Source organism: Panulirus ornatus, chromosome 71, assembly GCF_036320965.1.
Source record: "Panulirus ornatus isolate Po-2019 chromosome 71, ASM3632096v1, whole genome shotgun sequence".
NCBI classification, from domain to species: Eukaryota; Metazoa; Arthropoda; class Malacostraca; order Decapoda; family Palinuridae; genus Panulirus; species Panulirus ornatus.
Genome location: NC_092294.1, coordinates 12,869,842 through 12,940,048, shown reverse-complemented (window position 1 = coordinate 12,940,048; position 70,207 = coordinate 12,869,842). Strand labels below are relative to the sequence as shown.

Here is a 70,207-nt window from a genome sequence, read left to right as displayed (position 1 = left end):
AAACAAATAAACGCCCAGTTTCTTTGTGTAGACTTGCTGCACTGAAGTAAGGTCATCAGAAATGTCTTCAATGACTTCGGAATATAAGAATTAAAAGATTCCTTTAAGATTCATGTATGTGCGTTTACACACAGACAAAAGCTATTTAAGACATTAAACGCTTCAGTGCGTCACCTTTTAGACCATTAGATCCCCATAAGATGCTGTTTAAACACCTTAAGACACTTAATTCTGGCAAGAATGGACAAGTGCTCTTAGAGTTGGCTACACTTCTCCCTGGAATCGATCCAAGAACAAGAACACTTTTAGTTCCACATCCAAAGCTTTTCCCATCGGTACGTTCCACAAGAGATCTCGACACGACCTGATGGCCTCATCTGATCGGCGAGTGCACTCAGACATCGCCATACAGAGAGAGAAACATTCCAGGCTGCAAAATATTTTTGGAACACTTTACTATCAAAGTCGTGTCGTCTCCCCGTAACTATCCTGTGGTACCAAGATGCTTATGGTGTTAAGCTTCGCTGAGTAACATGAACCACAGCTTAGCAGGAGATATCGTTAACCACAGCTTAACAGGAGATATCGTTAACCACAGCTTATCTGGAAATATTACTGGACTTATTCAACGTAAGATCTTTAGCAACCAATACCCATAATGCTATTCTTCCTCTAAACACAATTTGTGACGATAGATTGGTCTACAGTGTGGTACAGCGCGCGGGGTATATTAGAACCTATGTCTTCGCCGGAAAACAGTGACAAAACACAGTCTTTACTGCAGGCAGGGGGAATTTTGCTGCTTTATACCACACAAGGGAAGATATAATCTTAGCTTATGAATTTTCTATATTATCACACTGACAGGTGAGCCTTGGACAGTCATCAACAGATGATATATATATATATATATATATATATATATATATATATATATATATATATATATATATATATATATATATATATATATATATAACCACTCCATCCCTTTCGACTGTGATAGACAACCTTCTTTTACTGGCCCTATGGGATCACATCTCTTTACTCTCTCCACAACCATCCCTCCCATTACTTTACTACCACCTATTCCTCTATCACAGCCCCTCCCATCACTCCATAACTATCCCTCCCTTCGGTATGACACCGTCCCTCTCAACTCCGTCAAGTCTTCCTATCTATCCATGAGAACCCTAACCTCTCCACACTCACTATCCCTCCCAAAGCGTCCCCTCTCTCTCTCTCTCTCTCTCTCTCTCTCTCTCTCTCTCTCTCTCTCTCTCTCTCTCTCTCTAGTGCTGACAAGGGTCCTTCGATCCCTCCATTTACCCAGCCATTCAGCCGACCAAGAGTCGCACCTGTGGGGTGAGGTATGTGTCAGCGTGTGGCGTAATTACCGTCTCGCTCAGAGTGTGGCAGCTGTGGTGGTGGTGGTGGTGGCAGCTGTGGTGGTAGTGGTATCTGTGACGGTGGTTGTGGTAGTACGACAGTCAAGCTGTAGTTGTCGACTAATGACTTGTGTCTGATCCTCGTCATCACCGTCAACAGACCTTTCCTTTCAAGACAGAAGCGGACGTTCAATCTTCTGTAAAACGCAAAATAAAATGTTAATCTCCCAGAGAGAGACAGAGACACAAGGACAATTTGTCTGTCCTGTTGTGTTTCAGAGATGAACAACAGTTGTAACTATCCCTACACACAACAGAGGTTGTATGTTGTTGATTGTTTATAAGCATATTTAACCATTTGGTTATATCTCTATACTAACGTATGTTTTTCTACGTTAATCCCTATCTCTATAGACATCTAAACCCCTTTGGAGATATCTTAATTAAAGTTGATACATCTTTTACCGTACGATAAGCCTGGAAGCTGTTTTGACGTAGATATGTTATCTCTAGAGGACTTGTGGAACTCCTGTGTTCATAACTTTATTATTATTTTCCACATTTCGAGTAACTTTTGAGAAAGGTCAAATCTGAGACTTTGATGTTAAAGATACAATCTTACAAGTTCACATCATCTGACCTTTACCTTTCCTAAGCTTATCTAGATGAAACATTTTGAAATACTTTTAGAATGTCAAAAATGAACGATTTTTAAGGTATTATGATAAAGGCTGGAAAAATATTTTACTGTACTGTATGAATATGTTAATGAGGACACTGCATGGCTAATGATTGACCGTGGTACTGTGGTGTAAGTGTGGTGCAAGTGCTGGCAGTCTGGTGGCAACGATTTCAGGGTGGAGGGAGTAGTGGTAATGTGGTGGGAATAATGTCAGGGTGGAGGGAGTGGTGGCAGTGTGGTAGTGTGGTAGAAGAAGAGCAGTGTAGTGGGAGTGGTGTCATTGTGGTTGCTGTGGTGGCAGTATGGACACCGTGGTGATGTTGGCAGAGTAGTAAAAGTGGTGGCAGTGTGGTGGGCGTCGTGGTAGCAGTGTAATGGGCGTGGTGGCAGTGTGGAGGGCGTGGTGGCAGTGTGGTGGTCATGATTGTGGCAGTGTGGAGGGCATGGTGGCAGTGTGGTGAACGGGAAACATTTGAATTATTCACTCAACTCACTTCCTGTTGCTTTAGGGGAGACGAGAAAGTCCATTAGCATGTGTGTGTCTGTGTGTGTGTGTGTGTGTGTGTGTGTGTGTGTGTGTGTGTGTGTGAGTCTGTATTTCTCATTCATTCACTCAGTCATATGGTGCTGATTCCTGTCTATCTGTCTGTCTATTTTTCTGTATCCCTGTCTATGTGTCTGTCTCTCTGTCTGTCTATCTATCTGTCTATCAGTCAGTCTATACCTGCAAGGTTCCATGTCTAAATGATTTAGTTACATCTTCAGTAACCACCGCTAGGGGCTCAGGTAGGCGTCCCCTTCGAGAAGTGTATATATATATATATATATATATATATATATATATATATATATATATATGCACACTGGGGTCAGAGGTTCATCTCCACAACTCACAGAAAACTTGATACACGCAGGTATTGTCCTACCTGCATGTCAGGAAGTGGAACTAATTACTTTTCCTTCCTACAGACGTAGGTCTCAGAGCTAATTACCTTGCCTCCCTGCAGGCGCTGAAGTTAAAACTGATTACATTATGCAGATGATATGGATAAGAAGAACAATCACTTGTAATCAAGATCTTAACATTTATTTTTGTCTGATATTAGATTATCTTCTTGATGGATCACAGTATTATCTAGATATTTTTGTTTATTACTTTTTATTCATGTACTGTGGATAACATAAATGTATACTACGTTTTCCCCATCCTATGGGTCATGTACACCAAGTTTGCCTCGTTCCATGGTTCATGTATACTAAGTTTGCAGCTTAAAACATGCACTGTTCATGCCATTGTCATAAGTTTCATTATTAGCATCAATCGTATAACTATCATCACTATAATTGATATCATTATTATCATTACCATTATTACTATTATTATTATTATTATTATCATTATTATCATTATTATCATTATTGTTATTATTATTGATATTACTATTACTTCTACAACTACTATTATTATCATCATTATCATTATTATTATTGTCATCATTATTATCATTATCATTATCATTATCATTAGTAGTAGTAGTAGTAGTAACATTAATATTTCTATCCTTGTTATCATTATATTTCTTGAAGTTAAGACTGGAGTGCCAGAATGAGTTTACATTTGCAAGACAGACTTCAGGAGGCAGGATTAGCCCACGACTGGGTTGTCTGGTTTTGCTTTCTTTGGCGTGTATGTAAAACGTACGATAATAAGGTCAAAGGTCATGAGAACCAGCCTGAACCACTGGGGAAAATGCTGGGCTTCGAAGCCACAAGGAGGCTCTTACACTTCGAGAAATAAAGAGGCGGTTCACCCACTTATCTTTTAATCTTTTGATATTTATATGTCGCGTCTCTCCAAAACCATGGGTTGAGGATCCTTCAATTTTAGACTAATTCTACTTAAGTATAGCATATAACGACCCTTGTACTATACGTTTATATAACTCAAGATATAATATGCTCTAGTTCTACGCAGAAGATTGCTTTAAACTTGTGCCTTGTCTAACAGTTGGACAAATCGTCCCCCAGTCTGCCTTCTGATGAATTTGTCGGGAAGTTGGGCGAAACGCGGCCCAGATCTTTGGATTGCCCCACCACTCTCAACTTGGGGAATTACCTATGACTTGATTTGCATTCGAGAGTTCCTGAGGTCCACAGAGCCAACAGTGTTTCTCTCTCATGGTGAAAGGCGATCAAGGAATGTCACTTGTCTTCATCAGAATTCTCCATCATCATTTTAAGATGTTGAGAATAATCTCTTTTTTTTTTTTTTCCCTGACGAATTTCGATGATCGTCTTGAAATAGATTAATCCTATTGATCAACCCCAAAGTTACAGGCTGACACCAGCAGTTGTTTTAATCGTAGGTCGACATAACATCTGTAGGTAGCTAACACCAATAACGTAATCTATGGTGCCTCAGACACCTGTTCTCATACTGTGGGAAAAAAAACACCATCTATAGATAGAATTGGCTATGGTAAGAGACGGTAACAAGACCTTTTTAAACAGGGTTTCCTTAAGAACCTTGCATGAGGCACGTAGCGCTAAGACAGCAGATACTTTTCTATCTAATTGACCCCAAATATCTTTATCTATTGATACGTTTTCTAGAACCCGTAAGTCTCTGCCAGAATAATGTCTGGTCTCAGGGAAGCCTTATATTGTTGATCTTTATAACATTGTCAAGACCATCTGGGTCTGGTGAAGTTACATTCATCTAACGAGTGGTATGAGGTAAAGCTGTGTGGGGGTACCTTGCTTGATATGGTTTTCCAGTGTCCATCTTCGACCACCACCACTTCTTAGGTACTGGACTGCACAGAGTAGCTCCCAACACCCACTGGTGAGAGATTGTACTGTAAAGAACAACTTCCTTCATCCATTGGTTAGTGACTTCTACACAGACCAGTTTCCACCATCCTCTCACCACAGTAGAGCGACAGACAACTTCTATCATGAGCCAAGGGGAAAGACTGAAAGGATCTATTGAAGTGAGGCAGATGTGTAATAGATCACAAGTCTTGACTGTTGTAGAAGGCTGAGGATATGTCATAACGATGGAGGGAAATTTGGGGGTTGTTACTTACTCCTGAAGTGCCAGAAAAAGTTGTAGGAGTTCAAAACCTAACAAGAAGTAGAGCGAGATACATAATGGGATAATGGAGAGAAGATTAGAAGTACTAACGTTGTTAGGAAAAGTTAGCCTTGTTAAGAGCCCTAAAGTAGACAAATTGCCCTGAGGTACCCTTAGAAGGAAATGGGTTTAGGTTCCTACCATTTTCTCTTACCAGGATATGTGACACTGGGCAAGATGGCTGCTGTGTGAATCCTATCGTACAAAGATAATAATGTTGACAGTCAGTGCAGATAGTAGATCATGACTCATTAGATATAGATAGATAGATAGATAGAATGTATCTGTATGACGTTATCATCGCTCAATCCTCATTAACACACCAGTGAGGCAATCACAGTTAAGTAACTCTAGCTCTGTATGTGGGGGAAAATCTCTTGTGAGACAAGAACCATGAAGAGCAGATGTTCCCATGTGAAGCTGAATCACCATGAGTGCCTCATCCATACCATGAGTACCTCATCCATACCATGAGTACCTCATCCATACCATGAGTACCTCATCCATACCATGAGTACCTCATCCATACCATGAGTGCCTCATCCATACCATGAGTACCTCATCCATACCATGAGTGCCTCATCCATACCATGAGTACCTCATCCATACCATGAGTGCCTCGACCATACCATGAGTGCCTCGACCATACCATGAATGCCTCGTTTATACCATGAGTGCCTCGTCCATACCATGAGTGCCTCGTTTATACCATGAGTGCCTCGTCCATACCATGAGTGCCTCATCCATACCATGAGTACCTCGACCATACCATGAGTGCCTCGACCATACCATGAATGTCTCGTTTATACCATGAGTGCCTCGTCCATACCATGAGTGCCTCGTTTATACCATGAGTGCCTCGTCCATACCATGAGTGCCTCATCCATACCATGAGTACCTCGACCATACCATGAGTGCCTCGACCATACCATGAATGCCTCGTTTATACCATGAGTGCCTCGTCCATACCATGAGTGCCTCGTTTATACCATGAGTGCCTCGTCCATACCATGAGTGCCTCGTCCATACCATGAGTGCCTCGTCCATACCATGAGTGCCTCGTCCATACCATGAGTGCCTCGACCATACCATGAGTGCCTCGACCATACCATGAATGCCTCGTTTATACCATGAGTGCCTCGTCCATACCATGAGTGCCTCGTTTATACCATGAGTGCCTCGTCCATACCATGAGTGCCTCGTCCATACCATGAGTGCCTCGACCATACCATGAATGCCTCGTTTATACCATGAGTGCCTCGACCATACCATGAGTGCCTCGACCATACCATGAGTGCCTCGTCCATACCATGAGTGCCTCGTTTATACCATGAGTGCCTCGTCCATACCATGAGTGCCTCGTCCATACCATGAGTGCCTCGTCCATACCATGAGTGCCTCGTCCTGTTGTGAGCCTCCCTCTGCCTCGTGCAGACGAAAATGCAAATTGAAATATGGCCGAGTGTCAAAAGTATTTGTATTTCTCTCTTTCCAGATTTATTTTTACCAAGCAGTGAGTCGGTCGGTCGGTCGGTCGGTCGGTCGGTCGGTCGGTCGGTTGTTGGAGGCGAGTGAGAGTGGTAGTGAAGGGGAGGGTGTTCGCCGCTCTGCAAATACAGAACAAACAATTCTACCGCAGAGCAAAAAACTTTGGCAAGGTTTCGCAAAGTCAAATATAGACCACAAGGGACTTGTTGCATACGAGTTGTTATTCATATATCTTTTTCTTTTTACTTACAAAAGTGTTTCTTAAGCTACTTATTCACATATTTCTTAAATTCTTACTCACAAAAGTGTTTCTTAAGCTACTTGATAAAGATGGCAGGAACATCGTTTTTGTTCTAGGGGGACACAAGTGATTCAAAATCCGGGGAAGGATGGCTGAGTTGTTCAATCACACAATGGAGATTTGGCACTGAGGCTTAGCCAAAGCTTAGACCAAGAATGGTTCTCAGTGGTGCTGCAATGACGAAGAAATTTTGGAAATAAAATCAGGTTAGAGGATCACAAGAGACAAGCTTTCTCAGCGAGGTTTTATTTTCATCTGTCATCATCGACAAAGCTGGAAGAGGAACACAAAGAATTGAGATCTGTCTACCAATATAAATGAGAAAAAACTTTCGAATCTTGACTCAAGACAGGATTAAAAAAGATCAAGGCTTTGGTTAGCAAAGTGTTAAGACAGTTTAAGATATTCTAACCACTTTATCCACTAAATATGAGGTTTTTCTGCTCCCTTTATCTTGACTAAGGTCATTCATCTCGTTAGTTAACAAGATACAGGAAATCTAGTTTGAGTGGAACTGAGTTTCTTCAGTTCTAGATAATCACATCCTATATTAACTTTTCTGACTGGTTAACTCTAGACGTCCCTGCTATCTACATACTAGTTCACCTCACTAGCATCTCTAGATCTGATATACTCACTTGGTATTAAATTTCCTACATCTACCAGACATAATTTGTCAAATATCATTTTCTATATCTTCGTCTAACCTCGTGACGACGTCTGACTGGTTGATTAATGGACGACATCTGATTGTTATGAACGTGGATAGAGTCATAGAGTTTATTCATTTATATTTGTTGCATAGGTCAAGTGGAATCTGTTTTGGAACCAATACGTTTTTGTAATTCAGGTTTTCAGGAGCATTCGATGCTCATAATCATTCACTAATTGTGGCACTCGGGATCACTAAAGATACTTGTGTTATCTATTGGAATAACAAAACTTACTAATGCCTTTCCTTGAATCGGTTCCCTTTACCAATAAAAGATTTATCCACATCTTTTATAATTCTTTATAAACAAGTAAGAGTCGTACCTTCCATCACATGATTCCTACAGTCTCAAATTCCAGATTTTTAGAACATTTCTGGAATCGAATGCAAATTTATCTGAGAGACGTGAAGACCTTGCGTCTAAAGTCATCAGCACTGAAAGTCTTGAAATAACCCACAACAAGAAATAAGAACTTGGGTTTCCGAAAGGAAGACGTAATTGAATCTGGGGATGAGAGTATTGAAGCAAAAGCTGCACACGAAGGTGTTTCTGGGATCAGAGTGAGAGGGAGAGAGAGAGAGAGAGAGAGAGAGAGAGAGAGAGAGAGAGAGAGAGAGAGAGAGAGAGAGAGAGAGAGAGAGAGAAGTATTCACAAAACAGACAGACAGACAGACAAAGAGACAGATCCTATCTTGACAGTGACATTGTCCAATTCTGACCACCAAAGTGGACAGAGCCATTCCAGTGTAACCATTCCATTTTATCTTTTATCATTTTCACTCAATATTTTAACGTTTTCATTTTATTTACAATGATAATCCTCACCCACCTCAGCCACCTTATCGTCCATGATTCCTTCCACAACTCCAAGGTGTCCATGTTTCCACCATTTCTTCCACCATTTCTTCCACCATTTCTTCCACCATTCTCACGTATCCTCCCACCATTTCTACCTCACTCTTGCTCTCTCCTCGATAACTGACATCTCTCTCTCTCTCTCTCTCTCTCTCTCTCTCTCTCTCTCTCTCTCTCTCTCTCTCTCTCTCTCTCTCTCTCTCTCTCTCTCTCTCTCTCTCTCTCTCACCAACCGCTGCCATTAACCGTTTCACCGGGAAAACCAATCTTAACCCTTTTTCCCCTCTCCAATCTTTACATGGTGATTGAACAAGAGGTACAATCACAACCAGACTGGCCCAACTCTAGTTGGAATAACATCCATGTATTATGAAATTCAACTCTGATGGTGTATGCTTACAATTCATCAATCGTGATTGATCATGTATACGTGCTACTCGTAATTAATCATGTATACTTAGTACTCGTCACTGATCATGTATATATACATACCATTCATCATTGGTCATGCATTCATAACACTCACCAATGATCATGTATACATAATGATTATTGATAAAGTATACAAAAAAACTAACTATTCCACAGAAGCCTTACACTGCCATTCATACACTAGTATACCCACCACACACACACACACACACACACATCTTAGAAATGTATAAGAGGATTATTTCTTCATCCCATTTCTTCTGCCATAGCAAACTCTCCCCCACAATCTTTTTCCTCATGATATATCCTTCAGTAGCTTCCTTTCCCCCACAGTCCTCCAGCGCTCCTCAGACTCGTTCGCGACTTTAAAGACTCTCTTTTCCGGCAGCCCATTTGCTAGTTCATAAGTTCCCTTCCTCTTCCCATTTTCCATTTCATCCACGCAGTTTTTTTTTTTTCTTATCGCCTCTAACATCAGGGCCTTGGACAACTTAGAGAACCAGGTTACAAAACATGACTGATGTGGTGTTCTCTCTCTCTCTCTCTCTCTCTCTCTCTCTCTCTCTCTCTCTCTCTCTCTCTCTCTCTCTCTCTCTCTCTCTCTCTCTCTCTCTCTCTCTCTCTCTCTCTCTCTCTCGTCTGATACGATAATCGGCTTCCAGCTGGCAAAACAGACAGACACACAGACACACGGCTTGTCAAGCGTATCTCTGATCCTACCAGCTTCAACCCAATGACTTCTGCATAAAGAATTATGCACTTGTTTACGACCATTGGCTCTAAGCCGATTGCTAGGAAAGAAAGGGTTTAATCCTCTCAAATTCAAATTCAATTCTGTATTTATGTTCGTCATATGGGTAGTATTAGTTGCAATAAGTTTCTGATGGATTTCTTTTTGCCTTTGTTGATAATATACTGGATTGAGAAGTGTGAGTACTGATATAAGAAACTATACACATCATCGTAAATAAACAGCTACATACATGTATATTAATCAACTCTCTCTCTCTCTCTCTCTCTCTCTCTCTCTCTCTCTCTCTCTCTCTCTCTCTCTCTCTCTCTCTCTCTCTCTCTCTGACGTACCCACGCGCGTACACACACACACACACAGTCCCACTGGTGCACAACACGCTCCCGGCACCGTCCGTACAATCGCTGTGGTAATCCCACACTACAGGTTAAGCCCACAAGGCTTATGTCTCGAGACAGTAGACCAACTTATGATATCTTACGGGAGCGTTTTCCTCTCCTCGGCGACGCGTAATCTACTAACAGCCATAAGTCGAGGGTTTGGAAAAGACAGAACAGAAGAAGTCTTTAAGAAGACGCTAAAGTAATGTCCTCTACCAACTTTACGTACAGTGAGGGACAATTTCACTTACGACTTAGGATACAGTGAGGAGTAGTCTCATTGTTAGCTTTAGGAATAATGAGTGGTAAGTTCACAAGCAATTCAAGGTGCATTTAGGGGCCAACTACAGAGAGGTTGTTAAGAAAGAATTTAGTCATCTGCGAAAAAAGTATGCAGTACCCTATTTATGGTAATTCTAACATCCAATACCACAAAGATACAGATTATATATAAGACAAACTAGTAAATATATTTCCATAATCTGTATGATTTTTTCATTTGCAATTTGTTTTCGTCTCCTTCTGTTACTGTTCTTTATAACTACCCACTTATGTCTGCTGGCGACGAATCTTCTTCCTTAGCCAATACAAAATCTCAGAACGTATCATTTTCGAGGTGACTTTAATTGTTTCACTTGTGAACGTATTGATCGACATTGATTTTGGCTAGAAGCCTACCATTGCATCAAACTCGTTCTACTAAATGCTTTTGGTAAGTTAATTTTTTCTATATTCCTCATTTACAACCGTAGAGTTTCGCAAGTTAGCCATAAGTCTACGGGGTTGGCCCATCATATTTCAATATCCCGAGCTAAAACTCTACGGTTTCTCCTACCCAGTGTTCACTACCGTGACAAAAATAGAAAAATCATATACTTAATAACACATTTGCCAACAAACACATCGAAAAGTCAATATGCTTATCAACCTAAGATTCAACAACAGAGGATCATATCATAAAAAAAGGACCCACATTTTACCATCATAGAAATTTTTCAGATCTACCGAATGACTTTGGTTAAAGTATTATTCTGTTTATGATTCTTAATCTAAAGATGTCTAAACTAAATTTTCTCTCACTCTGTCTCACTATGTAAGGATCCATCAGTCATAATTTGTCCAGGATACATAATATATAAATTTCTTTTCCCTTATTCCATGTTTATAGCTTTACCGCAGAGTGTTTTCTAAATTTTACACCTCAATAATCCTGATATACGATGAATAACGAGATACAACGCACAAAATACGAATAAGATTTATCCTTTGGGAATTAATTCATAACAAAATAGATAAAAAAAACAAGTTATTGAAGCATTAACCACAGTTTTACTCTATTTGAAAAAAATCATTGAAATACACAATGAAAACGGGAATATAAAGTTTTAACTGTCATGGCAGCTGGCGAAATTTGTACAGTTTGTGAAAATTAGTTGTGTTTGATAATGGACATTTCCTCGTTAGACATCGTAATGACTGATGTACTTAAATCGTGGAACTGGACTTTGCTGTGACATCATTGTAACGTAAATGCCTCGTGTGTTCTTTAATTTGCTAATGACAGTCATTAAAAAGTGTTTTTTGATAAATATGGGTTTTTATGTAACTTTGGTTTTCTTAGAATTTTTATTTGATTTGATTTTTTAGATTTTATGTTATGCGAGATGACAGTGGCAACTGTGTGCTCTAATCTGGTCCATTTCATTTACGTTATATACCTATAAATATACCCTAACCCAAGTCAGGTGCTTAATTCATCAACCAGATATAAGGGGAGGATGAACAGCTGGGTTGACTGTGGACTGACTGCCGCTGCCAGTGTTCGAACCTATGTTGGCTCGACACCTGGCGGCCAATTAACGCATTGGATGATGATATGGCTAATGATAGTGAAAACAAATGGGATGATCACCATCAGACCATCGATATCAGTCACTGTTACCCCCCGTCACCTTCATCTAGTCACCATCACTCACCATAAGCCAGTCACTATGGTCAAGAGACCCACCTGACCCAGCTACGGCACTGAACTTTTAAAAGGGTCAGTCTCACATCCATCCACCATAAGGCTTAACATATTCGACCAGTATGACCAGCTCTTCGACCAGTATGGCTAGCTCTTAGACCAGTATGACCAGCTCTTCGACCAGTATGACCAGCTCTTCAACCAGCATGACCAGCTCTTCGACCAGTATTGGACTCCTGTAATCAATCTATGTGCCATACGCTCAGCAGACTTTGCTCTCCATACGTCGTAAATCACGAGTGGAGAGAGAGAGAGAGAGAGAGAGAGAGAGAGAGAGAGAGAGAGAGAGAGAGAGAGAGAGAGAGAGAGAGAGAGAGAGAGAGTCTGGGGGAAGTACAGGATTGGATACTTTGAGGGGAAAAAAAAAAGAAAGCTTTTAGGTAGATTACCTCCAGAGTTTCCTCACGCTGGTGGAGACGAAGACAAAAAAGAATATATCTAGGTACATTGGGTAGGAAAGTTGGTTATAGGTATTAGATGCTTGCAACGATAGAAAAAGAAATTGCATGTGTGTGTGTGTGTGTGTGTGTGTGTGTGTGTGTGTGTGTGTGTGTGTGTGTGTGTGTGTGTGTTGATTGTTTTGACAAATAGACAGAACACTCTAGAGGTTGATGTTCTGAGATAGATGAATGAGGTGTGGAACTCTATGTATACTCTGAACATAGCCAGATGATCAATTGCTGATTTCTGCTATAGATGACTTCTTACTGTACATATAAATAAATATATATCTTAAATGATTGATTAATATTATGCGATGAATGAGGGGCATCTTAGCATACAAGATCCTGTTTACTTTGTTACATCGTACATAAGATAAGTATGTAGATGAATGGTGTATCAGGAAATGATCAAATGATTTGCTCCACGAAGATAAGAATGGATCTCTAAAGGTAATATAAAGATAGTTTATACAACTGTGGTTAGAATAGATATCAGAGTATCTGTCCCAAGAAATGTGCGTTCTCTACGAGACTTGGGCTAGTTTTCTATCTTCCAAATGGGTATCTAGCATATTCTATTGCCTCTTTGCTATGGTTTTCAAAGTTCTCTATAACACATCTTGCTTTTCATGAACTCAGAACTGGAGAGGCTTATCACTGATAACAACACTTAATAAACATTTATGCTTTCGTGTTACTCTGTAGGTGATATATAATTCAATTAACAGGTACTTCTACATGAGAAACAAGGATGAGATTCACCTCTGAAACCTAAGTTGTATATCAAACCTTATTTTCTGAAGAGCTTATTCAATGTAGTTCTCATGTGAATTTTATTCCTCCGGCACAAGACTAATGGACCACTTGCGACGTGGGGTGGAAAGTGTATGGAAAGTGGTAGACATCATTTGGTCGTAGATCTGGCGGAAGGTTTGGAAATACGAGAAAGAAGGAATGTCTAGACATGATTTTAGTGATTCTTTTGTGTAGTATATATATATATATATATATATATATATATATATATATATATATATATTTATATATCTTTCTATAGGGCTCATTGCTCAGGACGGGGACCACAGGTCAAGAAGTGTAGTGATGTGTGCGTTTGTAAGATGAGCATAAGCTGCCAAGAACGGCAGACGAGAAAGAGTAACTCGTACATGCCTGAGGGTTATGGTTTTAGATACGTGCACGTTTGATGGAGTGGGTTGAGAAGGCGATTATTCAGTGGTTATCGGTTCATACTGATTTATATGTGCTTTATCACTGGCGTAATTGTTAGGAGAAGGGACATCTGTAAGTATAGGTTGACAAAGTGTGAGGCATGGGTGAGTTCTTTATCCTATCTGTACGTGTGGGATGGATGCTGGTTATGACAGGTTTTGGACGGGAAAGGTCTATTGTTCTTCCGAAGAGCAGAGTGCCAAGCAGTTATAGGTGAGGTTGCGTCGGAAATCACTTTGCTTCAGTGTACAATTGTACGATCTTTGTGGGTGTTAGGCAGCCGGTGATTGTTCTGGGTGTTCTGTTTCCTGTGGTTTACTACGTTGTTATATTTGCTTCTGTCGGGGTAGATGACTAGGCAGGGGAATGGGAGTATGTGATGGAATTGGTGACATGTTTGTTAAGGATACTAAGGAGCCTCTTGTTGTTTATTAATTATTGTGGTGTGGTGAGTGAATGTCATGTGTGTCTTGTTTCTAAGACCAAGTATCGCTGGAGTTTTGTTATGTGGAGTGGTTAGAGAAGTGAACTTGGCTCCTCGGTCAATTAACAATAAGGAACATATCCTCCATCTTAACTCTACCTCGAAAAGCAATTCCCAGAAAGTTATCAATTTGTTCTCATGCTCTGTGGACACTAATATCTGTTTCTGGTCCTGTCACACATATCTTCGATATGATTTAGTGGTCTGTCTCTGTATCCATTTTTTGCATTTCTTTAATCAAGTTGCTTTAAAATCAACGACCCATGTATCATCTTGCATCTGTGATTTGTTGAAAGAGTTCCCCTCTCTGCCAGTCCACCTCGTCTTGGATTCGTAGAAACCTCACATGAACTACAACAAAGAGGCGTTCATCTACAGCCTACAATGCTACAGAAAATCAATGAATATTCTCATATCAAATACTGGGTTACTGAATATTTATCTCAGTGACCTTGCAATATTCCTATAAAGGCCAGAATGACTTGATGGTACCGACACCATTATACTCTCTAGTATGTTATTATCAGCAGACATATTTATAGAACACATCCACTAATTGCGTAATGTAACAATTACACCTGTTATCAAACAGGGCTAATTAATTTCAGCCTATCAAATGCTCATTAAGCATGCAGAGTTCATTAGTTAGCCAAATGAGCATTTTAGGTTTTATTATTCCACTGCTCAAATGTGCTAGGAACGACCCTGGTCGAGTGTGCTGTAACTGGGTAACCTCATTCAAGACCTGCGCGCGCATTTGGAATATGAAAGACAAAATAAGATAGAGTCTAACGCTTAATAAAGATAGCATGGTTTACAGAACGTAAGGTATTGATTGTTTTTTAACACTGTCTGTCCCCCATTAATCAAGGAGGCCATATGTCAACACCAAGCAAAACTATGACTTCGAGTCATACACTCTAAATCTCACTTTAGAAATAGTGTCTCACCGTCACTTCGCTATGGTAACCAGTGAGGAGAAATCTTCACAATCCTTTGTACGTAAGCTACACAGTGCAACTGTAATGATGATCATCAGAACTGTTTGTGTAGACGAGGTGTGAAAAGATATCTCCCTTCATGTGTGGGTTCTATATCATCCCAAGTTATTCGTATGAAAACATCCACCAGGATATTACTTAGACACTTTACAGGATCTCAAAGTTATGTACTTTTGTTTCGTTATGTGTTAAGTAGTAAATCGTCTACGTTGTACTATTCTCATACGATCCTAGCCTACGTGTATAACTACAGTGAGTCAGGTCAACGGTGTATCTTTCTGAAACGCAAAGTAGATTGAAGGTTCATGCTCAGACTTGCATGAGTATCGCTTTCTTCCTCAGAACTTAAGTCTGAAAGACAAGGAACTTTTTTGTTTTTTCTCTCTTCAACTTTGACATGCTGACATTTCCGTCGGGGTAAAAATACAGCCTCTGATGTTACTGAGAACTTGAGGGAGGAAAATGTTCTCTAGACTAATATAATGTGTGGTAAGGCTTTTTTGAAATCCTGTTTATCATTTATCATTTATCATCCCTCGAATGTGGCGTGTGTTGGAGAAGCACTATCAGAAATTATCAACACGCTTATTGAGGCATCCGGGGAAGCAGAACAACTCTACTTCGATCCAAATTAAGAATTCTTTGTATGATTTGATGAAGAGACGACACATCTATAGCTACTGGAACATATTCGTGGAACAAAATGGATACGCCAAACATCATCAAAGTGCATATCAGACTGCATTCGAGATTGCAGGAAGCTCACAGTCACTTGTCGTAACTCAAACACCAAGTCAGAGAGGTTTGTGAGGGGCAGCAATACGGATTCTGTCAGAAACACACGTTTGCCCCGACAGTCCAAAGAGGGACGCCTCTCCTGCCCCCAACGACTTCGTACAGCCTCACGATTATTCTCGTACACAAGACCTACTTCGTGTCGCAGACGCACATAAAGGACAAAGACTCTCTTCTGATTTTCCAGCGGAACGAAACGGGTCTGTATAAGGACTGTCATGAGTGTGTTGTCTGCGGTGTTTTGAATTTTGATGAAATACGGGAATATGAGGATTTGGACATGGAACTACATGTAAGACACATCTTTAGACGTTTATAAGTACTTATGATTAAGAATAATCTTCGTAGTAACTCAAGATTCAATTACTTATAACAATGAATACTTATCGTAGTCGATAAGACAGTATATACCTCAGTATATTTCGTGAGAGAACAAATGTTGTGAATTGTCTTATCCGAGAGAAAATTTTCTAGCGGAAAATCCGTCTTAGATGACGACCCGGAGTCATCTCCCAACCCATCCATGAAACCATTTCCCCCTTGACAATATCACACGTCCCTTCCATATCTGGAACTTTTCCAATAACCAGACATTCCTCCTGGAAAAGATTAATTACCGAATACTTCTCCCATACCACGTCTTTCATCGGTAGGATTTCATCGAAAGAAAAAAATGCGATGCTGAAAATAAGCAGATGCTAATGTTAGCAGTTCATCAGAGCTTACCCAATGTTGTTTATATATATATATATATATATATATATATATATATATATATATATATATATATATATATATATATATATATATATATATGACAGACATGTTTCCCGCCTTCAGAGTCATCACTGTAGGTTATGACTATGCCGTTCGCTGCGACAAGGCTGGACCTTTATTCCTCCCTCATCCGGATCGAACCGGATTACAACAAATTATGAAAAAATTTTTGCTCACGCTGGAAAAAAATCTCGGTTCGAACCTTATTTTTCCTCATTCTGTTTTCTGTTTCTCGCTCGTGAATGAACGAGGAATTCTTATATCTTAATATATCTCTAATTTCAAGAGTTATCTTTATTCTGTCACGACCCTATGTAGAAGTCGTAGTTTGAAAGACCCTAGTCGTTCCTTTAGGTAATGACTACATGACCCGTTTCTCCTTCTTTACTGCTTGTTTCCCCTTCGTATAGATAATATTTGAACGTTCAAAAACAGTTTGATTTTAGTTCTGTATTCATAGACTTTATCCTATTCTCATTCTCTGACAAATGTTCTCACATTTTCTCCAGATCAGAAACACAGAATATGGATACGATGTTTTGAAAGGGGGTTTCTATACTTTGATCACGACAATATAATCCTGGGGCATGACGGTACGAGCCTGGGGTATCATGACGTGTCGTGTCAAAGGTCAGGCTTTCACACGTAAAGGTCGTACTGTCGTGTTTGGGGGTCGTACCATAATGCCCAATGGTCGTACCGTCGTACTCTAGGGTCGTACCGTCGTGCTCGAGGTCCCCTTGAATTACAGTCAGCTGAAATGGAACAGCCCGGCTTTCTGTGATTCAAGCAAGAAAATGTGATGGTTAGTAAGACAAGCCCTCTGATGGTCCATGTCTCTCTCTCTCTCTCTCTCTCTCTCTCTCTCTCTCTCTCTCTCTCTCTCTCTCTCTCTCTCTCTCTCTCTCTCTCTCTCTCTCTCTCTCCCGGAGAGGAGGAAAACATCAGACTCTCAAGCTGAAAAGATCTTGCCTCGCCATTTTGAGGACACCTTCGTGTTTATCGTGAGGGAGAAGGTTGGCCAAGTGTCATCAGAACTCCCTCGTGAGGCTGGAGGTGCTACTTAAACATCATGACCTTAAGCCAAACACTACGAGTCTTTAACAAGCCCATGAACTCTCTCTCCTCTCCTGGGTGAGGGGGAAAGTCCACCTCATACCTTGACTTGTCGTAGATTCCGGAGGTTCCCTGAGCAACATGAGGTAATACACTGGCTGATTAATATTCAATATTCTCGACAGCGACGTAGGACCGACGTGGGACAGTGATTACACGGTGTACACACTTTACAACAGGCGTAGAGTGAAGGCTGCTGGGTGGGGTTGGGGGGTTAGAAAAAAGACAAGGAAAATCTGAGCTTCATCAACAAAGATGATGGCTCCTAACTGGAGAAATAAAGTGTTGGTTGGCTGGTGATGGAGGAAGTAATGACGGAGATAACGAAAGGAGGAAGAGGAGGAGGAGGAGGAGGAGGAGGAGGAGGGGGAAGAGGAGAAGAGAAGAGAGAGATGGAATAGTAATGGCGGGGCATAAAATGTTTATATTCTTAACCTCACAATCTCTTCTTCTCTCCTTCCTCCTCCTCCCGTGTCCCATTCTCACTACACCGTTCTTTTCATAGCTCAGCTCCACCGTAACGGGCTACATGTCTCACGTTTCCTAGAGGAAGACTTGAATCACAACTCTTCTCTCTTCCTCTGGAGACGGCCATAGAGGCAACAGGAAGCGTTGTAAGACGGCAGCAGAATGTCCATAATATATATGTTGTCATTCACCTACATATACTTCCGTAATGCACACACACACACACACACACACACACACACACACACACACACACACACACACACACATATATAGCACGACATACACATAATGCACACACACACACACACACACACACACACACACACACACACACACACACACACACACATACACACACACATATATAGCACCACATACACATAAACTCATAAAGACAAATACACACAAATACATACACATACCACGTGCAGCACAGATACCCACACACAGGTACACAAACAAACAGACATAGTTCTATAGCCACATGCATTTACAAATGGATAAATAAACACAAGCAATCAAGCACAAACATACAACTACACGCACGTCCACACTCACATTCATAAGCATCGCCTCCTGGTAAGTATGTGTTGGTTCTATTCATGGGAAACAAAACCCTTTATCAAAATACAGAAATATAATACGTTTTCCTAAGTTCTGGGGATATTTCTGAGTTCCACATTGATGATAATATCTAAAACAAAGCCATAAAAGAAGTCAAATGATATCTTTCAAGTCTGTAACAATTTTGTGATAGATTTCCTCATGATGAATGTATGACCCAATGAATTTTGTTCATCCTAATTTTAAGGCAATGGATAATGAGCCATGATTAATCTGAAGCAGAAACAGTTCATAGGAGAAATATTATTCCGTTTGTATATTGCCTTGGACATACCCGTGCAATTAGGAGCATTATATTTCATAGTATAATTGTACCAGGGATGCGAGGAAGTATTCCTCTACCAAGAAATTTGTAGAATCATACAAAATGCCAGGCGAATAACAGGTACATAAAGCTGCAATTGTGTAACTTAAAAAATTCTATGAGAGTAAAATTGGATTATGAGGTGAGACCCCATGAATGTAGAGATTCTTCCTCAGAGACGCAAATAAGTAAAAAAAAGATAGAGAGAAAGAGATAAAGATGACAAGAACACAGATAGATAGTGAGGCCAAAAGACAGGAAACTAAGGTTGATAATGGATAGATAAAAGGAGAAATATGCAGTGTAGCAACATTTGATCAGCGGATTAGAGAAATTATGCTACTTATGTGACACTCTCTCTCTCTCTCTCTCTCTCTCTCTCTCTCTATCTACTTCTCTCGGCAGTCAAGTGCGAGGTTCACCAGCTAGTTAAAAGCACGTGAAATACAGCCAAAGGCTGAAATCACTTGTATCTGTCTCACTGTATTTCGCCAGGCGTAATCTGCGCGGGGGTTTAAGTGGTCGTGACGATTTCAGAAGGGTCGTACGTCACTGTGGCAGGCGGGTGGAGTGAGGGTCGTTTAGGAGCACGGGGTCGTACGTCAGAGGTTGTTGAGAACCTCTATGGAGTACGACCCAAGGTACAGAGTCGTACCCGAAGGATGATTAAGAACGAATAGGTAGGACGACCCAGCCCACATGGAGCAGGGGTCGTACTTCAGAGAAGTGGTAAATGACCTGCTCACAATTGCTGTCCAATCTGCTAACTATTGGATGAAGATGAAAAAAAAAAACGCAGTATGTGTCTTTACTTTTTCTCGCTTTTACTAATAGCTTTCATTAACTTTTCAATCTCACACTCTCTCTCTCTCTCTCTCTCTCTCTCTCTCTCTCTCTCTCTCTCTCTCTCTCTCTCTCTCTCTCTCTCTCTCTCTCTCTCTCTCTCTCTCTCTCTCTCTCTCACTTACTCCCAACAGTCGACCAATTCACAAAAGAATTATTTTCACCCATTGGGAAAACAGGTAAGGAAAAAATATATAGAGGAGATAAAACTCATATGATATAGACAATTTCTATTTTTCTTTATAATCATAATGTAAGATCCAAAACTTCACTCCTTCAATTTCGTTTGTCTGATATCCTGTCAAAACTCCTCTCCCATCCCTCCCTTGCGATACCTTTCCCATCTCTTGCACACATAATCATGCAGGTTTTGCGTATGTAATCATAATCCAATATGTATTAATTACGTGGTATATGCCTGATTAGAGAGGACATTTAATCCTGAGGGAAATCATGGAATTAAATTCCCTCTTGCACTGCGAATCTTGACGGAGATTAATGATTATTTAATGCTATTGTGCCTTCAGGTAGAGAATTCCAGATTCTCATTTGTTTCAATAATATTAAGAGTCATTAAGTTTATGTTTTCAACCAGATGTACCATCCAACTCCTCTCTCGAACTCCTTGTACCATCCAACTCTACTGTCGACTCGATGCACCATCTAACTCCACTCACAAACCCTTAAAGATACTGTCTAATGACCAATACATAAATATCAATGGTTGCTACACTTAGGTGAGCATTTCGTCTTGTTTTGTAAAACGTTTTACTGATTAGTCTACTATTTGAAAGAACTACACCCCTTTTCAAGAGCTTATATTATTCATACATCATTCTTGGGACTGATTTAAAGCTTAATAATACACTATTAGATTTCATGATATGGCTTGTAAGACTTAAGTTTCTTTGTGTCGATCCACGTCCGTTGCATGTTAGCTCTTCATCCTTACGTTCCAATAATACGTCAGAGGGCGGGAGGTGCCCGAGGCATACACCAACTTTGGCCCTCCCCAGGCAAGTTTGAGGTTCTGAGAAGGACCTGGGATGATTGTCTGCTTCTCATATTGTTGACTTGATAAACATCTGAGTCAGAGGCAACGCCGGTTTCTTGTAACTGTTTGCCTCTGGTGGGACAGATGATGTGGAGGGGAGGGAAAGAGACAGAGAGAGAAAGAAAGAGAGATGGAGAGAGAGAGAGAGAGAGAGAGAGAGAGAGAGAGAGAGAGAGAGAGAGAGAGAGAGAGAGAGAGAGAGAGAGAGAGAGAGAGAGGATGATCAATATGATATCTGTTCTAATGTTTTCATTTCGATGAATATCATTAATATCATCTTCATTAGTATCTAAATCAGCCTTACATCCACATTCATTGATCACAACATAAAGAAATATTCATTTCAGTCCACTACATATACGTCCCTTGAAGGAAACATTACCAAAAAACAAAACATCACACCTTATTTCAACAGATGTTTAAGCAGTTTTATCTAACTTTAAATCACAGATAAGTTCTCTAATAAAACATTGGAATCATGGGACGAAAAATCTTCAGCGATGGTTAAGGTGTAAGGAGGTAACGATCCATGTCATTATATTTTATTGCCATGGTCACCAATGATAATATGGTCATATTTACTAAGGTTAATTATAGTTACGAGTTCCACAACTGGCCAGTTACATAAATCACCAGAGCAACTGCTTTTATGAAGGCCATAAATCAGGTCTAATAGTAGCTTCAGTAATAGAATTATATGTAAAATGTAAAATGTTTCATTCAGTCTTTATATCATTCTTCATTCTGTTATAGATTGCTGGTGTCAGATACTTTTAGCTACGTATGTACGTATTGTGAACTTCCCAGTCGTTTGTGTTGTGATCGCTGTGAAGAGAGGCCACCAGGTATTCATATTCATTTACAACTTACAGAACTGAACTATTTTTCTTTATGATCTGATGGCGAAACGCGAGGAATCTTCCTCCTTCGGCAATTAACAGCTTTAAACGTAATTAGCAGCTTTTTTTTTGTCTTTTTTTCTCCTGCATGATTCACGAGAAGCAATTTCTAACAATCATTTTACAACATATGATGATACATCGTAATGATGCTGCGTGCGAAAGCGACTCTGAAGTCATTACAATCTGGTGTGTTATTCTTACTGCATGTCAACAGCTCTGTTGCATTATGTCTGCCGAAATAACCAACGAAGAGTTAACTGCTTTGCATGTAGTAAGTATTATTTCAAACTTATTTTCCCTGATATAATGAGACTTATAAAAAAGCAGTTATTTACTTCCATTCATCTACAAAAGCAACGAGGATCATTTGTGTCTGTATATCAAAAAGGATATGTATGTTTTTTTACGTATTCAGATGCCATGTTAAACCCAGAGTCATCTTGATTTCAGACGTCAGAATCTCAGAACCAATTTTCGAGGCATTTGTTCCAGGGTTTTTTTTTTTACACTTAAGTCTCGACACACCATCAGACTATGTGTTTATCATCGTTACTGAGGTATGCAAGTGAATGAGAAGTGAGGGGTAGCTTCAGTTAGTATCCGCGAGTGATGATACAGAACTGTGAAGGCAAGAGAAGGACAGCTTACAACAGATTCAAGAGGGACAAATTTCTAAAACTAGGGGGAATGCCTTCTTACAGAAGATTTTTCAGGAATTTCCTGGTGTTTCAGAGTGAGTTGCATTTTAGCCATTGCAGCCTGGAATAGCAACTGGAGACGGTATTCAACACAGGGACGTTGCAGGGGCTTGAACCAACAGTTGGAGAGAACGGACTAAATCTTTGAAGACGTGTCTGCAAAAGAAAACGAACTGACTCACTGAGTTTTTCTTTGTATGTGTGTGTGTGTGTGTGTGTGTGTGTGTGTGTGTGTGTGTTTTATTTGTTATGATTATGTGTGTGTTAAGTGGAGAGATATTTATACTCACGTTTCCCCTTTTTGACTCTTGTACATAATAGTTAATACATCTTTACTCCTATGTGTAAGTGTATAATGTTAGACCAAACCATGTAAGACTAGTGTCCTCAATAACTAGAAAGGGTTTTCAATGATCTCTCTTTTATGTTATATTATATACTGCTGTATTATCTCTATTTACAAGCTTGAGGTGAAATATCAAGATTCATTATAATAATAATGCGGTACAAATTGGTGGTTTGTGTGCAAATTACAACAGTCTTCATAGACTAGATGGTTAAAGCGTTGAGAAAATAGCAAATCTATGCGAGAAATAGCTTGTCTAAGAAGTCGTTTGGTGGAAGACTCTTCCAAATAGTGAGAAAGAATAACGAATTTTGCATAATGAGAGATTTACGTAGACAGTGGCTCGTTCGGAAAGTATCAAACCACGGAATGAATCAGTCAGCTGTTGGGTCAGTATCCTCGAATCAGTAAACAAGTATCGCTTCGGTTCATGAACCGTTATCAAATCACTGACTGAACAAGCTTCGACTCAATTTGTGAACTAGTGTAGAATCATACTGTCAACCTCTCTGGAATCAATCAATGAACCAATATTGAACCAATTTAGTGAGCTAGTGTCGAAATGCTTCCCGAAGCCAGCGAGTCTATGTTGGTTGGGTGGATCAGGAGGGAAGACCATTCGCTCCTGGGCCAGGCGGTGGAGGTGGAGGAGGAGGAGGAGGAAGAGGAGGATGGTAGTCCAGTATGCATCGGGACGCGGTGGGGAACGCTACGGTCGCTCCACGCTCCACATCCCAGAGTTAGTACTTGCCTTCTGTTGTGAACCTGTAGCTCAAGTGCCGTTGTTAACAAGTGCTAACTACCCCTCTTGTTTGTGTGTCGTCCGTGTGGTGTGGCAGTGTGTCACGAACCCCTTCGAGTGTCGCTTCATTTTCTCATTCGTTATGTCGCTTCGAATGACACTCATGAGTGTCGTTCGTAATCTTTTGCTGCCTTACGAATGACACCTGTAGTGAAGGTGTGTCATGTCTCTATGTATGTCACTCTGTCACAAGATCACCGTCGGGTGACGTGGTATTCTCAGTCACACGTGTAACAAGGGAAGCGTTGCTAATCATTGGTTAGAAACTCGAACTGTTTCAAAACTTCCATTTTGATATTAAGTCGATGTTAATGAAACAGCTTCAGATACATGTGACATAAAGGCCGTGTATGTATGTGAAGACTGTCAGTTAGTAGTGACATATTACCAAGAAAAACTACAAGATATATGATAAATTTATCCGTTCATGATGGTGGAGCTGGGACATCAATGTATATGATAATCATAGGGAAGAGTAAAGATAAATTTTGGAGATAAAGTTTGAGATAGAGCAATCAAATTTACGAGGAACAAAGTAAATGATAGATAGATTTAAGGGTAAACAAACATATAGCCATGAGATATAGAATAGATGTTGTGTAAATGATAAATAACGTATTTGTAACTAAGAGTGAGCTTATGAAAACTGAAGTAGTTTTTTTTTATGAATTTTTTAGTGATGAGAAAAGTCTTTTTTTATTCATATTCAGATCATGTAATATTCATTCGTGGAATATTACAGGAAACATAAGATATACATAGATAGATTCCCACTTATATGTATGTATACTCGTTTCGTTAGTTGGCTACGTCCTGGAATATGTCCCTTCACTTGGAGCCATAATAACCCTATATGGAAATAGTCCATATATATAATATATATATATATATATATATATATATATATATATATATATATATATATATATATATATATATATATATATATATACATATATATATATATATATATATATATATATATACATATATATATATATATATATATATAAGGCTCCTGCAGCTTCCAGGATGCGCTGCTAACAGAATCAGGTGACGATAAATTCCTCTGCAACACAGATTTCAATCCTATATCTTAGCATCATGTTACCATCATTTGTTTGATTCCCTGAGTATCTAGCTCAATAGGTTAAGATTCTGAGTACGAATAAGCTTAGATCACACCCAGACTTAGATACATTAGAAGCGTAAACTTTGGGCTAATCTGTGAGGTATTGGGTGATAAGGATGACAATTTGTACAGGGATTTTTTGAGTATTCATTTTTCTTAATATATGTTCAGTCTTCATAAAGACTATGCCGTCAACAAGTGTATAAGATGGTTAAATTTTTTTGTGTGTATCAACCTGTCTCTATGTCTGTCTATCTATCTACCCCATCGGTCTATTTATTATCTACTTGTGCTTGTATCATTCTTTCTATATGTCTATTCATATATCTATCTGCTTCACTTTGTCTACGTATGTCTATCTATGTTGGAGAGGATCACAGTTTTGCGCGTGATCAAGTATATTCCTACGAGTCCACATCATTAGGAGAGATACAAGAAAGAAATATGTCAATTGATATACAACAAAGAGACGTAGCTAGGACGCCATTTGGTAAACAAATGGCGTCCTAGCTACGTCTCTTCGTTTTATATCAACTGACTGTTATATTTCTTTCTTGTATCTCCGCTGATGATGTGAGTATTACACGAAAGTGCACTTGGGAACTTTTGTGTTTCATTTTCCCCGCGGACTCATAGGAATGTCTATCTATATATATATATACCTGTTTATCTATCTGTCTATCTTTACGGCATAGTAAACCACCCTAAACATAAAGATACACCTCACACTGACCATGTTATTCTAACTAGTAGGATCCACTGTGTACACTAGGCTGTCTGATCTCTTAAGTCAGTTATTCTCCCTGAGCTATCAAGGACGTCTGTCTAGCAGATTACTTAATGCTTATCTAAGTGCCTGTGAAAGCTACTGAGGGAGTAAGTAGGGGCGAGAATCATGGTCGCTGGGAGTGGGAAATACGACTATCATGAGCACTAAAGGTCAGGTTATTACTATGTTGCCCCCTACTCCTCCTCTCTCTCAGCTGCATTAGGTTAAGTTATCTTGTTTAAATCAAGTGTTGTCATGGGATGTGTTGCTTGCATTACAGCTAGTTGATATGCAGTCCTGATGTATGAGGCCCACGTTACCAACACCACATATTCTGCCCACATTACCAACACCACATAGTCTGCCCACATTACCAACACCACATATTCTGCCCACATTACCAACACCACATAGTCTGCCAACATTACCACAGTCACTGTATAACTTCAACATATGCTGCCTACACCATCAACACTACCACTATCTTGTAACCCACATCACATTACAACCACCACCACTCTATAACCCACATATCACAACCACCGCTACTCTATAACACATATATTCCCGTCATATATTCTACCACACCACCACCATTACCACTACATAACCCCCTACATATAATGCCCACATCATCACCATGGCGTCTGCCACAATCCCCACCATTAAGAACTAACCATTAAGAACTAACCATTAAGAACTAACCATTTCTATAACATGGCGAGTCTTCATTTCCATCCTATTTCACTCTAACTTTTGGGAAGGAATTGTAACAGTCTCTCTCTCTCTCTCTCTCTCTCTCTCTCTCTCTCTCTCTCTCTCTCTCTCTCTCTCTCTCTCTCTCTCTCTCTCTCTCTCTCTCTCTCTTTCCACTCAAACACCTCAACATCCAAGCGGGCAGATCTTCCTCTGTGATATGCTCTGAACTGTAAAGGCAAAATGACCTACACAAGGGGCAGGTTTGGGGTTTATTAAATTCTCTTCAGGATTATCTGACTGTTGGCGAAGTGAATACGATATTATGTCCATTGTGCCATGTGAAAACCGTAGAGCTCAGGACTTTCGTTTGTATGATCATTGGTATATTTACTCTCTCACCGGGACTGTATATCATTATCTTGATGCGTGTGTCTGTTATATACGGTTTTGTGTGTGTGTGTGTGTGTGTGTGTGTGTGTGTGTGTGTGTGTGTGTGTGTGTGTGTGTGTGTGTGTGTGTGTGTCCCAGAGTGTTCTTTCATACGGTTTTGTGTGTGTGTGTGTGTGTGTGTGTGTCCCAGAGTGTTCTTTCATACGGTTTTGTGTGTGTGTGTGTGTGTGTGTGTGTGTGTGTGTGTGTGTGTGTGTGTGTGTGTGTGTCCCAGAGTGTTCTTTCATACGGTTTTGTGTGTGTGTGTGTGTGTGTGTGTGTGTGTGTGTGTCCCAGAGTGTTCTTTCTACACTGTTTAATATGCCATACACACTGCTTAAACCCAGACCACCAACCATTCTCCCTTTCCACTGAGAGCGTTTCAGATAGAGTTGGCTTTGCATCCTAAGCTTCGCCAAATATCTTAAGAGGCCAGCAGGATACTTCAAGACCAGGAAATGAAATGTGTCTGGAGAAAAGATGACGCGTAATCTAATATAGTTAACCGCTTTCATAATTCATATTTTCTTTTGGGATAATTTGTAACATTGATTGCATCGTGAGTCTTCTTGAACTTTTTTTGTGGGGTGATTGATTTGAGATGATTAAAAAGAGATGCTAAATGAAGTTGTGAGGGTTCTAGATTCGCTCTCATCCCACGATGTCTTCACAGTAAGAGACCATATTGGCCATTCTTACCACGTCTTCTCTACAATATGTCTACACTCTAGAAGAAAATGGAAAAATGGTTGCCTACAAACTCATCACTTACCAATTTAGTCTGTGTTTCTACAAAACTCTGTGTATGTAGAGGCCTATTTACCTATTTATGATGTACGGGGAGAAACTTCAACACTCATGGTGCCCTATTTCTTAAGCTTTGTCTGGCTTTACACATCTTTCTAAACTTCTATTTGCTGTCCACTTTAACAATCTAATGATTCAGGTCATACCATTTACACACCAAGCTAACTCCACAAAAGCATTTCTTTTTATCTTTTCCAACATTGTTTTCTTTATTCCATATCATGACCTCTATGTATGTAAGTTCCCAGCCAACTGTCCTCATGTATCTCTGTCTACACACACACACACACACACACACACACACACACTCAGGGGATTCCGTGGTGTAATGGCTACTTTCGTCGACCATGATTCACACACTTGCCCACCCGGGTTCGAATCCATATACACATACGATATGACAGTTTTCGTGCGTTTTAAGAGTCTATAAGTTCCTCATTCACAGGTGAACCGTGCCAGCTACAGACATCAAATTCTGTCTGTAAACACTTCACAGTCTGGGTAATAGTTTGGGCTATCGCACGTCTGCCTTAAAGGCCAAGTATCAAGTTTGTTAGCGTTTTTTTTTACCTTCTTCACGGCCAAATGGTAGCAACCAAAGGCCTGGGAACCAGAGCACACGTACCACAGAAAGTGGACAAAGTTTTAAGATAAAATGTATATAATATTTTCGGGTGTTTATGATACTATTTTGTTATTCCTTCATGACGGGACCATGGCATCTAGGGGCTGCAAATTTTAAGTGAAGGTACTTTAAAATCTGGCCAACAAAGAACACCTTTTAAGGTTCAGAGTTACCGCGCCATTTTTTCTCCCTCGTGCAACACCAGGTACCCACGCTGATATATATATATATATATATATATATATATATATATATATATATATATATATATATAACCCTTGGAACTCACATTTATGGGGCACCTGCAGCTTCGACGCTGCTCTCCGTTCAGTAGCAGGGAAATTATGTACTCCTTTTCATCTAATGAAGATGACACAACGTAGGCGAAGGTGATTTTTTCCCTCAGGGTGTAACCACATGCAGGCAGAGTCCGGTGCATAGATAGATTCATATGAAAAAATTTTAATCATAGATACATTGAAATGGTAAATAGATTTTTATAGTTCCTAATGGATATAACATGCTATAATTCTTCACCCATCCAAAATAGAAATGTTTATTGTTGACAAAGTCAAGTAAAGCTGGGTAGTAAAATCTATATCTAACCCTCAATAAAGCCCAGAATCTAGATTATGCTAGATAACCATCTAGAAGGAACTAATTAAGCACAGACGTCGTATAGTGTTATAAAAATGTCATGAAATATAGAAACGTTCCATTATTTTGGTCCACAATAATCCCGTACAGATAGTAAATATGATTGTTTACATTCATACGTTCTCTAACCTGCCTATGCTGAACAAAGTTAGAATATATAGCTTGCTCCATGCTGTAGCTATGTTGATTATTTGAAAATAGAGCACGTTCCATGCTTCAAGCATACTCGCTTTATGCTATCTGTATGCTTGCTTCATGCTGTCGCTATGCCAGCTTAATGCTCTCGATATGCTAGCTCAATGCTGTCGATATGCTAGCTTAGTGCTGTCGATATGCCAGCTTAATGCTGTCGATATGCTTACTAAATGCTGTAGGTACAATGCTTGATGCTGTAGGCTCGCTTGCTTACTGCTGTAGTTATTCTCCCCTTCGTCTCTGAAGTTCGTAGTTACAGCTAAGCATTAGCTGGCGTCTGCTCGTGTTTGCTTACATTCAAGTCGCACTTTCCGCTGGGATGTCGATGGTAACTTCTGCTCTTTATGCCAGCAGTAAAAGCCACACCTCTCGCGCCATGCGCGTTTACTGCTTGGCAAAAGCAAGACGTGAAAGCACCAATCAAGATTTAATGAGGGCTGGAGGTGAAATTCCTTACCTCCCTCACAACGTAAGGTAGGAATCAACTGCTACTTCCCTCATATTACCTCATAAGATAGAAACAAAAAAGATCCCTTGTGTTCACTCCTGTATGACGTAACTCACAACATTTTATCCTCATTTACATATGGTATTTACATATGGTATTTACGTATGGTATTTACATACTTATCGTTGCTTTCTCTCGTTCGTTTTTTTTTCCCCTCTTGTGCGTCTCGTACATTTCAATTTCCTCTGCATTTTTCCAAAGTTTTTCTTCTAATATGGAAATATAAAGCAATATATCATGATTTCCCAGCAGTCCACATTTTCCCGTGGCCTTGAGTACCATGAATATTTTAGAAGGTTGACACCTCCTCTGAGGTAATGTGAAAAAATGAGAAAGTTATTTGCAGGTCGAACACCCAATCCATATATATATATATATATATATATATATATATATATATATATATATATATATATATATATATATATATATATATATATATATATATATATATATGATGCGTGTGTGTGTGTATGTGGCGAGAGAGAGAGAGAGAGAGAGAGAGAGAGAGAGAGAGAGAATCCTGTTGTATTTCATTTACGGTACAATGAAAACGAGATTATGCTAAACGAAAACTTTAAGCGGGGTTTCACTTTAACTGGGAAGGGTAACAGCGACATTCTTCTCCTCCACGTAAACTCAAGTACATATCAACATCCCCCCCTCCCATTCCTGCCCCATTTCCCCCCATCCCCCATACCCAGGGAGGTTATCCCTTCCTCCTCTTCTGGATTTATGATCTACACACCCATCCCGTAGAGGCTGCGCTCGAACCCTACAGCATTACAGATGTAGATACAAGGTGTTATAGTCGTCTTAAGATGTCACTTTCTTCCATCGCATCTTTTCATAGCTCTTTCGAGGTCATGTTCTCAGATATCACCTTCGTCGAGGCTGCATCATCATCATCTCATGATGATAGTGAGTACCATCTGGTCATGGAAATCTCAGTCCATTGAAGCCCATCATTCCCTGGAAGCAACGCAGTCCTGGAACTGCAGGAACTCCTGGAATAGAAGTCTTGAGGTAAATACATAATTGTGTTGATCGTCCTGACACATTCACCTTCAGGAAGGTCAATACTGGAATTATTATATTCCACGACGCCATACACCTCATTCTGTTTTTTATGCATTTCGAAAATGTCTCGAAAACAGCGAAGTGGAGATCACTGACCTTAGAGATGGTACATATTCCATTTTCTGACATACATTTTGTAGTAAGGCTTTCCATTTTTTGTTGTCTTATCAAAGTTTACCCCAAAGATTTATTTTTGCATCAGTATATACTTTTTCAAACAAAAATAAATCGTATGTGTAAATGATAATCTTTGTATATAAAAGATAAAGTTATTTTGAAAGTCTTATCGTAAATATCTTCTCTTCAAAATCTTGTCCAGACCTCGAGGAGAAACATAGGAACTCATCCTCATCCTTCACAAAGCTCGAGGATCACTTCGGTTCTCTCCTCCGCTACCTTGTCCTTAGGAATTCGTGTCCTTTTTCTGACCCCAGGAACCTTGGCCTACTGGCTTCTCTGAGGGCGTCTGGTCCATGTGAGTACCAACTACTTAATCTGGTCGGAAAAAAAAGGGTCAAGGTCAGATCACGCAAAGTTATAGTCCTCATATATAGGGGATAGGGGAGAAAGAATACTTCCCACGTATTCCCTGCGTGTCGTAGAAGGTGACTAAAAGGGAAGGGAGCGGGGGGCTGGAAATCCTCCCCTCTCGGTTTTTTTTTTATCAGTTTTCCAAAAGAAGGAACAGAGAAGGGGGCCAGGTGAGGATATTTCCCTCAAAGGCCCAGTCCTCTTTTCTTAACGCTACCTCGCTAACGCGGGAAATGGCGAATAGTATAAAAAAAAATATATATATATATATATATATATATATATATATATATATATATATATATATATATATATATATATATACATTCTGTACCCTGTTAACTGTAAAAATGCTATGCCATTAGTTGGAGACTCTGGGGATACGGCCACAGGTCTGATGAAGATCTGCCACATATTTTGTCTGACCATCGCAGGCTGACGCGCGTATGCTCTTGCGTTTATCGGTTATCGACCATTGGACGGTCATTAAGGCAATAACCGTAACATAAACTGGAAAATAAAATGAACCGTATGAATATCGAGGGAACAGACCAGAATCCCGTATTGAAATGGTGACGTTAGCCATCATACGGGTTCGACAGACTGATGTCCTCCACTTTTCCCTTTGAATGGAGTTCTGGCCTTAGTATATCTCCCGCCACACAAAGACATGATGGTTTATTAACGGTAATGGAGCTTCCTTGGGCCAATGCTGGGTTCTGGATTTCAAGAAATTCCTACGTATTTGATGTGAATGTTTATAGCTGTATTATCATGCACTCACTGGGGACCTTTTCTGTAATGTACGAGTTTTCATATAATTCATAATTGTGGTAAAGTTATAGATATCTATTTATTCGTTTATATGTTTATCTGTATGATATTTCATTTACTTATGAATCGATTTGTCTAACTGTGTCTATATTCATCTATCAAAATATCAGTTCACCTCTTTCTAACATTCCGTCTGTCTATCTACCTACCTATATTGTTATCTACTTATCTATCTACCTACCTATATATATTATCAATATATCTATCCATCATGGTGACCAGCACCTCCCTGGCGGCGGAAGTTCGTAAATACGTAGCTCGTATACCTAAGACGTCCTCCACCACCCACAGGTCTCTTTACCTCTCTCATTTTTGGGTTATTCTCTCCCAGAAGAGCCTCGCCAGCTTCCTCCGTCGTTCAGAATATTTTGTTCAGCCAGAGTTCCGGTTATAGCAGATTGACCGCCGCCTCCAGGTCCATCTTACTGATGAGCAACATATGTGTAGTAGCTCTTCAGAGGGACGACATGTGTGTGTATATATGCACGTGTGCGAAAGCGTGTATGTTTCTATATATGAATGTGTGTGTGTGTGTGTGTGTGTGTGTGTTTGTTTGTGTGTGTGTGTGAGTGTGTTTGATTACCTATTCATGAATGTACAGAAGGAGTATTCTTTCCTTTGAACCCAGTTTCGTAGGCTCCCATTCTATCTTTTAGCTTTTCTCATTAAGTTTCCAATACGATAACTTTCGCATCCTCTTTTCTTGCCTCACATATCCAATACTTCATTGCTAAAGAAGTATTTGGGTGAGGCCCATCGCAAGTTCCCTTACTCAGTTTTCAGTTGAGCCACATGGCTGAGCAGTGCCTCTCTACCTAGGATTCATTAACCTCTGTGTCTGTTGGATCCTTTCGTTGGGTCGTGCCTGTTTGAAGTCACACCTCTCTTGTGTTCTTATTATTTGTGTGTCAAAGTGAGAGAGTTTTACACTCGTATTGCCCCCCTGTGTCTTAACATTGTGTTCATATATACACCATGTTCTTCCTCTTATGTACATATATACACGCACATACTCCAGCCCAAGCTGAGCACCCAAGGGTGAACCAGACCCGTTGTGGGCCGACTACCGCGTCCAGGATTCGAACTCCATGAATCGTGGTGAGAGACAGGTAACCACTACACCACAGAGGCTCTTGTGTGTGTGTGTGTGTGTGTGTGTGTGTGTGGGTGGATGTATGATCTTATGCAGTTATGATAACTTCAGTTATCAACGATTTCCTTTTATGTGTCAAATTTCGTTCTCACAGAGTTAGCTTTACCTCATAACGAGGCTCAGGGTAGCGCTTACGTCTCTCATGCTTCCTGGGAGGCCATTCAGCCGCTGGGAGAACCTGACCTCCCGTTCATGTCAAGACACACCACTCGAGACGATCATGGCTGCGTCACCCACGTCTGATCCTCACAATGAGCAGGGGGGCGCTGCGGGAGACGTTTGCTTCACGCTTCGAATGAGATGTGTCGTGGTGAAGCCTCGAGAGAGAGAGAGAGAGAGAGAGAGAGAGAGAGAGAGAGAGAGAGAGAGAGAGAGAGAGAGGTTCGACTCGCGACTTTGAGATTACCTCGATCCGTGACTTCGGAGCAGTTCGACTAGTATTTTCGAAGAGGTTCGACTCGTGACTTCGAAGCACCGTCGGAGGTCAGACGGTGTTGTCACTAACATGTGATCCTACGTGTAGCTTCCTACGTCACCCTCTTGATCTTAGCTCTGTCGCTGGTCCATGTTTGTGTTGCAGTGTCAGCGACATCGTAACTACGTACCAGTAAGACACAGGGAGGAAACTACAAAACAAAAATGGCTTTAGCATTACCATACTGGCCTCAGAACAGTCCTAAACTACCTCTCTTAAGACAAACGTTCCAAAATGTCTGTTTAAACTTTGTGAGTGAAGTCAGGCATCTCATGTTGGTTAAGACTGTGGCGAGCTAATTCAGGTCGATCCTCGCAACTTCTGTCGACAGCAGCTCGACCCAAGTGTTGCTCAGCTGTCTCGTGGGTGGAGGAGGGTGAGGGGGTGAGGTCAGGTGATGCGATCCATAATAAGAGTTGAGGAAGTTAAAGACGGTGGAACGTGATGCCGCTGACCTCATCATTCCCCATGTCAGACGAGGTCAGGAATTTGGGCAGTGATGTAACCATACCGACCCCCCCCCCCCCCCAACTCTGCGATGGGCCCCCCTGAAGACGAGGGAAAAGGAGAGAGAGAGAGAGAGAGAGAGAGAGAGAGAGAGAGAGAGAGAGAGAGTCTATATGGGTGTGATCCACCTCGCCATAACCTAAGTCATCAACTCCCCATAACTTCGTCTCGTCATCCCATAACGAGACCATACATCCCCCCCATGATGCCACCCCCATCCCTCATAATGGCATCCGACCTGCCTTGATATTAACTTCATTCTTCCACGATGTTAACTACTTCCCACAGCAGCTGACGATTACCACCAGCCCTATGACGAGTATCAAGCCTTACGTACAGTGTGACATCAACCCTCTCCATGATGTCACCTATTCTCCTGACGTCCACCCTTCTCCTCTGACATCGACCCCTCACTACTACTTGATCTAACGCCATCTACTCACTCACCCTGACATCAACATACACCTTTATAAGCTCGTTAATTTCTCACGACAAGTCCATATTGCTGATATCCATTTCAGTACCTGAGGGAGTGGAGGTGTAATATAAACTTTAAGGAAACATAAAGAGGATTTCTCAAAGTCATTTCGCAAAAGGCTGGCGTCCCTGGACGTCTTAACATGCATAGCGCCTGGGCAGTGTGGGTCTTGCCCGTCAAGAAAGTTGCATTATGTCAGAAAAAAGCTTAAAAATTTACGTCCTGAATTCTAGAGCTTTCATCATAGTTTTTTTTTTTTACTAGGTTGAAATTGGATTAAGATTTTATGAGATCGAGGGAAAGTATAGAGGAATCGAATATGAAGTACGAGTCATAAACCAGACCTCTATCATTATCTCACCCGTAAATAGTGACTGATATAATGTTAGTTACTGAGATAATGTTAATTAACCAAATACTACCTACCTCCGCCCCTCATCATGACGATTATCTCGTCATCATCACCACAACAGCTTCACACACATGACCTCGCCTTGCTACGTCATCAAACACATCCTACAGTCCACAGTCGTTCGCTAAATCCAAGGGACACGTGACCTGGATTTAGCCACGAGAGTGTCAGCAGTGTTTATTTATAGAAGTATGTGGGGGAAAAGTTATTCTTTCAGAGCTGCAGCTTTTCATCCCCCTCTCTATTTTCTTTTTTTTTTGTCATTCGTGTGTGTATATATATATATATATATATATATATATATATATATATATATATATATATATATATATATATATATATATATATATATAAAGGTATATATATATTTGTTCACATAGAAACGTGGAGATATATCCTCTCTCTCTCTCTCTCTCTCTCTCTCTCTCTCTCTCTCTCTCTCACCACCTACACAAACGCGACTACTCTTGCTAACTCCCTCCTCCTCCTCCCGCCTAAACTTAACTTCCTTCAAATAATTCGACTAAAAGCCCTCTCCCATCTCATCCTTCACATCTCCCTGAAAATTATCTCCGACAGCCGTCATTCTCCCTAGTGAATCTCTCCTCAACATCGAGCAACGAGCGGTGCGAGTCCCCGCCATCATTCCCTCGGTAATAGCATCCTAAAGCACGAATCAGTAACGAGCAGTTCATCTCCATTCCAAAAACTCTGATCACCACAGTTTCCTGAAGGTGTTGCCCGAAGCAAGTGCAACCCAGGAGACAAAGTCGCTCTGGTTACCAGTTCAGTCGCTCTATATCTCAAGGCCTCTCTCTCTCTCTCTCTCTCTCTCTCTCTCTCTCTCTCTCTCTCTCTCTCTCTCTCTCCCCTCGCCAGGATCCTTTCGTATGATAATTTCGGCTGCGTCACTTTTCATGATGTATAATTCAGCTCTGTCATAACACCGAGGAGCGAGTGTGTGTGTGTGTATATATATCTTGCGTCTGTCAGGTGTTGGAGGACCAGAGAACAAATAGTATTACTCTTAAGTGACATTTTCTTTCGTATAAGTGAGAGAATTTTGCGTTCAAATATCGCATACGACCTTCAAAACTCACTCTCTTTCTCTCTCACTTTCTCTCTCTCTATTGTGATACCAATATTCTTATCATATGTTTTCTTTTTTTTTACTTCAATTTAATTTCCTGCTGTGAAATCATAAACACACAAACACTCACACACACACACACACACACACACACACACACACATCTATACACATTCCTAAACATCACCTCCCCACACTTGACATACAAACCTCAATATCTAACGACATGTTAGATCGAAAACATTATGAACTGGGTAACATAAGAGTTAATGTTGTGGACGTGCAGCAACTATGTATAGGTAGTCATGTCAGTATATGGTCTCTTAAGATTAAATAGCAACTGACTTACATAATATGTCTTTATCCAGTATAAGTTTACTACGCTTTCCAAACGGGACGTTGTAATGGAATATTGTCAAACCATTTTCTAGACACAGTAGCTAATCTATTCTACAGTTTCATACGTTAAATGTTTCACTTTTGGATTGTATGTGTGATATTTGTGTAGTCATTACATATTACTTAAACCCTCTGGTCCTCACGTTGCAGACATATGTAGTGTGATTCTACACGTGTGGGTTTGTAGAATTTTGTTTTTAACTCGTATGTGTGTGTGTCTGTGTGTGTGTGTGTGTGTGTGTGTGTGTGTGTGTGTCTGTGTCTGTGTCTGTGTGGGCCTATGTGCACGTATTTGCATACCTGTCTATGTATTTCTTGTTTTCGTATGTTTTTATGTTTAGCCATGTGTCTGCGTGTCTGTGTGTACGTTCGTATGTATGCATGTGAATCGACCATGCATACATACGATCATATAACTCTCCAGTTCTGTCATGATCCATCGCGTACGACAAGTGACCGTCATGAATTTCAGAAGAGCTGACCTGGCCCGCCTGCTGAAGTCATCTGGTGGAGAGACGATGGTGTGGTGGGTCCTGTTCCTGAAGTGTCTTCTGGTCACGCTGGCAGCTACAGGTAGGTTGATCAAGGGGTACCTGGCGTAGACTACACACACACACACACACACACACACACACACACACACAAATACTTCTTTGAATATCTCTTGTTTCTGTCTTTTTAGCATTGTGTGTTGGAGATGTGTGATCTATACGCTAAGTTTTGAGCTTAGAACCTTGCCTTATGGATCAGTTCCAGCTGAATTAATCTAGACAAATATTTTTTTAAGAATATGTAGAAAAGTAGAAATACTTTGCTACCCTATCCCAGTAGACAGAATTACTTGTTTTTTTATTCTTAAAAGAGAGGAAACTCATTCTACGTTTTTCAAATACTTTTATCTAATCTGTCTATCTATCTATAACCATTAATCTCACTCCCATTTATCACAGAGTGCATCAGGTAATTAAACTCTCTGAAAATCACTGAAGCAAATCCTCAACAAATATCCAGAGTAGTCGAGTGAAACGTTACCACACTTGCACAAGGAGAAGCAACTCTTTCCCCAACTTCTCTCTCCTGTTTCATCGAAAACTCTTTTTCTTTCTTTCCACAAAAACTTCTCCTCAGACACCTCCTCCTTACGCAAATCCAGAGGAAGTCATTTCCTAAGGATTCTACCCTGTATAAGAAGCATTGAAAGTGATTTAAAACATTCTTGAATCGCAGCATTCCAACCCAAGGAAGTTTTAATCAGCCAAAGGTGTCGTGTGGTCATTCAAGAGGACGTGAAGTCAGACCTAAAACTGATTAAACTTAAGTTTCTCTTTCTGGGCTTATGCGGAAAATTCTTAAGGTCTAAGTTTTTCATTTCCATGTGAATTCACGAAGAAAGATTCTGAATTAATCTGGAGGCATATAAATGAATAATTATTATGTGCTCGGTCGTGTATTTACTGTATTATTCAACTCCAAGACACATTTAATGGAGAATTTGTATCATTGAAGTTTATCACTTAGAAAACCTAGGAAATGGAGGACTCCTTTGAAGGAAAAAGATCTTAAATGGGACAGTACTTCTTTCCGTCCATTGGCGTCATACAGTTTCGCCAACGATGAAGATTCCATCTCTATGTAACCACATACAGGTGGAGTGAGAAGTCACCATCAGCGAGGCTGTATCATGAGACAACAGTCTCGTCTTGGACACATTTCACTCCAAAAGAGTCCATCCTTAACACGCTATTGACTGTAACGTAACCTGAGTTTGCAAGAACCATGAAGAAAGTGTTCTGGAATTTTATATATTGTTTGAGACTTAGACAAGACGTATGATGATGCTAATTGAGGAGCAAAGAAGACTAATTTGAGTTAAGTTGTTTGTCGTTCAGATTTCTGAAGGTGGAGAGAATGTGGAAGCTTGTCTAAAGTCTACGCTCCGAGGAAGTATTATGGTGGAGTTAGAGAATGGTATCATTTGTGTTGGGGTAGTGAATAACTGTAGAGTCTTAACTTGTCCTGTACTTTGATGATTCATGAAGTGATTAGATTCCCTTATGTACATCGCTGTTATCATCTGTAGAAGGGAACACGTCCCAGTCATCATATACTGGCACGCTTGAGCAGAGTATCGAACCATTAAACATGGCAACAACTTTAGAAGTTAATCTAAGACTATTACCTGAGTTGGAACATTCAAAGAGAAAGAAATGAGTAGAGATAAGGAGGTCATGATAGAGATTTGTGGAGAGTAGCACCATCTATATCTCAACATTAAGCACCAAAGTTTCCCATGAAACTGAGAAAATTGTGAGATGCATTGTGGTTCATAGCTTTAGATTTGGTAAATTATATGTAAATTCCTCCCCCAAGCTACAGGAGTTACATCTCGCTACTTTCCATATAAATGACCTCCCTATCAGGTAGGAGGCGTGATGACAACCATTATTCAGTTGATATCAATAAAGCATCATTGACACTGATTCAGTTCACATCATCACCTTTAGTTTACAAAGACGTCACGTGACAGAATTTCCTCTATGACTCATCTTTTCAAAACCTGCTTCAGGAGATTCTGAACGCTTATGATCGCAGCTACAGTATATGTCTGGCATGACATTGTCTTCTGTTAGGGCCATAGACCTGCTCAAACATAGAAGCAGAACTCCATAATAAAGACTTAGATCCCTTTCTTCATGAACCAGGAGGAGTAGAGATCATCTATGAATAAAAGATCCAAATCTATATATCTATTTCTATAGTAAGCTACGGAATCGGTACATACAGTGTAAGAATGAAGGCGAAAGTCAATTCAGTACCAAATGCTAGTTGAATGAGATCAAGTACATCTTGTTACGGAGATCACTTGCATGGAAACAATTATAACCAACGAAATATGATCATTTTTGTTTTTGGGATATTAAATACTATACTACTTTCTCCGTTTATAACTCACTACTGTGTATAATACAGTGTCATTTTCGCTTGTTGCATCTCAGTTCCTGTGACGCTCTCCTTTTGGTCTCTTTTGGCGTGACGTAACCCTAGAGGTTTGTGTTGGCATGATGTCGCTCTTTGGTGGCTGTTATTGTGACACAATTCTACAGAGTCCCCTCTGGTGTGATGCATTCCTCTAGGGTGTCTGTTAGCGTGACTTAACTCTCCTGGGTCTCTGTTGTTATGAGTCAGCCATAATGAAGTCCCGTTGACATGACTCGACCCTCTCACATCCCTGTTGTCAAGACTCGACCCTTTTGATCTCCCTGTTGTCAAGACTCGACCCTCTCGATCTCCCTGTTGTCAAGACTCGACCCTCTCACATCCCTGTTGTCATGACTCGACCCTTAAGGAATCCCGTTGCTATGACTCGGTCTTCTCAAATCTCTGTTGTCATGCCTCGGCCCTTCCGGGGTCGCTGTTATCATGACTCACTTCTCCTGGGGGTTCCTGTAAATATTCATTTACCCACACAAGTCACGCGTCTCACACCGCACGCCCGCCGACTCCAGGGAAAATGAAATACCGCTTTCAATTTCAGGAGACGTCAGAACTTTGTGTCACTTTCTTAGCTCCTTCGGCCAGGCTGGCTGCCGCCTTTATCACCCTTGTAGGCCGCTACAACTCCACGATCAGATAGGAAGTTAGTGTAGGGATAGATGAGCAAGTGTCAGGTGACTGTAGACCCGGTATATCTTATACCAAGTGACTGTAGACCCGGTATATCTTATACCAAGTGACTGTAGACCCGGTATATCTTATACCAAGTGACTGTAGAACTGGTATGTCTTATATCAGGTACACATCAGAGCGCTGGCAGCTTTTCTCTAACGTTGCTCGTGGATGAGAAGACTTTTACCCAAGACAGATTTGGCCCAGTAAAGTTTATGCCTCTTGCATAGTTTACCTGGCGTATAGTCTGTTTGAAGGACCATCTCCATCGGTAGAACGTGTACATGATATCTCATCCACGTATTATATAACATAGTATATCCCCTATATAATTTCCACCTGGTATATTCGTATACGATCTACCTAGTACAGTGTTTGATATAAGGCCCACCAGGAAGAGTGTGTGCCTGATACAGCTCCTGTTTGGTGTAAAGTGTGTTGTATACAGTGTCTATTAGCTGTTGTGGGCGTCGAGGCGTATAATTGGAATCTTATGTATGGCTGTGAACCTTCACACATTCTCCCGTGCCTCACAGTCTATTGACAACTTCAATATGGCTTATTTTCATCTATATTCAACATTATACAACCACTTAACTTATATATGAAGTCTTTTTTTTTTTCTTCTTTTCAACCTAACTTTATAGAACGTAAACACGGAACATGATCTAGTAAAAGACGTTTTCTCAGATTGTGTTGAGAAGGAAAACGGGTGTTGGGAAGAGCGCCTGAGGGCTCTGAAGTGTAGTGTCGCTACCTAAGAATCGTGAGAACCTTTGTTCGAATCTCAGATTATTTTTACCTCGGTATTTTGATCATCACTGATCACTTTATTTGACTCGTCTCAAGATTTACTGCTACAGAAAGCTTTGTATCGTTGGCTCCAGTGTAGGTACGTGTGTATGTCTGGGATCCTTTATATATTTTATGTGTTTTGGTATCCTGCAGGACTCCCCATGACGAAGGATGTGCCAACTGTGTCCTCACTCTTCCCCGAAGTCAACACCTCTTCTTCTTCCCAACCCTGGAGCTCTTCCTCCTCCTCCTCCTCCTCCTCCTCACCTTTACCGTCTCTGAAATCCTTCTCTTATTCATCGTCTTACTCTTCTCATAATTCGACTATTTACAGTTTTCCTTCTTCCTTGACCTCTTCTTCGTCATCCCCCATCCCATTTTCTTACTCTCTCTCATCATCATCATCGTCCATCTCCCACTCCCCTCCTCTCCCAGTACAACGACCCCCGGCCCAATCTTCGTCTCTGTTGGCTCCCTCATCTTTCAAACTGATGTCCTCTACAACTCCTTCGACGTCCACTTCGATGTCACCCCGGCTGGATAGCTCGAGGTCGATGGCGACAGGGACCTCCTCTCTAGTACCCACAGCTGTCCAGAACGACCAACACGACCTAGGGAAGCAGGACGACCAGAGGGAAGACTATCACGACCAGTACGACCAGGAGGAGGAGGAGGAAGAGGAGGAGGAGGAGGACGACGACGACGACCCCAAATTCGAACCACCGCAGCCACACTTGGCCGCAGCAAACACCTCCGTCAAGGTCTACCTCGGAGCCACAGCAAGACTCGACTGTGTCGTCCACGACCTGAACAACGAGTCTGTGAGTACTTGCTCGTCTGTATTTACCTGGGATCTTAGGGGCTTCGAACCGGTCTTCGAGCAGATGAGTACCTACTCTCTAATATGTCCAGACGTGGGTGGTGCTTCGAAACAACCTAACGAGCAGGTGTTTCATAACCTCCTCTCTTGTGTATCCCGTAGTGTTGTGATTCGAACAAGTCTATATATGAGTGAGCGTCTACTCGCTTGTACACCCTCGGGTTTTTTGCCCTTTGAACTAACTACGAGGAAGTATTTATGTACTTACTGGCCTGGATATATACAGTAGGTGTTCGTGAAGTTAGGTTTGATTGAGATAATTAGCTGTATTCGGTTCGGCTATAATGGTCAAATTAGGTCGTTCCCATATGCTATGGTTAGGATAGATATTCAACATAATTCAGACTTAGTTTTATATATGGATATCAAAATACCAGCTCTGTAAAATACGCAAATTAGAACCCCCAAATTTAACGATATTGTAAAAATGGTTCCCCCTGTCCATTTGTTCACTCTCTGTAACTAATGTGGAGCCCAAACTACCTTCCTGGTTCGTACTGTATGAACACCAACCATCGACAGGACCCAACACTCCCCTGACAGCTTCTCTCTAAGGCTGTCAGAGAGCGGACACAACTCTCACAACCACGATTTTCCCAATTCTTATATAATAAACTTCACAGTCTTTCTCAAACCTCTATAGATTTTCTGTCAAGATCACCAGTTAGAAATTTCAGTCTATACAGTTTTCTTCTAATATCTGGAAGAGAATATTTCCACCACTCTACTTCGTTAATCTTCAAGTAAGTGTAGACATTTATACTCACATTGGCAGAACCTTGAAGTACTCGTAAATCATTTATTGATTTAGGCAGATAATCAGATAAATGAATAAGGCAATATTCCTATGATACGAAATTTAGAGTATTTTTGAAAATTGATCCTTTGAAAAATATGAGTCAAATTTATACATATATATATATATATATATATATATATATATATATATATATATATATATATATATATATATATATATATATATATAGTTCTTGTTCATGTTCACTGTTACCATATCCAGAGTAACACTTTCATGCTGCATTGCAAATTTGATCCTTATTGCCAGGATGGAACTCTTGGTCTACATGTCCACTTAAATGTTACTACATTTAAGATCTAGATTTGGCGAGACACTTAATATATTCATCAGATGTGTAGCTCATGTTATAACGCGACTGTTCACGACGGTTTAATCCCATGAACACGACAGTACGACCCTGGAACACTGCAGCACGACCCTTCAACGACCCTAGGGTATCATGGCCATCAGACTCTAAAGGGGTCGTACCGCCGTGACTAAGGGTTATACCGTTGAGTCAAGGTCCCCTACCATCGTGCTCAAGGGTCGTACCGTCGTGCTCAAGGGTCGTACCGTCGTGCTCAAGGGTCGTACCGTCGTGCTCAAGGATCGTACCGTCGTGCTCAAGGGTCGTACCGTCGTGCTCAAGGGTCGTACCGTCGTGCTCAAGGGTCGTACCATCGTGCTGAAGGGCCTTGATGTCGTGCCCAAAGTCATACCATCATTCTCAAAGTAATTTCAGTCATTAACTTCATTTGAATCACTGAGGGTTTTCTTTCCTTTTTTTTTCCCTGCTGCATTAAAGGTGGACTTCCCTCATAACCACAAATCTTTCCCAAACGATTCTGAGCTGGCTTCATTTGCATTCGGGACATTACACTGAAACAGGGAATACCTTTCTTAAAGCTGTTCAATGGCGAGGTCGTGTTCCGTCTAGGATATCTCGAAGCCCCGACCAGCGTCGAAGTGATTCAGTCCACTTCGCCTCGCTGCCCAGGATCGATCTGCTTTTAATGGAAACCGTAAGTTCTTTGCTGAAGTGATGGGGTGGGTGGGTTGGGTGGCTCTCTCTCTAACGAAGAACGATTGGGAAGACGTTCGAATCCTTTTCCATATTCCGGGGCAGAGACTATTGGCAGATGGGATGGAGGAAACTGGGACGGAAGGCTCTTGTTCCCTGATGAGGAGCAATCTGGGATGGAAGACTGTATTCTGATTTTACGTGAGGCAGAGCGAGACGCACCCACCGAGACCCACTGACGTAGATTTATAAAAGAGAGAGAGAGAGAGAGAGAGAGAGAGAGAGAGAGAGAGAGAGAGAGAGAGAGAGAGAGAGAGAGACTCTGCCGTAGGAGAAAGGGCTTAGGAGAAGTGTTTTTGAGACTGTCAAAACGCACCCTCATCGTCTCAGACACCCCCACACTCACGCACTCCAACACGTGTGACGTGGGTGGACACAAGTGTGTGCTTCTCTCTCTCTCTCGCCAGTGATGTATTGTGGATGCTCTTAATGGAGTGCGTCGGAGAGGAAGAAGCGGACGTTGACAAGTTGTTTTCGAGTTCCACGTCTCATTAATGATGAGGATTGTGCACGACTGATACGATGAACATCGACTTCCTTTCTGGAGTTATGGAGACGTCATGTCACAGTCAGAACTGAGCAACGAGGGAAAGATAACAAGTGATAAGAACGGTGGAAGGTAGAAACTTAGAGAAAGAATATTGTAGACGAGGGAAATACACCAAAACCTTTCCGTACATCAGGAGTAAATAGTCAGTTAATGAGCAGCAAATCAGTGATAGCGCCAGAATTAAGAAAGTTAAGCGACAGTGAGAAGTTAGAGGCAATGAATTTATCCAGAATGGAAGAGAGAAGAGTAAGAAGTTGATATGGTCACAACTATTACACTTTAAAGCCAATTCGAAGATGTCGAGTGAGAATAATTCACAGGAAAGTACTAAGATGAAACAGACAAAAGCCATAACAGTAAATTCAACGAAAAACGTTTCCGGAAAAATATTGTGGAAAACTTTTATCGTGTAACAGTTGTGGATGAATGGGGTAAACGACGTGGGGAAACTGTGAATCTTGAGGGCATCGGACAATGTCGAAAAAAATTGTGTAGTAGAGACAGGTCAAGAGTTGAGGCTCCACAGAACTTCCTCCCCGTACCTCACACAATGGTTACAGACACGTACTTTGCGTACGAATGATATCATTCGTTGGATATCTTCTCATATCATAACCCACAAAACCATTTCTAACCCTCTGTCAACTCCCCAGACCAGCTCCCGGAGTTAGGGAGACTGAAACAATATTAAAGAATTCTCGAGGCTTCATTAGGCTCATTCAAGAAGAGAGGAGACCCTCCTCCTTCACCAGTCTCACGTTATCCTCCCACTTCGCCTTCGCCCGAGACAAACATGGAGGTCACATACTCACGAGGGTGTATCTCCATCAAAGATATTCCATCCTTTGTCTTCTAGTCTCCTTCGCCAGCGAGCCAGCGGTTCGAGGAATTCTTATATATGTATATATATATATATATATATATATATATATATATATATATATATATATATATATATATATATATATATATATATATATATATATTGTCGTTTTTATCTCGGTGCAGCAATGGTCTTATCAAAAACAAGTCTCAGAACTAACACAGGGATAAGTTGGGATTCTAAGAGCCCGTGTTGTTGAAGACCTTCTATAGTAAATGAAGTGTTACGGGCGTACTTCTGTGGGTCAGAGACCACACACTATCTCTACACTCTTGTGTAGATGGTGTATCGCCTCGTCATGTTGATCTCTGTCAAAGTTTTCCGATCTTGTTCGATCGAAATATAGAACTAAAACCTGACAATATGAGTGAGGAATAGCTATTGTATTTTTCGAAAATTTGATTATCTTTGAAATCCCGGAACCTTTATGTTTTTTTTATGCAAAATAAGAGTGTAGCCCAGATTCTAGATTGGGACTATTGAGTTCTATTACTAAGATTTCTTTCAAAATTATTCTTAGCCAGTTGGCCAAGGGAAGCATTTTGGATGATTATAAGTTAATATCTTAAGTAAGAAACTCTTTCATTCTACAGTCCTACAATGCTGAACAAAAATCGTATCTTCTGAAAAATATTCATGAAAGTGACTAAATTTTTCGTCATTTTTCTTCAAAAAATTTAGATTTCATTCAAAAATGTCAATATCGGTTATTAATGTCAAACTGAATATTACCTCGGTGTCTAAATGGTGTTCCCCGGTTAACTGGTTCTGTTATTAGATTTTGCAAGAATTAAGGACACAATATGTTTGAGAATTTCTCTCTGCCAGTAATTCCTAGTACACAATTGTAAAGGTAAAATGATAACATTCACCATAGTGTAATGTAAGTAATGATAATCATATACATAATAATGCTAACTATAATGATAATTATGATAGTAATAATAATGACAATAATGATGATAATGATAATAATAATAATAATAATAATAATAATGATAATAATAATAATAATAATGATAATCATAGATACAACAGGAACTGTAGTGATAATAAGAGAAACAATAACATTAATAATATCCACAATAATGATAAAGATGATACATCAATTATGGTAATGGTAACAGTTGCAGTAACAAAAATGAGGCCAATGAAATGCTTTTATCAGACAAGATAACAAAGATAAATAATTCAGAACCAAAATGGCAGAAAACTATGCATTGACTAATCATTGAAATTTGTCCTTTCATTATAGACATCTGAATGTAATTGTTGGCCCACATGATTACACAAATCGTAACCACTGGGGAACAAATGAACGATGAATTCCATGAAACACGGTAATTGGTTGTGTATAAAAATTGGACGACATTGTAAAGAAAAAAAAATGTTCAAAATGGAGTTAGAAATGACAGATAAAAGAGATGGGTTGTGTTGGCGAAAAGTGTGTAGGGTATGTTGGTGTTATGAGTCTGTTATATGGAAGAAGTGTGGATTATGTTGGTGATAAAAGTAAAAATTGTGTTGGAGAATGGAAGTGTAGAGTGTGTTGGTGAAGTGTAGCGTGTGCTGGTTAGAGAATTATATGTTGGCGAGGGAAGTGGACTTAGATTGGTGAGAAGTGTAAGAATGTATTACTAACTCGTATTCCCTCCAATTGCCAAGAGCCTGCCACCTAGTTATGCATCGCCTAGTAACCAGGTGACTAAGAGAGATCCAGTCACCTAGTACCACCATCATCTTGTACCACATCACCTAATGTCCAGGTGCCTGAAACATGAAGTCACTTAGTAGTACAAACACTTAGTGTCCAGGTTTGTGTGAGCTGGACCCGCCTACACCATGTGACGTAGTATGGCTGGAGTCGCATCGTGTCACCTGTCCTCTTTCCTAACAGGTGTCGTGGCTTCGACATGTGGACGATAAGCTGGAACTACTTACCTGGGACTCATACGTGTATGCTAATGACCCCAGGTGAGTTACGGGCTTATGGCTGGACTGAACAGGTGAGGAAAATGTGTAATTATGTGAAGAAATAGATAATCTAGTGAATACACTGATAGATAATTGTACATGATGATAATCTGTGTGTGTGTGTGTGTGTGTGTGTGTGTGTGTGTGTGTGTGTACTTCATCTAAAGGTAGTATAATATCATTTTACCATTTACCTGTCATCCTGTAATCATAATGACTTCCAAAAACACTTTTCACACACTTAACAAAGAAGAGAATTACCCTCAGCAAGCAACAGGTCCCACATCATCACGATTGCTAAATTTTCAGATATACTGCAAATTGACTGTGTGTAAATTGAGCCTCGGAAGCAGTAAGGTGGCTGCTGAAGCGTTCGTGCTGACGGGGATGTCGACTTCCTGGAAGAGGCCAAGTGTGTTCATCCATGATCTTAAGAGAGCTTCTCTCCGGCCAATATGACGTCCGTATCCATTCATGCCTTTCTCTCGACCAATCACGTATCGGTTTACAAAGGTACAGAGTGAGGGCCAATCGTATTGTCGTTCACAAGCTGGTCTGGACGACACTTCACAATATTTATTCACAGAAATACGATCATAAATCGAACAAACTTTGATATAATCTTAGTTTTAAGTCACAAAATCACTTTCCTGGTCATTCATTACTCTCAGAGTGAATGAAATGATCCTGAAAGGTCCCATACGAAGTGAGATGGAATGAATAGGAAGAGAAAAAAAGATTAATTCTCATAATTCTTGCGAAAACATTAGGGAATGATAAGACAAAAGGCACGCCTCAGAACCTAAGGAAATGCCTGGGAAGTTATAACAAAGGAGGTGGCGAGAGAAAGGTCGAGAATATTAAATACATCTTGACAATATACGAGCGTATAGGAGAGGACGTGGAGAGTTGAATTAAAGAAAGAGATGTGAAACAAAGAAATTAAAACGCGATAAACCAATACGGGATGAAAACTTTACGTGACCTGGTCTTCTCTTTAGCAAATTTGGCCTCTGTACGTCATCTTCGTTTGGACAATCTTTTGTCATATTTTGGACCAAAATACCCAAGTGCTTAGCATAGGTAAGGAAACGTTCATGTTAGCAGTCACTCGCTTCTGGAAAAACGTTTACGTCGACGTAGAACATTTTGTGAAAACGTTATTTTTCAAATGATTTTTTGATCGTGAATGTCAGGGGAACTAGTGTTATGACAGGCACTGAGTCGTTCTCTTTTGTGTCCAGCGTGAAGCGTTTCATTAGATATTTAATCAAAGGTGCAACTGTAAAATGAATCTGAATGATTTTCTCTCTCTCTCTCTCTCTCTCTCTCTCTCTCTCTCTCTCTCTCTCTCTCTCTCTCTCTCTCTCTCTCTCTCTCTCTCTCTCTCTCCAGACCTTAAAGTTGCATGCTGAAGTGAGCCATAATCTTTGCTTCATAGACCACCACACACTTAAGTGCGAGTTTCTCCCTATGTGTGTTGTATTCCATCTAACACTATAAAGCAATCCAGTCGCCATGATCAGTGTCTTCATATGATGTCAAACTCCCCAGGGACTATTGATCGCCTCTAAAACATCAAAAAAGCTTTTAAAATGAAAAGGGAAATAGATTTTCCATTTTAGAATCAAATTTCGAAATATCACGAAACGTCTCTTGGTCAGGTCTCTTCCTAATTGCATACAGATATGTTGTATATTGAATTAATGACTGAAATGAAAGCCAAAAGAAAATTTCAGTTTTAGAATCGTGGTTCTACGTGTGATAATGTATCGGCTGGTGGTGTTTCGCTCTTGTTTCTGATTTCTGAACTGAACAGAAAACGAGAGATTGGAAAGTCTCATTCACTTCTCACATGATCTACAGTTGCATGATAACATATGTACTTTGGGTAAGTCATCCGGAGGGCATTTTAAATACACTTTGAAAGCAAAAAGACATTCTGGAATCAATGTCTTTCAGGTTTCAAAAGTCTTCGTTCTCGCCTTCATGTTTTTCCTTGATGGAAACCTTTTTTGATCCTACAAGATCGTCTTTAAAGATTCTCTTTTTATTTTCAATCTTTTTGGTCAACGTAAATCCAACACACACACATCACCAGAGGAATCCGTTATCGTACTGTGTTATCTCGCTTCCTTCCTCATGCCTATTGTGTTGTCGCAACTCACCCCTAGACACGAAGCCCTCTCTACTGCTCCTCCCCCAGCAGTAGTGATCTACAGGTGCCTCTCCCACCTCCCCAGCAGACTAGGTGCTCTTCTCCTGCAGGAGATGATGATGATATTACCTGGATTACCAACGTCTTGCACTCCATTAGCATCAAGGGCCAACGAACGCTTGAGTTCCTCCTGAGATTACCGTCGACGTAAGTACAAACACGACGAGTGTCAGATGGTCGTCCAGTCTGGTGTGTGTCTTGTCCTCTAGCACACCTATTGGACCAGATCTGACGCCCTATACTCGCCAACTGCTTCTACGTTCCATTACGACCAGTGTGGCGAAGCTGAGAAAGATATATAGAGAGAGAGAGAGAGAGAGAGAGAGAGAGAGAGAGAGAGAGAGAGAGAGAGAGAGAGAGAGAGAGAGAGAGAGAGATACTCTGTAATAATCCTAGCAATACTTCATTTGTGCAACGCGAAACTGTACCACAAACTTATCGGTTTACATGATCTTATTATCTTGCTTTTTCGACCTCTAGTTAACCTCACACAGTGACCTGGTCTTGACCTTCCTCAGGTACTCGCTGGTGCCTGAGACGGGAGACAAGTGGCGTCGTTGGCAGCTGGTCGTCCGTGACTCCCAGCTGGACGACCAAGGGCAATACCGCTGCCAGGTGGCCATACAGCCACCCCTGCTCCACTCCGTTACCCTCACTGTCATTGGTAGGTTTCAAAGTGACGTGTAGGAAAGAGGAGGAGCTTGCTAGCTTCACCCACACTATCATTGGTAGGTGTCAGGGTGACGTCGCTGGTGGGAGGGGTTTGTTATCGTCACCCCTCACAGTCATTGGTAGGTGCCGCTATGACGCCACAGAGACAAGATGACATCATTATGAGGTTATGTACAGAGTTTACATCACGTGTGGGAAGAATGCAATGATATCACGGGCTGGAGGACCTAGCTAAAGTCACACGTAAGAGTCAAAATGTCTTAGTCTTCAGCGACCATTGGTGTAGGCATGACGTGGTTCTCTCAAAATCTCCCTTACCTCTCACTCAATCGATGTTGGTCACCTCTCTCTCTCTCTCTCTCTCTCTCTCTCTCTCTCTCTCTCTCTCTCTCTCTCTCTCTCTCTCTCTCTCTCTCTCTCTCTCTCTCAGCCTTCTTGGGTCACCTCTTCCTCAGCCATCTGGGGTCACCACCCTTCCCTCAGCCACAGGTGGTCACGTCTCCCTCTCCCCGACAGAGCCGAGGGCTCGGGTGGTGGACGAGAGAGGGACGGACGTGGAGGAGAAGTACTACAACAGCGGCAGCATGATAGAGTTAAAATGTATCATCGACCGGGTCCCCTTCCCACACGGCCCTGTCACCTGGCGGAGAGGCACAACCATCCTGGCCTTCAACACCTCCAGGGGCGGCATCAGGTGAGTCCCCAGGGACACTGCTGCGCCTATAGCAACTCCAGTGGTATCAGGGAAGTCCCCAGGGGCACTGCTATGCCTATAGCAGCTCCAGTGGCTTCAGGTGAGTCCCCAGGGGCACTGCTGCGCCTATAGCAGCTCCAGTGGTTTCAGGTGAGTCTCCAGGGGCACTGCTACACCTATAGCAGCTCCAGTGGCTTCAGGTGAGTCCTCAGGGACACTGCTATGCCTATAGCAGCTCCAGTGGCTTCAGGTGAGTCTCTACGGTGACTACAATACCCGCACAACAGCTTCAGTCGCTTCAGGGACACAAGTATAATTGCAGTGGCTCCAGGGGGGGTCATTAGGTAGGTTCCCCAAGGACACCTCACCACCTACAACAGCTCAAGGAGGCTCAGGTGAGTCTCTAGGTGAATCATCCTCACCTGTAGCAGCTCCAGGAGTCATCAGCTGTCTCTATGTATCACAAAGCTCCTTCCTAAGTCCCTTCAGACGGAGCCTGTCAAGTTTCATTATAAAAACATACATAGGAATTCAGTTGGGTGTATCACTGAGCTCTCTCTCCTGTGGGTAAATTTGTAATTAGGTTTCGCTCTCAAAGCTAAATTATATGCATATATTTTTCCTCGTTACTGGAAATGATTGCAAATGGGCCCTTGATGTGGTAGCGAGAACTGCTAAGAAAGCGAGAATTTTGTGAAGGACAACATTGCCAGACTTTCCCAAGCGGCAGACTGAATTAAACTTGTATATAGTGCCAACAGCAACAGCCACCTTCCCTGGTGACAGAGGCATGATTAAAGACGTGATCCAGGCATAATAGACTGACAGCTGGGGCATGACCTCTGTCGCTACTAATTGCTCGCTAATACAGCCTGGATGAGTTTTTCCAGCACTAACGTCCAGCGTGTCAGTGGCTGGATTGCTGGAATCTATGAAATTGGACAGACACAGATGCACAAACGTGTTCACTTCTCTTTCCCTCTTGTTCATCATTTCCCTCATATTTCGGCATCGATTATAGATGAATCATTTTACAAACGTATAGGCAACGCAAGGCATGTGAACACGTAATAAGCTTTCATTTACAAACGCAGATTTCACATCGTTGAGAATATAAATATGTGCAACGTATAATAGAATTTCAGATCTCGTGTTTCGCACCAGCTGCATGAGTTTTAATCTTGTTAGTGTGTTTGTTAAACATTATAAAAAGCCCCCCTTTTTTCCCTCACCACGCTAACGAACATAACTTTCAACGTAGTTTTTTCCCACGTTACTCTTGTAATTTTTGATGGAATACGAATCATATGACACAAAGTGATTGGTACACGTAGTATGAGTGTTCACATATATTGTAGGGGGATGGATTTGTGGCTGGAAATGCGAATTACGAGTTCGCCTGCCTCTATATCACACATGACAAAATTGTATCAACAGGGCGAGGAGAGATATGGAAACTGGTAGGAAAGGAGGGGACTCCAGGGCCTCTGATGGGAAAGGAGAGGACAAATGTCCCTGTGGTGAGAGAGGAGAGGACATGAGGGACTTTTGGTGAGAGCCGAGAGGACGCGAAGACTCATTAGTGAGTACGAGGAGGAGATGAGGACCTGAGGGAGGAGACGTGAGTAACAACATGAGTAAGAGATGCCCCAAGCTGAGGAAAAGGTGGGTCGTTGAGCTGAGTAAGAAGTGGTACTCTGTGCTGAGAAAGAAATCCCAAAAATTCATTGATATTGTTGACCTGACCTTCTTTCCTCCCTTTCCTGTGCAGCGTGAGGGGTCAGCCTACCTGGGGCTTCGTCAGGAGTCGTCTGTATGTGGCCAACGCCTCGCCAGCAGACTCGGGTGTCTACGTCTGTTCCTATAGCAACTACACCAGTGATACCGTCACAGTCCACGTTATAGCAGGTGCGTATACGACTGAGTGTATGACGTCAGTTGGTGTATGAAAGGAGAGTATTGTACTCTCTCTCTCTCTCTCTCTCTCTCTCTCTCTCTCTCTCTCTCTCTCTCTCTCTCTCTCTCTATCAATGCAAAACTTCCTGTTATGTGGGGCGGGGTAGCGCCAGGAATGGATGAAGGTAAGAAAGTATGAATATGTACATGTTTATATAAGTATATGTATGCATATGTGTATATGTTGATATATATATATATATATATATATATATATATATATATATATATATATATATATATATATATATATATATATATATATATATATTATATATATATATATATATATAATATATATATATATATATATATAATATATATATATATATATATATATATATATATATATATATATATATATATATATATATATATATATATATATATATATATATATATATATATATATGTGCGTGTATGAGTGTTTGTATATATATATATATATATATATATATATATATATATATATATATATATATATATATATATATATATAAAGGCTATAAAAGCTTCTCTAACTCATTCTTAACATATATGTAATAAAACTTCACTAATTCATTATTAACATCTATGTAAAAATAGTTAACAATGGCAAAAGACTGTACCATAATTATGATCATTGACCCAAGAATTTTATGAATGGAGCATCAGTGAGACGATGCTAATGATGTATGAATGAGCGCGTAGTAAACAAAGTTTAAAAGGAGTTCGAATGAATGGGATTAAACGGGCGGGACGCAACGAGCCGCTGAGTTAAATGGCATACTTCCATTGGCGGAATTCAAAAGTTCGCGTTTAGCGGTGAAGTACGATGGAGCTAACATTTCTGCATTTCATTAATACAATCTAAAGAATATGCTTAGTTTCGCAGATAGAATTTGAATCATAACATTCAAAAGACGGGGTTTCAGGGACAAAGCTAAATTAATTGACGTTAAAATCTTCCATTTAATAGAATCAATGAGATTCTTACGAGAAATTGACGGAGTTTAAAATTTCGCAGTAATTTAACAGTTTAAAAGTATGCATTAAATGGACGGGGTTTTAAAAGTATATGTTTAATAAAGGACTGCATAAAGCTTTATTTTAAACGACTCAGCTTCAAGGGTTGCATTTAGATGAAGGATTATAAATGTTTGTGTTGAAGTAGCGCAAATAGAAGACTTCTGTTGGAATGACGTATTTTAGATGTTTGTTTATGAACATTGGAATTAAAGGGACGGATTTAAAGTTCGCGATGGCGAGACAGATTTTAAAATTTCGAGAATGAATGGCATACTTTGAATATTTGTAGAGAAAAGGTTTGCTAAATACCAGAATATTATGATATTTGCTTGGTTTTACTTACGTGTTTGTCTTTTGCTATTGAAATATTGTGGTAATCTTAGATTAGCTGTAAGAGGTGTTAAGCAAAGCAAAACATTACAACTGGGGATATATTTAAATCACACTTACCAGACACGAGAGGTATTTAAAGATGGCGGGTGGAGGGATTTACCCTATGACGTCATAGCCCCTACACACGTCAACATTAGTGTTGCCATTCAGCCAAAATTCTGGGATTTGCGAATATTATTTGAGCTTTACGAGTGGAGAGTTTAAGCATCGTTTCTTAGCCTTATTCATACACGTATCTTGTCTTTATATATATATATATATATATATATATATATATATATATATATATATATATATATATATATATATATATATATATATATATATATATGAGAGAGAGAGTACTTTTGTATACTTTTGTGGAGAGTGTGTGAATTAGTGATGTATATGTCTTATGTATGTGTGTATGTGTCCTTGTACCTACGTATTGCGTGTGCTTGTTTCTTTGTGTGCTATTTGTGTGCATGTCTTTTCATGTGTACATTACCGTATGTGATTACTAGTGCGTGTTACAGGGAAAGAATTACAATCGTCTTGCACTTACACTCGTCTTGCCCCTTCTCTTAACATTTTTTATATGTACCATATCTTTACCCCTGGGTACAGTTAACAATAAATACTACACACGTACGTATCTCCTGCGTGTTGTTAAAGGCGACTACGACGGGTGTGTGTGTGTGTGTGTGTGTGGCTGGAAATCCCTCCTTCCTGTACTATTACTTTATAGAAACAGGAATAGATGAATACGTCAAGCCGGGTAGGTATTTCCTCAAAGGCTAAGTCGAGTGTATCAGACATGGCAAGGCCAGAAGGGAAAATATCTTAACATAGAAAAATGAACAGAAAGTCATAACAAGATAATCTCCAGTTCTTTCATGAGAATTGATCCATGTTGTAAACAAGAGACAAATCCTCTCCATGATTTAGGTAAGGACGCGTCCATTGTTATGTTGTACGGCGCCGGGGGAAAATATCTGGTCGGCACATAAATCATGGGAGCTGAGCACTCACTGGAAACCTGCTCTTATGTGGTCGTGTCGTAAACAGAGACGCGGCATCGAAGTGTACCCTCGCTGTCCGAATGAGGGAGGGGACCCATCTCTCTCTCTCTCTCTCTCTCTCTCTCTCTCTCTCTCTCTCTCTCTCTCTCTCTCTCTCTCTCTCTCTCTCTCTCTCTCTCCCCAGCCCCCCCCCCCCCACATACACACAAAGTCTCTCCACCTCACACACATAACACTTGACAACATGCAACTTGCATGACTCGTTGCTCGTAATCTTAGCTTATCCTGCGGTGAGCGCCACTCCCCCATCCTGTGTTTAAGCAAAATCTCGTCGTAAGTACTCGTAAATAAGTACTAACTCTCTCTCAGTCATACTAACTACCACGAGAGGCGGAAAGAAAAAGCAACTTTATAGTCTAGAAAGAAGAGGAGAAAGATATATGCTAATATATTCAGATTAGCAAGTAGAAGACATAAAGAACAATGTTTTGAATCTGGAAACCTTTAAGCAATGAAAATTCAGAAGTATGACACAAAGGGAATCATTCCCAGAAACATGGCAGAAAGATAGCAGGCGAAATGTAAAAGTGTTCAGCAATAAAGCTGGAATGATTGTTCAACATAACACCAGGTGGAATGTGTTCAATATAACACCAGGTGGAATGTGTTCAATATAACACCAGGTGGAATGTGTTCAATATAACATCAGGTGGAATGTGTTCAATATAACATCAGGTGGAATGTGTTCAATATAACATCAGGTGGAATGTGTTCAATATAACACCAGGTGGAATGTGTTCAATATAACATCAGGTGGAATGTGTTCAATATAACATCAGGTGGAATGTGTTCAATATAACATCAGGTGGAATGTGTTCAATATAACATCAGGTGGAATGTGTTCAATATAACATCAGGTGGAATGAGAAACATTCGTGGAATGATGAGAGAAAATGTCTAAAATGAAGATTTGATATTTTTCTTCTTGGGGAGGAGGTGTGAAGTTTGTTCCTGAGCAGTGGTAGATAGAAGTAGTGTAAATGGGTAGATAGTCTCTCTCTCTCTCTCTCTCTCTCTCTCTCTCTCTCTCTCTCTCTCTCTCTCTCTCTCTCTCTCTCTCTCTCTCTCTCTCTCTCTCTCTCTCTCTCTCTCTCTCTCACTAACTAACTCTCACACACCGCAGGTGAGAACTCGGCAGCAATGCAGCATGACGCCCTTCCAGACACATCGAGCAGCAGCGACGCCTCCTTCTCCATGACCCAGCTGCTGCAAGCCAGCCACCTGTACCATCTGGCTGCCATCTGCCTCGCCACCTGGGTCACCAGCTGACAGAACACCTAGAACATCACCATCTAACAAGACACAAGCATAGTTTACTCGTTAAGCACCACCTGGTTGGAGTATATAAACATGGCTCACCACCTAAACACCACCTGAATAGATACATAAACATATGTTACCATCTAATTACCACCTGTTGGATGTACACAGATGGTTCATCGACTCTTGAATCAGCTGATGGGTTACCAGGAATCCTAGAAGGCAATTAAAAGCTGATGTAAGGTATTTCTTTCACAGTTAATACACACACACACACACACACACACACACACACACACACACACACACACACACACACACACACCTACACACACACACACACACACACACACACACACACACACACGCACACACACACACACACACACACACACACACACACACAACCCTTGGGATCAAAAATCATGTTTATTGTAATATCTTGCATACAAGAATTATACAGTAGACAACAACTGGCCATAAATGAATACACAAAAGGTCTGTATATATTTCAATGTACATTACTGTCTTATTTTGTAAAGAAAAAAAACCATAGGAGTTTCGTCTCACAAAATGTAGATTAAAGATTCATCTTGATACTCTGTCTGTCATTTCTCCCTTTTCATACAAATTCCTAAAGCATCAGTTGATGAGCATTTGAGTCCAAAGTATTAAATCAAGTGGCTGGTGTAAACAATATTTATTATGGGAAAACGTTTTGCACAAAACAAATGACTGTCAGTTCGACGTTGTCCAAATCCCTTTGTGTGTAGCATATATTTAAGCTCTTATATTTACAGCTTCTGACAGTAACAACAATCATGAGGTGACATGAGAACGTGTGAGTGTATGGTAGTGAGGTGGTCATCAAGCCTCACTGACGGATCTGGTGTTGTAGACAGGCACGCTGTGAGGGAGGGAGATGTCAGAAGGCCCTCCTCCCTCACGCGTCTCTCTCGTCGACGACTGGCCTGTCTCACAAGCACCCTCGACTCCCGCGTCCATTTCCACTCCCTCTGACTCCAGCGTCGCCGTAGACACGTAGGTATGGAAGGTCAAGGCGTGTCTTCTGGGCGTATGTGACATACCCCGACCGTCCCTGGTACCTGACGAAGAACCAGAGGAGGTTAAAAGCTTATATTGCAGACGAAGTCGAGGACCTTCGAACTCAGATCGACTCCCACTGACGATGAAGAAAATAGCGATTACCTGGGGAGCTGCTGGTGTTCTGGTGACGTCCCACATCTCTACGGGGTGACCCCAGACTGGCGAAGGCATGGAGCAGCTTCAGGCAGTTCTCAGGCGTCAAAACCAGGATAAAGAAGATGCCAACGCCCCTCAGGGCGTTGATGCTGGATGGTATGTACCACAGGTACGAGTCCCAAGACTCCCAGGGTTCGACGGAGTACGTAGACACCACAAAACCCACCACTTCCATCACCCAGGTGGCCCCAGACCACACGACCAGTTTCATAGAGTCTGTCCATCTGTAATGACCTCTTCGTTAATCAAGCTTCTTAGAGGATTACCATAGTTATCACACCGTTGTATTCATCCCGTTACACTAATACAGCCATCCCATTATATCACTATAGTAATCCTATTATAGTTCCTCTATTGCACTATAATCTCATCCAATTACATTGATGATTTAACTAACACAACATATACAAATATGGGTAATACTTATCTACTGGTAAACATAACGATTTACAGAGAACGGAGATGTTACTAGAATGAATTAGAGAAAATGTAATATGTTAAGGGGTAACTATATAGAAAAGTCTTGGATTCTTGCTTTCACTACACACTTCCATATATCACAGTAAATGTTTGGTCACTTGTTAGCTAAACCACACTGCACATCATTGATATATCACAAAACTCTTTGTGCCATTTTTAGTGCATTATGTTTAAAATTTAGGTCCTTTTTACAATATAATTGACCAGACACTAGCCCAGTTGTACACCACTTCAAAACACATTCAACCATACGGTTGCGATGGACGAAGAACTCACGAATTGTATGAGCGCCAATGGGAGGTCCTGTAGTCATGGTCTTTATTGAATCTATTTTGGAGAGTCGGCCTTCTTGCCTCTGAGCCATCTCGACCTGCAGGAGAAGATCATCAAAACACTGAATTGTCCTTCAAATTTTTTTTTTCTACAGGTGAGATATCTTTCATTTATTTCTAGACTGATAACGTTCATGGTAGAATTAATATTCTTGACGTGAAGGTGCCAATGTTTACACTCACTGTTGAGGAAAGAACTTGATTTGACTCATTACAATTGTTTAAGTTGGAATTTATATGTACCTGACTATATGGAAGCTCTCTTGATGTTCTTATTTAACTCCTGTACCTCTTATAGTTATCATTTACGTGACTTAGTGGTACAGTGCACCTCACATGGTTATTGCTCGTGTATGTGAGTGGTACAGAGGTGGTCTCGTATCCCTGAAGCTACGTGTTCGACTTTGCTGAGATGTCATGCCTCAAGTTATAAAATATCACTAAACTATAGTTTGCTTGGGCGTAGGGTTTCGGAAAAGGCTTTACTAGACTAAGTTCGATGGTGCTCTGGGGTCTCATATTATGTCAGACATGAGATGATAGATGTCACCTCGTATTCAAAGAAGATTCAACACCTTTTTTCACCCCTTTTACCAAAGCTCTCAGATCACCTCCAGCTTCTTTGTACACCTCAAGCCTCACCCTCTGCTCTACCCCATGTGAGATAATGCTTTGTCGTCCTTTGTACAGGCAGCGTTAGCACTTCACGAGGAGCCAGGTCGGCAACTCACCTACAGGAGGACCAAGTCTGCAGCTTTTCCCGAACCGCCGTAGCTTCGCCGACCGTATACAGCGAGCAGCAATCAGGAGGACAATGTTGACACACACGCTGACCAACATGGGTAAGTAAAGGTACACCAGCTTGGCCGTAGCGTCTGGAGGGAGAGAAGCATATCAGGGGTCGTCAGAAATGGTGAAGGTACACTTATAACTTTAATGACTTACACAGCGAGTAACTTATACGTGCTCACAACACACTTAAGAAAGTTTTTGACCATTCTACCATTTCATGTATTTCATAGTAACTACGATCTGACACATTCTTAAAAGGACAGGTTTTTTATTTCCCTAGAAAATTTGTAAATGCTTCTCCTAATCTTTTTTTCACCTTTCGTTATCCTCAGAACATTTCAGTGAATGCCTGGCCTTGGGATCTCTAGTGTAAGTTCAGAAAAATAAAGTGAATTCCTCCTTGACTGACCAGAGAAGAAGCACGTGTAGACCCCGATCCTCGGGGTGATGACGCTACACGGAAGGTTTTCTCGATAGTGGTCGAGTGTGAGGGCCAGGAAGGTGATCAGGGCCGGTATACCCCAAGCCCACAGCGAGTGGTAGACGTACCGTCTCCACCCCCTTGACGTGGTCGCACCCCTGCTGGAGCATCCACCAGAGCTACGTCAGTATTGATCGGCAAAGGTAACCACAATGTCGATATACAATCATGGGAAAAACAGACCTAGGCATACGTGAATTTCACAGACATTACTTGCGATCGCAAGACACAAGGTTGATCCATTTCAGGACACCATTTAAAGACTATGTATACTTAGCTACGAACTGTGCTTAAGATGAGGTAAACATTGAGTATACATCTGGATACTTGCAGTGTTAGGAGAAGGGTTTCCAGGCAGATGGTGGTGTTCCAGAAGAAGGAACCCAGCAACGAGAACATGAGGAGACCAGCTGGAGGAAGGAGAGTAGTGTTAACAACACCCAGACGCAACACGCCACACATGCAACACTTGTACGACGTGAAGAGTAACAGTTTCCTCTCGTTAGGGTCTATTGTGCAGGGCTAACGAGCTAGTATAAGCCGTCAGCAAAGCTGGAGAAGTCGTCCGGATAACAAGGGTTTAAGATGGTACGATACGTGACTTAGAGAATCAGTGAAAAGAAAGAGGTTAATGAATTAGGATTTGAAATGACTTTTAGTGCCATCTGATGAACAAATTACAAAAAGAAAAGATTAAATTGACAAATATTTACGACAGCCTATAGTGAAAGTATAGTATTTGAGGATCTGTTGACAGCAGAGTCATATATACCTAACCAGGATCACACGAAGGTCAGGCAAGATCACCAGGGATGAGGAGACTGAAGCGACACAGTAGTGGCAATATGTTGAGAAAGATAGATAGATAGATGGACACGAAGGGGATAAGTGTGATGCTAGAATAGTTACCCATAACTTGGCACTCGATGGCATCCATTGATATCCTCCACAACATACTGACAGCTAGGAGGAGGAAGGCTATCAGACAGGCCACGACGTAGGTCAGTAGGATCCAGTCCATCGAGGTGTGTACCTAGGGAAGCAGGATAAAGGTCAAGGTCACCAGGAGTCGAGTTTAAGACAGGTTATTGGGTGTCCTGCTCTAAGAGTATCAGACAGGTTAAGTCATCAGACGCCGGGGTTAAGAAAGGTCAGATGTCTTGGCTAAGGTGTTAGTGCAGTTGAGGGAAGGCTGTTGGGGGTCAGATTCACATGAAGTGGCACAAGAAAGGTCAGAGGATGATAGAGAAGGGTCAAATGACCGACATCCCAACTGCTACTACGAAAAATTACTATGGGATTAGTATGAGTTGGCCAGCAGCCAGCGTGTCGCGTCTTCCTCTCCTTTATGGTGTACGGGGGGAGGAGGTCGTGGCGTCTCGGGCAGGGGAAGTCAACATCCTCAGCGGTGACCTGATGATGAGAACTGAGGAAGACGAACCCTACGACCCGAGTATAACTACCTACGTCAGTCCTGCTAGATCTTTACTAACCTGGACCAGCATCGTAACTACCGTAACTAACAATTAACCCAATTATCCCCAAAAGTCATCTGATGTATCTACTTTTGATCTGGTCACTACACCATGTCTCTCACAGTACTGCTTATCTGTATTCTTATCAGTTGCTTTAACTTATCTTAAGCATAGTTGTAAGGAGAATCGTGCCATACCTCAGATATGGCAAGGGTAGTTATCATTTCAAGTGACAGCCACAGCAGTGGTAGCTTACCTTATTCACAGAGACGCTGCTCCTCCTGAGACGACTAGACACAAGGAAGAAGGTGGTAGCAAAGAGAGCGACGCAGGATACACCAAGCAGAGCCGCTGTTAACCCGAACTTCTCCGTGTGAGTGATCCCTGTGGCGACTGTCTTTGCACACACCAGTATCATCGGTCGGTTCTCTCCCCCGGTCACGGCTGACTCCAGACAATAGTCCTTCCTCAGGAATGGTTGCCTGTTCAGGATGCATTTTCCCTCGACACTGACAACTTCAATCCCCTGGTTCGCTACCAGTTCGGCGTGGTCTTCCTGGGAGTCAGGGTCTAAGAAGTAGTAATGGTATCCAAAGTCATTTTCACAGGTGGGGAAGGAGTTATAAGTCAACCGTGTCACGTTGGCTGTTTGGAGGATCGGATTCTCCAAGAGCGTCAGACCGAGATCGTCAGGAACGCATGAAAAGTCGTCCATCCTCATATAACTGTCGTGGGGACAACATTTGCCCACGCTGCCCTCCGCGTCGTGCTGGGCTGAGGGGTATTTGATGCTCTTCTGTTCTTTGTGACAAACGAAGGCTCCCGTCTGCGTCTCGCTGGCTGGACTGACGTAGTTATCCACACAGTACGACGATGCGGTCAAGCTTCCCAACTCCGTGTCTACTGAGAGGCATCCAGACCTGTTTACCCACCAGTGTGTCGACGCATCATCAAGAGTAATCCATTCCTGCACACACTCCTGGCCACCAATATCAGTAGGATGCCAAAACTGAGGCTCCATCAGCTCCATGAGCTGCACCATGCGCGCTGTGACGTCTCCCCACGCAGCTAGGGCGCATCCAGAATCAGTGAGAACATAATCTCGAGGGCAACACTTCTGGAAGAAATCCAGAGGACAGACTAAGGCAATGGCCGTCATGGATGTAACTCCCTCCTCCCACACGTATTCCAGGCAGTAACGTGAGGTCGAGTAGCAATAGCCAGTCTTCTGGTCACACAGCTGGTCTGCGGCACCCAGGAAGGCTTCGTCAGCACTGACAGACTTGGGTGACCCACAGCCACACGTCAGCTTCCCAGTGCTGACGTGGATGGGAGCTGTCCTGGCGCCGTCCCTGAGGAATTCGTGCACAGGACTCCCACGGTCACCGCTCGTGTTGGCAGACATCGAGCGACAGTCTCTGACGGCGGTGTCAAAGTATTCGTTGGGTCGGCAGCACTTCCGTGTGAGCGTGTCGCTGGGTCTGGGGCGGCAGTAGGCAGTGACCAACGCCGCAGATGCCGTCTGGTCAAGTCCGGAAGCCGCCATTTCCAGACAGTAGTGATCATGATCGTAATATATCCCTGGCGTGTGCCCCTCCGGGCGACCAAACGCCAGGAGAGAGTGGGAGTCGAACTTTGCTTCCCTGATGCTGGAAAACGTACCTGTTCCAGGACAAGGTCCTGACCCATACTGCAGAACCCTGCTAGCGTTTTCTGGAAGCAACGCAAGCACTGACTCCCGAAAGCCTCGGTCGCCTGCTGCTGCTGCTTCACACTGTTTAGTCTCTAGATTGATAAATTGGTCTTGGCTGCAACACTTCCTCACCAGCGTCGCCTCTGGAGAGCCACTGGCGGGTGTATTTTCCTGTCTCTCTGGTTCTAGTGTTGGGTCTGTATGTACGTGACTCCCCGACTGTAGGTAGAGTCGGCCCTCTGCACCAGAGGGTCGTAGAGGAGTAACTTCCTACCATTTCTGAAGGCAGGTCTTCTAAAGTTGTTGGTGAACGCAGGCGACTCGAGGTGGCCATCATCCCTCGAGTGTTCGCCTCTACTGCTCTCAGATGTGCTGCTCACGAGTCCCAGAGGGCGAGGATCATGGGCTACCATCGGGAGACCCTGCAGTGGATCTCTGTCATCTGAGGTCGTGTTGTGTGTGATCTCAGAGATCAGTTTGAGATCATTCTGACCTTCCTTCTGAGGAAGCTGGTCTATAGGAATCTGTTGTTACAGTTGTCCTCTGTAAGGCGTTGTCTGCTGTATCTGCAGCCGCTTCAGGGAGATGATTGTCCACGTCTTCCTTCCTTCAGTGATATGTCTGTTTCCTGGGGCGCCTCAGCAATGTCTTCCCTTAGAGGGTCATGACGAACTACCTCATCTTCGGTGAGGGATGACGGGAACTTCACCTCTGTTTCACTGGAGGATTTGTGTCTTTGGTCAGAAGCCTCAGCTCCGTCTGGCTTCGTCGGGAGTGTGGCGTCCTCACGAGCAAAGGATTTATGTACTTCTGTGGCCACGGTCTTGCTGCTGCAGGCGGCTGTGTTATCAGCGTTACAGAGGAACTCTGGAGACGCTCTGACCACAGCCGTACCGATGCCACTCGCGTCTGATCCAAACAATAGGAGGAGGACAAGAGACATCGAGGAAACCCTCGTGATGAAGGATGTGGATGACATCTCTCCCTGACGTCCTCACATTCGCTTCCTGTCGGAGAGATAGAGGGAGACTTACGTCGATAACTTGTGCTGCTGACGAAGTGCTCAACACAGTAAGGTTTAAAGGTTCTCCTAGATCATTAGATTCCATCCTGGACCTGCTCATTCTGAGGCATTTCGAGCTGAGAGACGTACGAATGGACTGGTAAAAACTAGTGACACTATAACATTGACTCCAATCTACACCTCTGAAACGACTGAAAAAATGCAAGAGTGAACTTTAAGAGTAGAGATATAAGGTCATGAACCATAAAAGAAAAAAAAAAAACAATCGTAGTTAAATTGCATATCAGGGAGTTGCAAAACGAACGTCATTGAACTTATACATTCTACTCATCTATTTTTGGCAAGTTCTCCACACTTTCCCAGACGGTAGGCTGGGTACTTTGTATTCAACATGTACTCTGCCTGATTTCGAAATCCCTGATTGCTTCTCCGCGTTTTCTACGCAACAAATGAAATTCATACTCACATTATGAAGTCTGTGGCTTTTTGAGGAATTAAGAAGTAAGTGAACACAGGGGATCAAGGAAAATGATTCGTGAATATATAGCAAAGTTCATGAGAAAATAGAAGGGATGAGAGTATTAAAAGGAGAATGTTTTACAATTATGTTGCCCCGTCTCTTAACCATGTACATATATACCATATCTTTGCTCCTATGTATATATACACACACACACACACACACACACACACACCCATGCACAAACCTAAGCCAGATACCCATTCACTGACCACTCTCTAGGGGAGGATGAACACCTGGAGCGAGTGGAGGCCAACTCCAGCGCCCAGAATTCGAAGCCATGTGAGTCAGACCCCGGGCTAGCCTGCGCTGACTCATGGTCAGTAACGCTGAATGTGTGTGTGTGTGTGTGTGTGTGTGTGTGTGTGTCTCATTGGCGTTGGTCAATAGGGTACAAACTCGCATCCACCCAATCGTGTACTAGACGTCCCTGACCCATCTTCGACGCACAGTACAAATTTTCACAGTAGAGAAATATATACGGAAAAAATCGATGAATCAGATTTTTCTTTCTCAAGGATGATCGTCGCAGTGCCATATTATCAGTGTGGATTACCATTAATGATGATTACTGACGTTAAGAACGTAGGCTATACTAGGGATACAAGGAGAGGATATTCTGGTCACTGGAAGCGTATATAAATGTCAAAGTACTGGTTGTGTACACCTTCACTGGCAGTCTCGTACGCAAGCTAAATATAGCTGTAACATGAAGCTAATGATAGCTTAAGAATGTAGGAAAGGTAAACATGTTTAAAATATGTAGACGGCGTGACCAGTTGTTCGATGTCGCAATTACAAGTTAGCCATAAGAAGAAAACTGATTCAAATTATGGAGTCTTGGTAACCCTCCATTCACACGGGCTTTAAAACACTTAACATCTGTTGAATAAGAATATTTTCCACTGAAGCTGAATCACAACAAACAACTAATTAAACTCATGTTTTGTTGTGAAGATCCAGAGCAGCGAAGGACACTAAGAATATAATACTTCACTGTCGACACGTCAACTCCTTTCCTTAGTTTACGTCGAGTGAGTTTGAAGATGCTTATGCATTGGAGTGAGTGGTAAGTACCGTGGAGAAGCTCTGGTACCTTGGCCATACGTAAGAACTCTGGTACAAACAGGAAGCAAAAATATGAGTCGTAAGAACTTGCAAGACCACACCCCCAGAGAGGCCAGGCGATGTGGTGTGAGACGAGTTGAGGAGGAGAGAGGGAGAGGTGGTTTAGACCCCTGAAGGACAGATTGTAAAAGGCTAGTTAGACCATTAGGGAGGTCGTTCAGTCCCTTGAAGGGCAGGACGCAAATCCGTTGAGGTAAGATCCTGCGGTTTTAGACGTAGTAAAACTAGGCCTTAGAAAAAGATATACAGAAAAAATAGTCACACACACACACACACACACACACAAACACACACACACACGGGCAAGCATTTGGCATTTTGCTTTACTTTCTACCATGAGAGATTAGTCTCGGTACAACCCGGGGCAGAGCAGAAGCAGTCTGGTCAGTGGAGAGGTCTACAACCCACACCACAACACTCGCTCAAGCCACCTCACCACTCGTCCACCTTGTGTCGTTTGATTCATCTTTTAAAAAGAGTGTAGCGAGTCCCACACGATCTCTAGTGGTATTATACATTTCCATGTAACAGATCAAACGTTCTAGACTTTGTTGATACAGGTGGCGTTATTAGGATGAGAAAGGAAGATTAATGGAACAACGGCGATGCAATTTGAAGAAAGGGTTGTGTAAGACCCCAGCTTGCCTGGGCTGTGCTCAGCTCTCGTCACACCTAGACGTTAATATGATAATTCTAACATCAATTTCGCTTCTGTCAGGACGCTATTCTTATTTCCTCTCACAGATGTTTACTTTTTATGTCTAGATCAGCTTGTGTGGCATTATGTCATTCGCCAGAAACTGGTAAATTCGAGCTCAGTTGACCTTTGACCTGCACAGATGACCTGAGACGGGACTGAAAAAAAAATTAGAGTTATGAGAGTGTGTCAATAAACTTTGATTCCATAATAGGTATGCCATCCCTCCTCTCTCTCTCTCTCTCTCTCTCTCTCTCTCTCTCTCTCTCTCTCTCTCTCTCTCTCTCTCGTGATGTTTGGGAGAGTCGATTCGTGCGCTTCGAATAATGAGTCGCTTTAGCTAGACGATCAGGAACAGGTCAACCATGTCGTTTAATCCCTAAATGGTGGTTATCGAATCACGTGATGCATACCAATAGGACAGTGACCAACACCATAAAACTTTCAACACCTGTTTTATATATATATATATATATATATATATATATATATATATATATATATATATATATATATATATATATATATATATATATATATATATGTATGGGGTGATTATGGATTTAACCCACACTATAGGGGTAAAAACATGGTCATAGTTAGTCTATATGGAAACGTCTACGACTCGTGGTACATTCAACTGTTTTTGGAGGTCTGAGGTCTTAATTGTATGTAAGAAGAGAGTGTTTACACCTGTGGAACCTCATGTCTCTCTCCATCTCTCACATGTTTCAGAAATCTGTTTTTACCTGCATTTGCTTCACTGGTGGGTCCAGTGCTCTGTTTCAGAGATAATGTCTCCACTCTTCCTAACATTTCTCGTGGTCGTGTTCCTTTCGTATGTCCTCTAGTTTTGCAATTTCTTTTGATTTTGATGAACTTGGCTTAACTGACATCATCGTCATTCTATAAGAATTCTAAGTGGTTATCATGTATTTCTATAGCCACCCCTTCCTCAGTGTAATTAATCAAACAGCTTGCAGAATCAAAGGGACCATTACATGTTGAATCCACCAATAACAGACATCACACGTGACACATATAACATTCCCTCTCCACACCAGCAGCAGTAATACAAAGGTCATTACCAGACCAAATGCCTTCAGAACACTTGCCACCTATCATTCTGGGACACAAAAATGACCCATTGGTATCCTCTACATACAATTCATTCTCTCCATCCTAAACTACGCCTCACCTGCTTAGTCATCCACTCTATCAAAAGCAAACATAACAGAGCAGTAAACAGCACAAAACACAAATCTTCAACAGTTGCACAAGGAAAGGTAATTATTCACAGTACAATCTCACCTTGATATGCTTGACACTCGCGTCTTTGCAACAGCACTTGACCTAGATCCCCTGCCACAAACTCCCAAATACAATTGAATTGCATACATCTGCCTCATTTCAGCATCCGAAACCACAGATTCCTCCTCCCACAACAAAAACGATACACTCAAAATGTATAAACACTCCTCAATGACTCGACAAGCACCCACTCAACCCAGTCCAAGCTCCACATCATCAGACATACACTTGTCTGAAACTACAGACACGTACGATTAGCATTTATCCATTACTCCAACAGTAAAAACACCCATGCAGCATACCACATGACCCCATATACCCAGAGTGCAACTTCCATACTGAAGGCAACGAACACATGTTCTTCATATGGCTTGTGTTCACCCAAGAGAGACATATACACATGGCAACGCTCTTTGGACTCATTCAGCTTCGAGGATGCGTCCCATGCAGGAGCGGGGTATGGTGGGTTCTATCTGGGGCGAAATAGACCTCCATGATGCTGTACTCTTTCGTTCTCCGACGATGATACGGCCACAGTGCTACGCTACAATAAGTAGCAGAGAGAAGGTGGGTTCCTTTGAAGTGAGAATTTCCTGAAGGAGATGCAGACCCTTTAGCTTCTTGATGATGATACAACCTTGCTGAAGGTGGCTTTTTACTTGTGGTGTAACCACGCGTGGGTGGACTCCACTAACACCTAAGTATATATATATATATATATATATATATATATATATATATATATATATATATATATATATATATATATATATATATATATATATAAAATTTGTGTGTGTGTCAAAAAACCCCGTGTCCAGCCTTCCTGGGAATTAGTCTCTGTTGAGACAAAAGTATAATCACAGAGACATTTCATGAGAGAAAAAAAATAATATCTAAAAATACATTTGAGAATGTTGGAACATCTCCACTCTTGCTGGATCATCGTCAGGGGAGAGAGATGTGGGGCGTCATGCAGAGGGGGGAGAGAGGGAAGGGGGCAAATGCCCTGGGGGAGACACACACACACACACACACACACCACACACACACACACACACCACACACACACACACACACACACACACACATCTGGCCATGGTGACTGGCAGATCCCAGGATGTTGTCAAAAATCTTACGTGGAAAATTGGACAAAGCTTGATCCTGAGCCAACACTACTCCTACGAGGGATACGAGATGCTTCAGTTAGGCTTCTGGTCGGGTCATGTGTTAGAAAAGAGATCTGAGTCTGGTTGAGGCAGACATCACAGCTCCAAGGTATACAACCATTATGCAAAAATGCTTATCATGTGACCAAGGACTCAACATGACGGATGAAGATTCACAAGGGGACCTAACCTCATTACTGCCGGCCAAGTAAGGTCTTGGGAGTGACGAAGGTTACTGGGAAACAGGGAATCTATATGGCGTGTGAGAATCTTGAACGGTCGAGAAAAAAAATTAGAATGTAAGATATATTTACGTGCAGAAACGAAAGGAACACGCCGCCATCACCTCTCACATTCACTTCATCAGCAAGTAACAACTCTTCACACTTCTAATGATAATATAACATCCTTCTAATGTTATAGTCCACTTTATAATCGCTACTCACCTGATAGTAACGTAGAGTGAGTAATAAAGAGAACACAGATCACAACTTGTGTTGGAGGCAGCGGTGAGTAGACGTGCTTGTGTGTGTGTGTGTGTGTGTGTGTGAGAGAGAGAGAGAGAGAGGGAGAGAGAGATGTGAATGAGCAGGAGAGCGACGCCTCTCCTCCACAGAGTCAACTGACTAACTACTGCTCGGTTTAGCTCATGCCTCCTGCTACCCCAGACACCGTCCGCCAGCACCCCCACCCCCCATCCACCCTCACATAACCTCTGCGTAAACTAGGAAAACCTTGTTCATCTATGTTATGGGCAAGGAGAACATCCCGGGACGAGTGACGTCAGAGAAACAGGAAGTGAGGGGTCCATAGACTGACGGAGGAAGAGATCGTGTGGTTCCCCATCCTCCTACACCCCCTCAGTGTCCACAGCATAGCGCCATCATCAGGGATATTGGCCAGCACTAAGAGGTCACAACGCTTTGGCTAGGGACGACCCTCAGCCCTGAGAGGTCACAACACTTTGACCAGGGACGACCCTCAGCCCTGAGAGGTCACAACACTTTGGCCAGGGACGACCCTCAGCCCTGAGAGATCACAACACTTTGGCCAGGGACGACCCTCAGCCCTGAGAGATCACAACACTTTGGCCAGGGACGACCCTCAGCCCTGAGAGGTCACAACACTTT

General features: G+C 41.6%; 2 protein-coding genes across 4 annotated transcripts; one reads left to right on the top strand and one right to left on the bottom strand.

Annotated features, from left to right (window-relative positions):
- The first annotated feature begins 23,856 nt into the window (after nt 1-23,856).
- On the top strand, nt 23,857-57,064 carry LOC139747913 (uncharacterized). Of its 3 annotated transcripts, none has more exons than XM_071660379.1 (8): nt 23,857-23,979; nt 37,298-37,395; nt 41,437-42,104; nt 47,374-47,450; nt 50,187-50,332; nt 50,857-51,034; nt 52,806-52,942; nt 56,576-57,064. In XM_071660379.1, the coding sequence occupies exons 1-8, from the start codon at nt 23,912-23,914 to the stop codon at nt 56,719-56,721; spliced, it is 1,518 nt and encodes a 505-aa protein (XP_071516480.1). In that variant the 5' UTR covers nt 23,857-23,911; the 3' UTR covers nt 56,722-57,064. The 3 variants fall into 3 exon arrangements, 2 of the variants coding, with proteins under 2 accessions (XP_071516480.1, XP_071516479.1); XR_011712464.1 differs by lacking the exon at nt 56,576-57,064 and adding an exon at nt 52,472-52,699 and having other exon boundaries at nt 23,864-23,979; nt 37,295-37,395; nt 52,806-52,943; XM_071660378.1 differs by having other exon boundaries at nt 23,864-23,979; nt 37,295-37,395.
- LOC139747912 (uncharacterized) lies at nt 56,986-69,679 on the bottom strand. The gene is made up of 9 exons (XM_071660377.1): nt 69,524-69,679; nt 61,792-64,235; nt 60,970-61,093; nt 60,392-60,470; nt 59,989-60,158; nt 59,519-59,662; nt 58,732-58,825; nt 57,922-58,199; nt 56,986-57,818 (listed from the first exon to the last, which is right to left on the bottom strand). Exons 2-9 carry the CDS (start codon nt 63,079-63,081, stop codon nt 57,580-57,582), a joined length of 2,418 nt encoding a protein of 805 aa, XP_071516478.1. The 5' UTR covers nt 63,082-64,235; nt 69,524-69,679; the 3' UTR covers nt 56,986-57,579.
- Nucleotides 69,680-70,207: the final 528 nt, after the last annotated feature.

What these genes read in the sequence shown, in the direction of transcription:
- LOC139747913 (XM_071660378.1), top strand. Translation starts at nt 23,912, where the DNA reads ATGGTAGTCCAGTATGCATCGGGACGCGGTGGGGAACGCTACGGTCGC. An exon ending in GGTCACGCTGGCAGCTACAG is followed by an intron (nt 37,396 to 41,436) that starts GTAGGTTGATCA and finishes GGTATCCTGCAG; the next exon opens with GACTCCCCATGACGAAGGAT. An exon ending in CGTTACCCTCACTGTCATTG is followed by an intron (nt 50,333 to 50,856) that starts GTAGGTTTCAAA and finishes TCTCCCCGACAG; the next exon opens with AGCCGAGGGCTCGGGTGGTG.
- LOC139747912 (XM_071660377.1), bottom strand. Translation starts at nt 63,081, where the DNA reads ATGGCGGCTTCCGGACTTGACCAGACGGCATCTGCGGCGTTGGTCACT. An exon ending in GCAGCGTCTCTGTGAATAAG is followed by an intron (nt 61,094 to 61,791) that starts GTAAGCTACCAC and finishes CTGCTTCCCTAG; the next exon opens with GTACACACCTCGATGGACTG. An exon ending in CATTGGCGCTCATACAATTC is followed by an intron (nt 58,200 to 58,731) that starts GTGAGTTCTTCG and finishes AGGTCATTACAG; the next exon opens with ATGGACAGACTCTATGAAAC.